The sequence below is a fragment of the Podarcis liolepis genome, assembly GCF_965112155.1.
Source record: "Podarcis liolepis genome assembly, chromosome: Z".
Lineage (NCBI taxonomy): Eukaryota > Metazoa > Chordata > Lepidosauria > Squamata > Lacertidae > Podarcis > Podarcis liolepis.
Window position 1 is genome coordinate 31,002,823 of NC_139570.1, and position 72,089 is coordinate 31,074,911.

At 43.6% G+C, this 72,089-nt stretch overlaps 1 long non-coding RNA gene across 1 annotated transcript; it reads left to right on the plus strand.

Annotated features, from left to right (window-relative positions):
- Positions 1-265: 265 nt before the first annotated feature.
- LOC310698378 lies at positions 266-21,283 on the plus strand. Its single transcript, XR_014521477.1, has 4 exons — positions 266-363; positions 17,934-18,390; positions 18,729-18,919; positions 20,872-21,283. It is a non-coding gene; the product is annotated as an uncharacterized lncRNA (long non-coding RNA).
- The last annotated feature ends 50,806 nt before the right edge of the window (positions 21,284-72,089 follow it).

Genomic DNA, 72,089 nt, shown 5'->3' on the forward strand with positions numbered 1-72,089 from the left:
GCTGGAGTGAGCTCCATAGTTTATCTCTGTGCTGCATGAAGAAGTCCAGCAGTGATGCCCAGGAATGTAAGGATAGGCCCAATGGGAGAGGCTCTTTATAGCTTTCCCGAATTTTCCCTGTCTGTGTGAGTCCTAACCAGTTGAACTTGCAGCTATAGCCACTTGCAGGGTTGTCAGGAAGCTTTTTACTGCACCTAGCTGCTGAGCCATTGAGGTGGCAACTCCAAGAGCTGTGTGGGAGATGCTGGCTTATGAAGCCCAAGGACTTCATAAGACTATCCTCAGCAGGTACAGCAGCCTGGCCCCATTGGGTCAACACCAAAGGGGAGATGCCAAAGGTTATAATCTCTTTGAAGTTTGAAGGTAAGGTAACTATTTTATGTTGGGATGATGAGCCCTATGGTTCTGTGATGTTTGTTCATGCCCATACTTAGGGGCAGGCCTGTGCAGGGTGCGGGCAGCCAGCTACACTTGCCCTGAGCCTTGAAGGGCTAAGTTGGCCAGTCACAGACCAGCTGCTTTTCTGTTTGAGTTTATAACTTTATTCTAACAAGACTCCCACCCTGGGCATCAGACAAGCTCTGCATGGGGTTCCAGAACTGGTAAAGGATGAGGCTGATTCAGTCCTATGTGGTTGGTATTCCTGGGTGAGAGACAGGAGAAAGCTTCATTGCTCTGCAAGTGATAGCTGGGTGGACTCTCAAGTGAAAGTAGTTTAGACTTACTTTCTATAATGTCTATTTGAAATTTCGATTTTTTGTCTTCAAATCCTAATTTTTTGTCCTCTTTAAAAACATCATTGACTTGATGGTATTGCAACCATCCTGTCAATTTTCCAGCAATACAATCATAAGGCTTCAATTTCCAACCGTTTTCGGCCTTCATCAGAATCTCCTCATAAGTGGCCCCTCTCCCGAATTTGTCTAATCTCTTAATGTCATGCAATCAGCGGCCATCACTGCCTCCTGTGGGAATGAATGCCTTACCTCAAATCTGTGCTGTAGGAAGAACAACTTGATTTCAGAAGTCTTCCTGAATCTTCCAACACTCAAGTTCTAGTGTTATGAGAGAGGGATTCCTATTATGTGGGGTGGGGCTTACCTACGCCTCTCCCCAATATTTTATTCAAGCTGGCATCCCTGCAGTCTAAGTCAGTCCTGTCCTTAATTTCAATTAGTCTCCTCTAAGTAGGACTAAAATTGGATGCAACCCAATAATTATTTTTGGAAGCTTTTTCAAAGCACTGCACCTTCACTTGTCCTGGTTCGAAAAGACTAATATTTCCATTTATTGCTCCTGTGCACATATTTAAAATACATGATTAAAACTGTGACCTTTTTATCTTCTTTTATACCTTTAGTGAGGGCAAATTACTTGATCCCTATTAGCAAATTCAAAGTAATACCGAAGTGAGATGCAATTCTGCCCCCTTCCCCCCACTTCTTCATCATTGGCAGTGTTTCGGGCAAAGGGTGCCCTGAAGTAACCTAGCTGTTGTCTAATTATATCACGTCTCAGTGGAGTCCTTGGCTTCCAGTAAACTGCACAGATCCAGATGTCTGGAGCCTCTTCAATAATTAAAAGGACAACATGCACACACACACACACACACACACAGAGAGAGAGAGAGAGAGAGAGAGAGAGGGAGAGAGAGGGAGAAGGGCATAAAGTCTCGCTAAGCCCACCCAAATAGCTCTGCTGGCTATGCAAAAAATTTTTAAACTTGGCAATTTAAGCTTTGCATGTGAGAGAGATGATGAGAATCTAAAATAAGGGAGGACAACATATATTTTAAGTGAAAGAACAGCATGACATGAGCAACACCGGTTAGTTTTCAGCCTGCGGGAACCATTTTAAAATGGACCTGGCCAGAGAAACAAAACAATTTTCAGATTCTAGAGAAAACATGCCTTCTCTATGTACCTTGTCCTCCTCTTTGACATCTACTATAGTCCTTCCTCAGTTTCATTTCATTTATTAAGTTGACTTACCACTCCATACAACTGAAAGGTTCCCCAAAGATAAATAAAACACAAAGTAAGACAACCCTTTAAGAAGGATGTTGACAAACTGGAACATGTGCAGAGGAGAGCAGCCAAGATGATTCAGAGTCTTACAAGACCACAAGCTTAACATGAGTCAACATGTTAAAACAAAAAACAAAACAAAAAACAAAAAAATGAGTCAACAGAGTGATGAAGCAGCAAAACCCCTAATGCTATTCAATGCTACGTATAGTGTCCAAGTCAAGAGAAGTCATAGTTCTGCTCAATTATGCTTTGGTCAAACCACACCTGGAGTACTGTGTCCAGTTCTGGGCATCACAATTTAAGAAAGATATTGACAAACTGGAACATGTGCAGAGGAGGGCAAACAAGATGATCAAGGGTCTGCAAACCATGCCTTAGGAGAAATGATTGGGGGAGCTATGTATGATTAACCTGGATATGAGGAGACTGAAAGAAGATATGATAGTCATTTTCAAATAAGGGCTGCCATAGGGAAGATGGAGCAAGCTTGTTTTCTCCTGCTCCAGAGGGTAAAATTTGAACCAGTGGCTTCAAGTTACAAGAAAGGAACTTCCGACTAAACATTAGGAAGAGCTTTCTGATGGTAAGAGCTGTTTGATTGTGGAAGTGATGACCTCTGAAGGTGGTAGACTCTCCTTCCTTGGAGGTTCTTAAGCAGTGTTTGGATGGCCATCTGTCACGGATGCTTTAGGTGAGATTCCTGCACTGTAGGGGGTTGGACTAGATGACCCCCAGAATCCCTTTCAACTTTATGATTATATGATTCTTTGATCATAAACCTCCCTGGGTATAGCATTCCTACAGAAAAGTCCTGTTCTTGTGTTGCTACCCCACAGACCTCTCAAAACTTCCGTTTGTTATTTGGACTGTATACCAATCTTAAGGTCATTTTTAAGCCATACAGTGTTCCTTTAACAAATATGTATTTGCCTTGTGTGTCCAGAAGGATGTCTTCCTCCTTAATTGAGACATGGGTTGAAACCCAGATACTTACTCCCCTTGCTTTTTGAGGTGTCCTCAGAGGAATACTGAAAAACGTATGCAAGGAAGCAACTCTAAGCTCTTTTTTTGAGGCACTTCCCGCAACAGTGCGAAGTTTGGAATTTCTTATCTCAAAGTATTCCACACTCCCCTGTATTTGCTCGGGTTTCCTAAACCATTAACATTCCAGGGACATATTTTATGACTCATAATCTCTTCATAGTTTCAGAAATAGTCAGTTTCTCTCACAAGGGACCTTACAGTCCTGAAGGGAGGATTGTGAGCCCTTCACAGATCTACTCAATCAGTTTTAGAGAGGCCTAGATGCAGAGTGGAAATCAGAATTTGCTACATTTAAAAATGAAATTAAGGATGAACTAAAGGAATTATCCACTAAGCTAGCAGATCTTACCTCTACAGCTAATGAGGCTGTTGAAATAGGTATATGACATCAGGAAGCCACTAAAAATATTATGAAGTCTATAGTAGATGTAAAATAAATGTGCAGTCTCATTTTGATGTTAATAAGAAATACAATATTTGTACTTGTTGAGAATATTAAGATCCTAATGACTAACATCAATAATATAAACACTCACATGATCATTGCTGAGCTGACCATACATGTTAAATGCTTGTCTTGAATGTGTGATACAACACAATGTTTTTCACACCACAACTTTGCAAGGGGTTTGCTTACAAAAACCTACCAAGACAAGACAGTGTCATCAAAGCAAGCAAGGGTGCCAACTTGAATGAAATATTGGGGGGAAGCCCTGCCCCACATAATCGATCACATGACACAGTGCACACACACCATTTGAATGGCAATGCTCATCAATTTGAGGGGCCCAAGCCCCCTCAAATATTTTATTTGGTGGCAAAGCTCCTATGGCCCCTAGGAGTTGGTTTCTATGAAAGCAAAGAAGCGAATGTTCAAATGGAATTGGAAATGCTTGGAAATACTCAGTTCACTGTGCAAGTTTGCAAGCCACTATGCAGAATCGTGTGTGCATTGGATGTGAAATTTTGTTAAGAATTGCAGAAAACATATACAATAGTGTTGGGCCCTAGTCCCCCTTCTGGATTGCCAGGCCCCATAAATTTGTACTCAGCCCTGTACAGGGTCATAGCATGCTGACATTACTCCCTTCTTTGCCCGAAACTGTGGGGTGTGTGATGTTATCAGAACTTTTGGCTCCTTTGCTGGCCTAACAGATTAATCCAGCTTAAACCAACACCTCTCCAACCCTGATATGCATTTGTGTTGCAAGGGCATGGCATAATAGCAGCATCTGTCCCAACCACTGTGCATTAATTAGGAGATGGTGCAGAATGACCTGAGAGCATATTTCAGTCAGCTGGCCTTGACCTATAAAGCATTATGCCTCAACACTGCCTTTTCCCATATGAACCTTCCTCCGTGGTCAGAGGAGAGAGGACTCTTGAGCTCAAATCCTGCTTGTGGGTTTCTCACAAGTACTGTGGGATAAATCCAGCCTCGTATAACCTACAAACTTGAAGGTTTGAAGAGTTAAGACCATAGAGTAAGCTATCCTGCCAGGCTTAGCTAGGTCACCCCCCCCCACCTTGGGAGGAAGGGCTACAAAACTCGTTATCCCACTTTCCAGCAATATTTCATCATGTGAGGTCTTAGGCCATGTGACTTAAGCCATCTTTATGTTCCTATACAAATAATTTAGAAGCATTTGCCACCTTTGGAACCTAAGTTTTGCTGCCTAATTTTTCTTACTGCTGTATGGAAGAGCACATGAATCTGACCTTTGATGAGATTGCAAGTAGACCATTTTTAACTTACCAAACGTGTGGTCTCTTTCTACATTAAGGGAAGTGGGAAACTCTGGAAAGGAATTAGGAGGGGATATTTTAAAGCTCTAACAGCCTATATTTCCATGCTGTACTTTGTTGCATGTTTGTGATTTTAAAGCTCTGCTGGGGTTCTTTCACCAAAGAGTACTTGTCCCAAACCTGGATCTTGGCATCCAGGGAATCCTCTTTTTATTCTTTAACCAAATTACCAAAACACAAGACACTTTGGGTGGCATAAGGCAGAGCTGTAGCTATGAGGGGCTAGCCGGGTTTAGGGTTTTTTTGCCCCGGGTGAAGTATTCAGAGGGGTGCCATTGAGGCTCCCAGCCTGTGTGTATGCAAATGCATAGTTGGTGCCAAAATGGGTCTTTGACCCAGGCAAAATAAAGCCTGCATAAAGGCATATGGTCAGCCACTGTGAGAATAAGATGCTGGACTAGACGGGCCATTGGTCTGATCCAGAAGACTCTTCTTACATTCTCATGCTGAGAGAAACAGACAGAAAGAGAGATAGATTCTCTCTCCCTCCCCATTCTTTCCACATCATTCAACTAATTTATGCATCACCCTATAAAAAGGGTGTTCTTGTAAAATGCTGTGGGTGCAGATCGTGTAAGGCAGAGGGCAAATCACATGTTTCTAAATATTTTTTTAAAAAGAAAATGTAACTTCCTATGATGAAATAAAAGGCAAACCAATGGGATGGCCAGTGTATAGTGCATTGTTTCTCTTGCCTCATTATCATATCATTTCCCCATACATTCCTCCTCCTCCTCCCCATATCATTTTCTGAACTCATGATTGGGACAGAACCTGGCTGGCACGTTCATCAAAGCACACACTTTGTTCCAAGAAACCAATCAGCCAACAATCTTTTCCAGGAGACTCATCCTCCTTGCTCATCCTGAAGCATGAGATCCAACCATGTTCTGAAACTTTGACATGACCCGTAATAACTGGGACTGACGGTTGTGGGGGTGTGAGAGCTGGTACAAATTACCAGGCTCCACTGGTTGGAAGGGGTCCCAGAGCCTGACTCTCTTGCACAAGTTTTATGCAGCTCTTAATGAAATACGTATATCATCTTCAATGCATGCGCAATTTTGAATAATGGCATGCAAACATGTGCCGTGAACCAAGCATTCCTGACTCTCTGCAAAAAAATCTGTTCCTGCGCTTTGACAGTATGATGGTGCAGTCTCATCTTGTTATGAGCATTTGTATGCTTTCTCAAGCAAATCCAGTGTGAATGCAACAAAATGGTTGTGTGAATGTGAATGCAAAAAAACGGCTGTGTGATGCAACTTTGCTGTATAATACTGCATATGTGTGAAGGGTGTGTGAAAGGTAATGTACTTAGCTCAGGGTAGCAAAGCACAGACAGATTTACAAGTGTGTGTGTGTGTGTGTGTGTGTTAGAGAGAGAGAGAGAGAGAGAGAGAGAGAGAGAGAGAGAGAGAGAGAGAGAGACATAGTCCAGAGGTGCAATGGATTGTAATGAATTGCTTTGAAGTAATTTCAGCACCAGGTGGGGGGGGGGAATAATCTCAAGCCCCCGCCCCCCCGGTCCTATCTTGTAGTTTGCAAGAACAAAGGTGGCAACTCTAGGTGTCTCTTGTAGTGTGGTTTTGCTTTTCATGCTGCATTTCTATTCTTAGCTGTAATAGTATCTCATGAAATAAAGATTGGAGTATAAGTAGAGATGCAACATTTGTAGCTATGGGGAAAACCTTGTTTTAACCCCCTACCCCACCCATTAACATTTTCTTTGGGAGGAAATGAAATTGTTTGGGGGGAAATGCAATATTCTTTTTTTTTTTTAATCCTCTTTACATATCAAAAGTCACTTTGCTACTTTAAGGACATAAAATGCATTATGTATAATATGATTACCATAGAATTATCAGGCCTGGCATTTTAAAAGTACAATTTATTCAGACAATAATTACAAACTGAATTTATTTTTTATTTTGTTACAAATGGAGCTATATGCACAAGCTTCTTCCTTTTCACATGTCGGTTCATTTCTTGACTGGATGTATTTCTAGACTGACTCATCTTTATTTTCATATGCTGCACCATGAAGGAATCGAAAGCAGTCAAGAAACAGGCAGAGTCAGAGGCTGTGTTGCGCAAAAACCTTACCACCATCTTGCAGAAGGGACATGCAGTCCCAGAACTGCATTCCTTGACCTGAAAACATGTATGTAAAAATGTCATCTGTTGACATTTGGTACTTGCCTTTCCCACACCAAGTTACAAATATAGGTTGGGGGACACCAGGCTTGACAGCAATACAGGGATCTTTGTAGATCGCAATCTTAAGATGAGTCAATATTGCTAATGCAGTTCTGCGCTGCATGTGTGCAGCAACTGATAGTGTAGCAAGAGCAGAAGATCATCCTTTTCAAATTCTATTAATAATACTGGGCTTTGAGGTGCTTATTTGTGAAGTTAAGATTTCAGGCTACAGTTTCTAAACTATGCTAAGTATTTCAGATATTTTCTCTAAAGTAAAATTCCCCAATGAAGAGAGGTTGTAGCATTTGGGACACTTCCGTTTAGAGAAAAGATGAAAAGGAGACATGATAAAAGTTTATAAAATGATGCATGGCCTGGAGAAAGTAGACACAGAAATTTTTCCCAGATAAATAAAAGCCCTTCTTCATGCAGTGCTAAACAGAGATTCCCTCTCTATGAACACCAAAGTAAGGAACTTAACAAGGGATTTCCATGAATAAGGAGAAGAAAAAGAGATTTTGAAATATACTGTCACCTAAGCAAGTGAGCTGAAGTTTTATTTTTTGGATTCAGGCTTCTTGGTGTTTAATAAGCCTTTGAGCATACAACTGCATCATGTGCAAATGCATGCAAGAACAGAGCCCAAAGGAGCTAGTTACCCTGTGGAACTCACTCCCCCAGGAGGCAGAGATTGCCACCAACTTGGATGGCTTAGAAAGAGGATTAGACAAATTCATGGAGGAGGAGAGGGCCATGGAGGGTTGCTAGCCATGATGGCTATGCTCTGCCTCTCTGGCTGGAGGCAGTGATGTTTCCAAATACCAATTGGCGGGATCCTGCTTGTGGGTTTTTCTGGTTGTCCACTGTAAGAATAGGATGTTGGACTAGATGGGTCATTGACCTGATCCAGCAAGCTCTTCTTATGTTCTTATGAGTCTGTGTAACGCTTAATCTCCTCCCCACCCCTGCAAAAAAAACCATAGTTGTGAATTATTACTGTTTTGCAAGTCAAACATTAAAGAAGTGCTCAATGATGTTATTATCTCCTGCTTTCAATGCTCAAAATGCATTTGGAATTTGAGAAAAGAATATATATGGGGGGGGGGAGTTTGGGAGGGTTTTGTTTTTGTTTTGCCTTGAGTGTTAAGTTGTGGGTGAACATATCAGACAACACAGCGATTCTTCAAACAGCTCTTGTTTATTCACAGGCCAGGATAGAACTGAACTGAAGGCCTCAGCCAGCCTGCTTATATAGAGCTCCAGTACCACGTAAATGTAACAACTTTCTAAAACTAGCCAATCACTGAAAGTCACTTTCGATCCCTTATTTGCATAACTATCTACAGTATCCCCCTGCTGGCCCAGGGTGAGAACTTCAGTACATAACATTGAGGATGAATTATCTGGGATTTGAAAATCTGTTCCTCCAACAGCTGATCAAGCTCCTTACAACATTGTATGGCAGAAAAGAACTATAGGAATGGTACCTAAAAAGCTTGTATGTTCTGCAGCTTGGTAGCTATCTCTGTGTGTATATTCAAATATAAGGTTGCTATGGATAGTGGCCAGAGCAATGACATAGAGAGAGCTGCCTAGTTAGCAATAAATGTCAAGATGTCACTGAATGAACACATAATTCCCTTGTCTTCCTTTTCTCAAAAAGAGCATTGAACATCAGCCAAGAAAATGAGTCTTTGGTGGGAAAGAGTGAATGTGAAACTAAAAATGAGAGAGCAGCTTTTGCCCTGAGTAAATAGTATTTAAAAAAAAAAAAAATTAACAAACCAGTAAAAAAAGGGTGCAAACATCAGAAAAAGAAAGAAAATAAATAATTAGGAATTTAAACAATAAAGCATCGCAGCCTGGAAGGACAAAAGTACAAAGATATACGGCACAGCTCCAAAAGGATGCTAAAGCAATAAAAAGGGATAGTAAAAGTTATACAAAGATTTATCTTTACAAATAATAAAGGTATATAGAAACAAAAATGTTCTCCACCTGTCCTGTGAGTTCCATCATTACTGAAAATAAAGGTTCTATATCGAGTGCCACAACCCCAGAGTCATCCGCGACTGGACCTAATGGTCAGGGGTCCCTTTACCTTTACCTTTATAGTCTTAAATGAACTAGACCTTTGCATATACTGGTGACAGTGAGTGACCATGTGCCTCAATATTTGTAAAGGAAATATAATTGTGTGTGTATGTAGGCCTTTCCTGGCCCTCATGTTCATTGACAGAGCGCCTATAAGTGTGCCCGCACCCCCATTCCAGCCCCGTTCGGCCTTCTTCTGGGTCCAAAACAATCTGCGCGCCAGCAATTGCATGTCAATTGGATGTGTTTAAAATGGTCTCCGTGTGTCTGTGTGTGTGTAGGGGAGGGTGTCATTTGAACTCTGCCCTTTAGATACTAGTAGTTTGTCAGGTATCTTTTCATGGAGGGCAAATTGCCAATATTCTGTTTGTTATGTATTAAAGTTCTCACCCTGGCCACCAGGAGTATCATGTATATAGTTTTCACTCAAGTCCACATCAGTTAGTTTAGGTGAGAAACCCTGGGTTGTTGTTGCTACAATGTTGACAGCCGGCTGCCTATAAAAGCAGGCCGGCTGAGCTGTTGCTGTTCAGTTCTGTTCTGGCCTCTGAATAAACAAGAGCTGTTAGAAGAATCGCTGTGCCATCTGATATGTTCACCCACAACTTAACACTGCTTGTTGTCTCCAAATTTCTGAAACCCTTCATACACTTTCCCCTTGACAATAAAGCAGTGAGGCTAGATAATAGTACTCTTCTAGGTTTGAGGGGGTGGGTGGGTGTTAGTCTGGTTGATGCCCTGAGTCCCTTCCAGTTCTCTGGATCCTGTACTGAGTGAGATTAGAATCTGACAAGAGGAGTAGAACAATTTTCTTTGCGGGGCAATGATCGTAGCTGGCCAGTTAGATGTCCTCATCAGCATCCCAAAAGGATGAGCCAGGTCCCAAGAGCTACAACAGAGTGATGGGGCCCTCCAGGCTAATGGGTGGGCCTTTCCTCCACCCTTGTCACTTAGCTGCTATTTATTTGGGAGAACAAGAACTAGTGTGATGTGTGTGAGCTGAGCTGGAAGCAGGCTGGAAGCCAGAGACACAGAGACCTTCTTGCTCTGTGCTGGATCTAAAACTGTGACTAATGGAGAAGCATGATGTGTTGCACAGGAGCCAACTGACGTGGCTGCTTGGGTACCCACAATAATATAATTGTGGAGGCTGGGCACGTGAGAAAAGCCAGCAGGCAGCAGCGGCGCTGCCTCTGAGAGAGAGGCAACTCAGCTCTGTCCTCCACAGCCAGCAAGCAAGGCTCGGACACAGAGGCAGAGTCTCTCCAACTCTGAGTCCAAGTTGCTCCCCATGGAAAAGCATATCTTGCTGGCTACAGAGAGGAGGAGGAAGAAGAGCCGCTGCTGGCAGCAACAACGTGGACGTGCAACCTCACAAACACACACCTGCACATAGAATGTGTGATGTCACACACACTATGTGTAAGTGTGCGCATGTGATGTTGCACAACTGCGTTGCGGCAGTGGGCACCCACAATCCTGAGGGCAATATGGCACCCCTGATCTGTTGGGGTGCTAATGCTGTGAGCACCTCCATCTTAGGCTCAGGTTATATATATGTGTGCAACTAAAACCATATATCCTAAAGATACCACATTCCCTGCATTCCAAGGAAACTGGGTAAGTGCTTGGGACCCCTGGAGTCTCTTGCTGCTCAGAGATTGGGATGGCACATAACAAAGGCCTTGAGGGGAGACTGATGTGATTAAGGTTAGTTGTGACTATGTTGATCTGAAGGGCTTGAAAAAGAAAACAAATGAATTAAGTTGCAATAAGGATGTGGAAACACAAAGCAAAAGAACCAAAAACTACATGAGCAAGTGTATATTTATTTACTTAAACATCAACAGCTAACAGCTAGATGTAAAAACAGGTGTGAAAATCCAAAATCACAAAACACGCAAACACTTTTTCAAACCAGTCAGAAAACAGAAAACAAAGAATCAGCAACTAGTTCTGGAAATGGCAGTCAGATTTCTTACAGGTGCTGATATAAAAAGGGCTTGGAGGACTGGAGTAAATATTTGAACTATTTGAAAAGCAATTGTAATAAACAGATTACGTGAGTAGGACTGCAAGAAGTTTTGTAAGGAGGACTGTGTGAAATATTGCAATGAAGACTATGAAGAGAATTATTACCTAAGGATGATTAAAAGTAATAGAAAAATTAAGAAATGTAGATAAAGTGATAAAGATTGAAAAATCTTCAGATGTGGCAGATGGAAGTCCAAAACATTGTACAAGATAAGAAAATATGTTAAATGATTCTTGGAAATGATATGTTTAAAAATAGAGAGAGAGAGAGAGAGAGAGAGAGAGAGAGAGAGAGAGAGAAAGGGCTTGATGCAGAGATATCAGGAAACCATCTCCCGCGTGGTTAGGGCCATCTACATCTACAAAAACTAAATTGCAGCTGCTTCTAACAAGTCAGCTTCAGATGCACTGGGGCAAGAGGATGCTTTGAGAACAGCAACCTGCTGGCAACTGGGAGATCCATGCCAGCCCTTGGAGGCTTTTGCAGGTCCTTCAGATATCCCACCACCTTCAGCCTAGACCCACATTTCCTTGGATTCACATTTCCTTGCCTCCTCCCTCTCTTGGCTGCTCACTAACTTCTGGGTCAATTTGTCTGAACAGAAAACAACAATATTAATTGTCTTCTGCCATTTCTCATAATTTTTAAATGTATTTTTGTTTGTTCTGTGTTCCCATTATAATCTGGATATGAATAAACAATATGCAAAAATAATATTTTAAGTGTACCAAGAGCAATAATTTAATTAGTGTAACTAGAACACTTTAATTCATCCCATCAAATTAATGAAGTGTGAGCGGGAAATGCAAAAGGTATGAACTTCTGTGACATGGCTTGGATTTGCTGTTTGCTAAGTGGCTTTCATATTCTAAGTAGAATACAGGACCCTCACACCACTGATGGAGATTATTCTGATACTACAGAAGCTATGGTGCTCCAGAATGAGAAGCCTGATCTAGTCCAATGAATTTGTTGCACCCTGACTCCCTAAAAGAGACATGTGAGTGTTTCATTGCATGCCCAGGTGCACCCCACCCCCTGGGAGCCAGGCCTCAATCAAGGAAAACACAGACAACATATTTTGGGATTAAAATTGGCCACAACTTCATTGAATTTCAGAATTAGGAAACCTTGGCTTAGGCACTGGGCATGTATCCCTCTCAGTCCCGTGTTGGGGTCTGAGGCAAGATAGGATCAGTCAGGAATATGGGAACACTGCAAAATGTGCATTTACACAGCTGGCCCCCTTTTCCACATTGCCGAGGGGAATCCTATGGCCCAACATTGTGTGCTTGTGGACAGAGACTTTCCTCACTAACCCTTGAAAGGGGACTCTGATATCACTGCCGCAAAAGGGGTGAGTCACCACGTCACTCCTTGTAGGACTAAAGGCTTCTGCCCAAGGCCTAAAACTGCCACCCGAGACAGCAAAATTGCTGTCTCACCACCAAGACTGCCTACAGCTGAACCCAAAAAGCCTCAAAAGTCTCCCAACCAGTTCTCAATGCCCTGTTTCACATCGCACAACCAATGCTCATTCCCCAGTGGGGTCAGGTGTACACAATCAGGACTAAAAGCATTGAGCTTAACGGTTTAATGTCCGAGTGCTTGGTCACCCGGTCACCAAAACACAGAGTTGCATTACAAATTGCCCTGTTGATTTTTGCAATGTCGTAATTGGACCTGAAGGCTACAAAGCCTTTCCAGAGCAAACAGGGAGGAAGCTCCAACAAAAGAATGCTAGTATTAGGACATATTGTCCGAATTATTCAAATGTCTTTGATCAATGACTTGATTAGGTTGATACTCTTTTGGGCCACTGGGTCATTCTTATCCAGATGAACCAGCAGGGCATCTGGGGGGCCATGAGCCGTGATCGCTCATTGTAACTGTGGCAGGAGAGCATTCCAAAGCATCCCTCACTGACCCATTCAGTATAAGCGGACTCTTGGGTGGATGCTCAGGTGTTTGTCCCAATGATTCGCAGCTGCCCTGTGGACAATTCCATGGCCGATCATCCAAACCCACTTGCTGGAAATATCTGGAAAATGAAGAGGAATCTGTAAGTTGAAGCTGACCAGGGCAGATGTAACCTTTGTAAGCCTTAGAGCGCCAGCTGCCCATCGCCTTGATGCGGTCTGGATCCAAGCCCCAGGCCACAGCGAATGTGGTAGCCCCGATGTGGAAGGAGTGCCCAGAGAAAGGCCTCGGGTTGCCCCCACATGCCAAGATGACCTTCCGCAATACAGAAGTAAACTGGTGCCTGGACAGAGGGCGGGCATTCACGTGACTCAAGAGTGGGCCGCCTATATCAGGCCTCACTTTCAAGAACCTATGGGTGTCACAGACTGGGCAAGGGCTGTTGTGAGGCGAAGGGGCTAATGTCAGGATGGTGCCTCAGTGTGACTGATCTGTCTTGGGAGAATGAATTCTAATTTTTAAACAATCCCTGCAGAATGTACTGTGGTACCTCGGGTTAAGTACTTAATTCGTTTGGGAGGTCCGTTCTTAACCTGAAACTGTTCTTAACCTGAAGCACCACTTTAGCTAATGGGGCCTCCTGCTGCCGCTGGGCCACCAGAGCAGGATTTCTGTTCTCATCCTGAAGCAAAGTTCTTAACCCGAGGTACTATTTCTGGGTTAGCGTAGTCTGTAACCTGAAGTATATGTAACCTGAGGTAATATCTGTAATATCCTTAATACCCAAGCCTGCATGAGGTGAAATTGCCAAGCCTCCAGTGCATTCACCAATGCACAGAGCCCCCAAAAAGCCAATGAATATGCGGCTTGGAGTAGCTGAACCTCCAAACTGGACCAACAAACACTGCACAACTTGCCCCAAATCAGCCGCAGGGTCTTGAAAGTAACAGGCTTCCGTGAAGCAGGTAATGCTGTGTGCACGCGACACCAGCCCGCAATTAGCGTTTTTATGTGGAATGTATTACAGGGGTCAGGCAGATGGAAACATTTGCTAAAATAAGATATGGCTGCCCTGTGGAGAGTCAGGGTCTTGATCATGGGTAGGCAAACTTAGGCCCAGGGGCCAGATCTGGCCCCATTGCCTTCTCAATTTGGCCTGCGGATGGCCCAGGAATCAGTGTGTTTTTACATGAGTAGAATGTGTATTTTTATTTAAAACACATTTCTGGGTTATTTGTGGGGCATAGGAATTCGTTTATTTCTTCCCTTCAAAATATAGTCCGGCCCCCCACAAGGTCTGAGGGACAGTGGACTGGCCCCCTGCTGAAAAAGTTTGCTGACCCCTGGTCTTGATGGTCAAGCCTTTTTGCTTGAGAAAAACCATGTATTTTAGCACGTCAGACTCCCTAGCAGAGTGCCTGTGAGACAAGCAGAACTAGTATCATCTAGTCTGTCCCCAGAAAACCCATAACAATAGAAATGCACTTATTTAATTTAATGAATTAATATCCTGCTTTAAAGTTATATTTAGATGTATTCAGCATTTGGAGTGTCCTGCCTTTCTCCCATCACCTGCATCCAGTATACCTGAAGGAGCATCTCCACCCCCATCGTTTAGCCTGGACACTGAGGTCCAGCTCCGAGGGCCTTCTGGCGGTTCCCTCACTGCGAGAAGTGAGGTTACAGGGAATCAGGCAGACATAGGCGCCGACTCCATGGGGCCTGAGGGGGCCCGAGCCCCCTCAAAAATTCGTTTGGGGGGCTCCGCCCCCCCAATAATCTCGGGCGCCCCTCCAGCAGAGTGCCACCGCCGCCCCTCCCCCAGCCCAAAATGCACAGGGTCGGGCTGCATGCCTCCTGCCCTCCCTTCCGAGCAAAAGCTCCACCCAATTTCCTTCGGAGCTGATTAATAGGCGCAGCACGCTCTCCCCTATTCGCTCACGAGGAGGCGGCGCCACTTTATCTGCATATTCATGAGCTTATTTATTATTCATGAGCTTTCCCGGGCCCCCCCAATATTTTTTATAAGTCTGCGCCCCTGCAGGCAGAGGACCTTCTCGCTAGTGGCACCTGCCCTGTGGAACTCCCTCCTACCAGAGGTCAAAGAGAAAAACTACCAGACTTTTAGAAGACATCTGAAGGCAGGCCTGTTTAGGGAAGCTTTTAATGTTTGAAGTTTTATTCTGTTTTTAATGTTCTGTTGAAAGCCGCCCAGAGTGGCTAGGGAAACCCAGCCAGATGGGTGGGGAATGAATGAATGAATGAATGAATGAATGAATGAATGAATAAATAACTATGAAACTTACTCCCATGGGAAGCTAGGATGGCCACCAATTTGGATGGCTTTAAAGCAGGAGTAGACAAATTAATGGAAAAGAGGGCTGTTGATGGCTACTAGTCAGGATGGCTATGATCTTTCTCTATGGTTGGAGGCAGCAGTGCTTCTGAATCCATCACTGGAAACTGTGGGTGAGGAGAGGGCTCTTGAGCTTGATTCCTGCTTGCTGGTTTCCCACAGGCATCTGGTTGGCCACTGCGAGATCAGGATGCTGGCTCTTCTTATGTTCTTAGTAAAACATAATCTAAAATGACACTCTTGTAAAAAAATATTTAGTTCACAAGGGATAGAGCAATACGAGTGCCAGAACATACCAAAAGCAAAACAAACCCTAAACCCTTGAGTATTTCAAATATAAACAGAAAGATTACTTTGGGTTTTTATAAAGCCTGCTCATTTTTTTTGGCTGGAAACAAGGAGAGACAGAGCTCTAAACCACTTCTTGCCTATAAAAGCTGGCACTGATAAATTGAGAGAAACACTTCCTTCCAATATGTGTGTTTTTAGGGCCCACTTTATTTTTATGATTGCAGGGTGTTTCAAGTTGTTCATTTAAATATTGTATTTTAATGTATATCCACCATGGGACCTTAGGGTGAAGAAGTGTTGTGTAGTGGTTAGAGTGCCAAACTACGACTGGGAGTGCAGGATTCAAATCCTCACTCTACTATGAAGTTCCCTAGATGAGCTTGGGCCAGTTGCTGCCTCTTAGCCTACTCCATGTATTCAATGTTTTCGTTCAAGTAGAGCTTTCCAGAAGAAAGTGTAGCCTCCATTTTCTTCCTTCAGTTATCCCTTTCTTTGAGTTTCTCGAAGCACTGTAATATCAATATTAAAACATCACAATTCTTTTGCAATGATGGCTGTCCTGAGTTCAGGATGCTCAGTACCTGTGTTATCCAACAAAGTCTATATTCCATGTTCAAAAGTTCAATTGTCTTTTATGACTGCTGGGTGCTGACCCCATGGGGTGTGGTAACCCAGTCAAGAAAAATGGGGGGGGGCAGACTATGTTTAGGGCACCTTTTCTAGCCCCTCCCCCTTTTCAGGGTGAGCAGAGTGTATGCTAAAAAGGGCTGCTCAGTCATGGATATAGCTATCAAGCTGCTCACTTCATTCCTTGAGTCAGAACAACTGAATCTGTATTCACCGCCCATGTGCCGGTTTATGACTAGGGGCTTCCATATTTCATGGTCCTGCCCGCATTACCATTGCCAATCACCATGGGACTTTGGGGGGTTTGGGATGGGTTTTTGAAATATGCCTGTGCGTGAATTTGTTTTATGTGTGTAGATCAGTGTGTGCTGACCATGACACAGTCTTTGCAGTAAGGCTCTATTCCGATGGCATGAGTATCACGATGACTGGTAGATTCCTATCTGCTGCAGCCTTCATCCGCCTTCACAGCTGTTGTAACATGCCACTTGTTATCTTCTGCCTGTTCTTCCGTTGTGGACTTCTTGGATCCTTATTTGCCTAGCTCCTCCCCTTTGACCTTACTGCCTTGCGTGACCCTGCTGGGAGCCCAAGGCTTCCAACAGCTTCTCTCACAAGGGTCATAGGAACGTGAAAGCCCACTCACCACAACAAGGTGATGATCTAGCAAGTAAGGGCCCTTGATCACCCTACATATGAATAGGAAGACTTTTGGCAGTCACTGAGCTAGCTGGATCCAAACAAAATGCACATCTATATACAGTGGTACCTTGGGTTACATACATTTCAGGTTACATACGCTTCAGGTTACATATGCTTCAGGTTACAGACTACGCTAACCCAGAAATAGTGCTTCAGGTTAAGAACTTTGCTTCAGGATAAGAACAGAAATTGGGCTCCGGCGGCGTGGCGGCAGCAGGAGGCCCCATTAGCTAAAGTGATGCTTCAGGTTAAGAACAGTTTCAGGTTAAGAACGGACCTCCGGAACGAATTAAATACTTAACCCGAGGTACCACTGTAGCTGATTTTGCCATTATTATCAGCAACTACAATTTTCACCACTATTGGCAGGTTGTGATATTAGGAAGGCACTGTACATCAATCTGGGGAGCAACATTAAAAAAAAATATTCCAGCCCCTCAATGAATAGGTAAAACAGCCTCTTTTACAATTTGCACATTGTTAAAATCAACAATGGCATCTCAACTGCTAATTCTTTAAACAAGACTTTGTTTTGGATGGGATAGGGGAAGTGGACAGCAGAACAGAATTTCACTTGCCTGAGGATTTCTTTTACTTTTGACTGGAAATACGATATTGTAAGCAGCTCGCTAAATATCAGAAGCCAGAGAGAGAGATTTGAAAAATGCCCAAATGGTGGGATGCAAGCTGCTTGCCCTCTTTTTCATCGCTTGCAAAATCAGGATAAATAATTTAAATCTGTACAGATTATTCATTGTTTTAAATCAGAACGTGCACTTCATTAACACACCAGCTGCCCATCTACTCTGACATCCTCTTTCTACAGAGCCCAGCCAGATGCCTGTGGGAAACCAGCGAGCAGGATTCAAACGCAAGAACAGTCTTCTCCCATCCTGTGGATTCCAGCAACTGGTATCTAGCAGCATTTTGCCACAGACTTTGAAGGCAGAGCTGAGCCATCAAGGCTAGCAGCCGTTGAGCGTCCTCTGTGTCATGAATTCATCTAAACGTTTTTAAAATATATCCACATTGGTGGCCATCACTGCCTCCTGTGGGAGCCAGTTCCATAGTTGCTGCGTGGATAACTTTCTTTTATCTGTCCTGAATCTTCCTACATTTAGCTTTGTTGGATGTCCATGGTTCTTCTGTTACAAGAGGAGAAAAGATTTTCTCTACTCACCTTCTCCATTCTGTGCATAATTTTATAAACTTCCATCCTGCTACCTCTTACTTGAATTTTCTTTAAACAATGAAGTTCTTGACTCCGTAACCTTTCCTCACAGGTGAGTCACTCCATCCCCTTTAACATTTTGGATGCCCTCTTCTGAACCTTTTCTGACTATACAAGATCCTTTTTGAGCCAAGGTGATCAGGACAGTACATAGTAATCCCAAACTAAGGAGTTTCTGTAGAGCTACAGCAGTTTTGTAGAGGGAGAAGCAAAGGGAGGAATTCTACCCTACTGTGAGCGTCACATGGTTGGCCATTGTTGAAAATAGAGTGCTGGATCAGGTTGAACCTTTATTCTAATCCTGCGTGACTCTTATGTTCTTCTGGAACAAATCCAATAAAGCAGCACACACTTTGCAGCCTTTTTTTTTTTTTTACCCTTCTCTTGTAGCTGTTGCTTGAAGTAGACAGCTTGATGTGCAGAGATCCGCATGGCATGCATTTCAGACCCCATGTTAACATTTCACAAGCTGGCCAGAGGTGTCCTGTTCTCATCCTGTGGAGGAGACCACAGAGCAAAGCAGTAAATATGGCTTGGTTGTTTTAGCACCAAGGATAGCTCCTGGAGAACCACTTGCTCGGGTATGTCCTGGAAGTAAACTGGACCTTTTCCACACTTTAATTCCATTCCATTAAAATCATTGTGATTTTTAGTTATGATGATGATGATGATTGATTAAAATTATTAGTTGCTTTTCCCCACGGCAGCTGAAACCAACCTACAATATTTTAAACCCAAAACAAACACAGACATTAAAAACATCATAAAAAATATAAAAGACAATTCTATTTTTTTAAATAGAAACATCAGCTTTGGAATATTCAGCTTTATGTTGAACAATAAAAATATCTCCTTATATTTGAAAGCTGAAGTGCTAAGTATGTGCATATTACCTATGGTGTGTTATGGAACAAAGAACTGGACTAGATAGGTATTGGGGGAGGTATTGGGTCCTCGTGTCAAATTTCATGGTGTCAGCTTATTCCTTTAAGTTTACGGAGATGGGCAGAATTTTAATGGCTGGAAGCTGTGGTGGGTGGCAGGGTGAAAATCTGTAAAAGCAGGAAATGATATATAATGAATTGAAAAAAATGTTGAAAAGTACATTTCCAAAAAAACCAGAGTCCTTTTTGTTGGGGATAATTCAGAGGGAAATTCCCAGGTGTCAAAAAAGACTATTTATATACGCTACTACTGCGGCCCGTGTTTTGTTATCCCCCAAATGGAAAATGAGCAAGGTTCCAACCAAAGAAGAATGGCAACATAAACTGTTGGAATACGCGCAGCTTGCAGACTTAACGTATAGAATATGAGAACAAGAAGAATGCATGTTTAAAGGAGACTGGAAAATGTTTACTGAATATATGGGTAAAAATTGTGTTCGTTTAAAAACGCTGGTAGCATTAACATTAATTCAACGGTGTAAATAAGTTTTGATGGATGTAACAATGGATTAATGAATGGCTTAGTTCATGTAAAATATATAGTAAAATATATAGTTCGTGTAAAATATATATAGATTGCAAAATGAACCATGGAAAGAGAAGAAGGGCAGTCATTGATTTAAGTTTGTTTAAATGAATATTTTGAAATGTAATTTATAATATATATATCTATATCTATCTATCTATATCTATCTATCTATCTATCTATCTATCTATCTATCTATCTATCTATATACATATGAGAGAAAATCTGTAAAAGCGAGGTTTGCAAAGCTACTAGGAGCATCCACTAGGAGGGCCAAATCCAGACTATGATGAGGCAAGTGGCTACTTTTCTGTGAAGGAACCAGTTTTTACAGACAGACTTAAGAACTTGGAAAACACAAGGTTTGTATATTTCTTATTCATAACAAGGTAGCTCGTCACATATTAGGGATTCAATGAGAAAATAAAAGAAAACTGAGGTGCTTCTTGCATAAGGGAACAGTTGGAAGGGTTCAACTACTTGGTATTGATCGATCCCTGTGTCCCCTTCAACTTTTAGATGTCAAGCCTTCTAGAATCAGTGGCTAAGATGACAGTCATCTTGATCTAGAATTTTGTCTAAGGAATGGAGTTCCAGCGCATGTGATTCTCGTTTCTGTCAAAACCAACTCCTGCCAATCAAACCTGTGCAGAGCTTGTCTGAGGCCCAGGCCGGAGTTTTGTTAGAATGAAGTTATAAACTCAAACAAAAAAGGGGGGAAGCAGCAGCTGGTCCCTGGTGGGGACCCCTGCCTGGCTTAGCCCTCTGAGGCCTGGGGCAAGGGTACCCAGCTTCCCTGTCCTTGCATGGGCCTGTTGCCAATAATGGACAAAGTCTGCTGCACATGGGCTGTACGTGAGACTATTTTTAAGAGCAAACATTTGCCATCTGCAAACTGAGCCTTTCTTCCCCTCACTGTTGTGGAGAAGGGGATATTGCTCTTGTGCTTGAATCCTGCCTTTTGGCCTCTCACAGGGGCATCTGGTCAATGACTGTGAGAACAGGATGCTGGACTAGATGGGCTATTGGCCTGCTCTCACCATCTCTTCTGTTGTTCTCACAGAAACCACAGGAGGGGAGAGTTGCTGTTGTGCTCAGCTTTGCTCAATTCACCACTGTGTGCTAACCACAGAGGCCACTTAGCTATTCTGCAGTTTATCTTGGAAGATAGTGTGAGATTTGGAACAGGTGAGTGATGCCTACAGTGGCCTGGAGGGCCCAAAGTGGGCATGGATAGGAAAACAGAGGGACCAGAACAAGACGTACCCTGGCTGCATTTGGCTCATATTATTTGCCTCTAATGGTTTTTCATTGCCTCATTGCTGTCAGAGTCACACAATGGCTTGAAGAATTATGAGTGAGTGGTAATGACTGTCCTTGAGCTAATGAGGCTTAATTACTTCAAATTTGCAAAGTGCTTTGATACATGCTCTCGAAATGTAAGGAGCTGACATGCTCCAGCGTGTCTGCGTCTCCGTCTTCTCTCACTACTTTGAGTTGGCCCAGCTAGGAGGAAGAGTATCCCATCAAACTAGAGTGAATATTGATGCAGGTTTCGGGGAACAGTATGCATGATGCCCTGAGTCCCTTCCAACTCTGGGGTTCCCGTATTTGAGGTGAGTGAAAAAGGTATGAGAACAAGCTCAACAAACCAGTCCCTTTTGTCTAGGCAATAGCTGTGGCTGAGTAGTTAAGCGCCAGGATCAGCATCCCAAAAGGATGAGCTGGGCTGCAAGAGCTGTGACTCTTGGGGTCCTCCGGCTGATGGTAGAATGACAATTGGATAGCAGTTAGTTGTGTGAGAGCTGAGCTGGAAGCAGGCTGGAAGCTGGAAACACAGCTTGCTCTGTGCTGGATCCAAAGCTATGACTAATGGAGGAGCAAGTTCTCATTGGGTGTTAATGCTGTGAGCCCCTCTGTCTGATGCTCAGGCTGTATATATGTACAAATAAAACCACGTATCCTAAAGACATCACAGGTTCTGCTGATCTTCATTCCAAGGAACCCCTGGAGTATTTCACCACTTGGAAACTGGGGCGGCTTGTAAAAATATTATCGACAGAGGTGAACATGTGTCAATAGGGAGGGGAAGAGCTCCTTCTGCCTAGCAAATGTCTGTAGGACAAGGGAGGGGAAACTTAGAGAAAATCAGAACAAGTCCACTCAAACCAGGGGCAGTTCAGCCACACAGGGAGGTGGATTACTTCAAGGCCAGGAGAGTGCTATTAATGGCTACTAGCCACAATGGCCATGCTATGCCTTCATGGTCACAGGTAGCCATTTTTCTGAATACCAGTTCCTGGAAGTCACAGTGGTAGAGAGGGCTCTTGTGCTCAGATCCTGCTTATGTGCTTCCCATAAGGGGTTAGATTAGATGAGCCATTGGCCTGATCCAGCAGGCTCTTATATTCTTATGACATGCAAGTCCAGGGTCTGGTGCTGATTTTTGGAGGCTAGCACTCAGCATAATAGCTGGGGCCATACAGCCACCCAGAAGCTTAAGGAGTCTCAGATCCAGCCTGAGGTGACTTGTTAATTGCAAGATCTAAGTGAGAAACACATGAATTTAACCCAATTCTACCTCTTTGTTTATACCTCCTTCCTATCCCCTAACCCAGAGGTTTTCAACCTTTTTGAGTCCATGGCTCCCTTGACCAGCTACGTTCTTTCTGCGGCACCCCTGTTGGACTCAGAAGCCCAGTTATGTCACCCCTTGCCTGCAGAGCTAGCAGCCTCTCACCCTTTCCTCAACACCCTCCCTTGTGGAGGGTTCCTTCAGCCTCCTCTCCTTTCCCCTCTCCTTGGGAGTCCTACAGGCAGCCACTGCCACTGCTCCTTATCTCTGAGCTGCCCCCCTGCCCCAAAGAGAGCTCACACTGTTTCCCCCAGGGGCCTGGGAAGAGGATGCCTCCAGCCTTAGAGTCCCAATGGAGACTTGCCAAAGGTGAACATGAGGCCAGCAATGGGCGCTGCCGGGCCTGCGTGGCAGAAAGGCTTCCCTTCAGCACTGGGCACTCAGCTTCCAGGCAGGCTTCAGACACAGCAAGCACAATAAAATCCAGTGCAGCACCTGCCTACCCAGCCTCCCACTTGTCTGTCCATTCCCAACAGCAAGGACTGGTAAACTCGCTGGCTGGGCTCCCTCGCCCACTTGCTTGCTTATTCAGCTCCTGGCAGCCAGCACCCCCAGCCAGCCCCAGAGGCACCATTCGCCTGGGGAGCTTCTAGCCAGGGCTGCTGCAACAAACAGTTGTGCAAGCCTTTGGGAGGCAGAGACCCGAGAGGGCGTCAGCGGAGAGAGGGAAAGAGGGACGGAGGCCAGTGTTGCCCACGGCACCCCTGACTATCATTCAAGGCAGCCCACGGTGCCATGACACACTGGTTGAAAACCGCTGCCCAAACCCATTACTTAGCTCTGGAGGCAGGTTCACTGTTGTGTTAGGAACTCATTCTAGAACTGTAGCATTATTGCTGTCATTATTTTACAGAGCTTGCAAAGATGCCAGGTGCTTTTAAGCCACATCAAAGACTTTTCCTTTACCAGGAGGCATTTGTGTGTTCTCTAACAGTTTAAAATCACATGCTTAAAGCTAGTCAAATGCAGAAATAAAACCTTTCCCAAAGTCCCAAACAGATGCTGAAAAGCCAGAGTGACAGATATTTATAATAAGAGTATGGAGAACAATGGAGGAGGAGGGACAGAGCTAAATGACGTGGGCTACAGTTTTGGGGCAAACTTTGGATTTGTCACAGTACTTGTTTAAATACCATTATTGTGCTGCTTTGTTAGAAAAGAAAGCAAAACAAAACAGGCACTGAAAACTCTAGGCAGGGAAATTACAAAAAGTAGGGATGAAAGGTTAATGAATCAACAGAGAGGAAAGCATTCCTGAATCTCTAATTAAGGGTGGTCTTTTTCATCTTTCAGGAAGGAATTTGGGTCCATGGGTATAAGAGAGAAATGTTCTAATCTAGAGCTGGTTTCTTTCATGGCATTGTTATTGCCTAATTATTTCTAAGTGTAAGCATCTGTTCTTCATCCTTCATTTGCCCTGTAATGGGTTTAGTCTAACCCAGGGATTCCCAAATATGTTCTGTGAGCTTCGTTCAGATGGTCCATGGCAGCAACACCACATAACAGCATGGTTATGTCCAGGTGTTGTGTTTCTTTTCAGGGGGAACTCGTGGGAACTTGGGTCTGGCCCCTCTCAGGTGGGTGCCATTGCCAGTCTAAGAGAATGAGGGAGGTGTTCAAGGTGAGTTCCAGCACTTCTTTTTCTAGAAAAACAGCACTGGTTAGATCTTTGTGTGTGTGAACAGCAGGAGGTCAGCTGCTTCTCCATCACTCTTGGGAGCTGATGATCAGCCTCTTCACTCCAGCAGTTTCCCACAACTGGGATTCAGATGCCTTTCTGCCTCCAGCTGTAGTCATCCAAGCTAGCGGCCATCATTGCCTCCTGAGGGAGCAAGTTCCACAGTTTAACTCTGCACTGCTTGAAGAAGTCGTTTTTAAAATCTGCCCTGAAGCTTCCAACATTCAGCTTCTCTGGATGTCCACAAACCTTAGTGTTCTGAGAGGCAGGGGGATTTTTCCTCTATTCGCTTTCTCCTAGGGACGCAGGTGGTGCTGTGGTCTAAACCTCTGAGCCTCTTGGGTTTGCCAATCAGAAGACTGGGGGTTTGAATCCCCGTGACGAGGTGAGCTCCCGTGGCTCGGTCCCAGCTCCTGCCAACCTAGCAGTTCGGAAGCACACCAAAAAGTGCAAGTAGATAAATAGGTACCCCTCCGGCAGGAAGGTAAATGGCATTTCCATGCGCTGCTCTGGTTCGCCAGAAAATGGCTTAGTCATGCTGGCCACATAATCTGAAAAAACTGTCTGAAGACAAACATTGGCTCCCTCGGCCAGTAAAGTGAGATGAGCACCGCAACCCCAGAGTCGTCTGCAACTGGACTTAACTGTCAGGGGTCCTTTACCTTTACCTTTTTATGCCATGCATAATTTTATAAACCTATCCTTTGGATGCCACACTGACTTCATTCTCCACCTCAAGATCAGCAAGGGGAGGAAATGGAAACATACTAAACTATTGCAGTCAGGGGTACCTTTACCCTTTTAAACTATTGGGGTGGGGTCTGGTATTACCACCCAAGGCTCTTTTATGTTTTTATTCTCTTGCTCTTGGGTCCCACTTGAGGGTTTCTCTTTGGTGCATCTGGTCAGCCAAAAATGAGAACAGGTATGCTGAACAAGATGGGCTACTGGCCTGATCCTGCAGGCTTTTCATATGCCCCTCCCCCGAGCTATTTCTCTAGTTACTTAATGAACAACCAGACATATCAGCAGCAACAGTTGAGGCAAAACAGTTTGTTGTTGTTGTTTTAAAAAATAAATCTTGCCATAGATATACCTACAGCTAATGGTGGGGAAAATGTTTTACATATTCATTAGCAATTTTAATTTCAGTGCTAATTAGTGCATAGCAAGGTAAGGAAGCAAATGGATCAAAATGCACGAGAGTTAAAGGGGTTTTTTGTGGGTTGTTGTTTTTTTGTTGGCATTCTAATGGGTAAATACAATTTCCTATTCATTATTTCTCCATGTTCTGCATCCTGCCTGAATAATTTCAATGGTTATTGATAATTGCCATTGCAGAGATATGAAAACCCAAGAAGCGTGGAGTGCAGATTTGCAAGTATTCTGGATTTCTGCAAATATGTGTCCTGTCATAAAAGAGAATTTATGGCTTCTTAAACTCTTGCCAAGGGACCAATGGAAGAATAGCCAGAAGCATTAAAAGGTCTCCCTGCTAAAAGGTCTGTCTGGAAGGACATCACAGTGCGTCTGTTTTGAGAACTAGAGACTAAACTGTGAGATTTCACCAGAGGAAAGGCAAGTAATTCCACAGAACCTTAAAAAAGAAAAAGAAAAAAACCACCCCAAACTTATTTATTGCATTTATATCCCACCTTTTTCTCCAAGGAGCTCAAGGTGGCATCCATGATTTTCCTCCCATTCATGGCTGTGAGGATTTGAAACTTGGTCTCTGGGGTCCTGATCCAACATTTTAACCACTACATCGCAGTGGCTCTCAGAAACTATAGTTACGTACATTAAAAATCTTTCTGTACATAGTAAAGTCCCTGGGATGAGGAAGTGGGAAGTGGGAAGTGGTGCGGGAGGGAGGGGACGAGCACTGTCAATTAAAAGCCTCACTTAACAACCATGCAATTTGATAAAGTCCAGTTCCTCTCTTCCTCATGAACTGTTGATTCATTCAGATTGGAAAGGGATGTTTCCAAGGCATCACCTCACACCCATATGATCTGAAACACTATTTGGCTCCAAGCAAAGGAGAATGCCATAAAACAACAATAAAATTGTATTTTTTGAGGACTCTCCCTGCTGCAGCCTACACACACACACACACACACACACACACACACACACACACATTCTGGGCAAGTTGACAAACTCTCCATTAGCAGTCCCTCCAGCTGTGGCTTCAGAGAATCTTTAAGCTTTCAGCTGGACCCTGCCCTTCATCCAGCAAACAATGCACGGTCCCCAGTGCGGCTTTGTTGCATTTCCATATCATGATACAGGAAGTACTGAGGGACAAGGCATTAGATATTCTTGGACTTGAAGCCAATTTACTCTCCAAAGTTCTCCAACACACATTCTCCTCTCTGGATGTTAGTTTTAATGGTGTTCTTTTTTTTTTAATGGAAATTAGTCAAATGTACAATACTATAGAATTGTAGCATTATTCCTGTCCATACTTCATGGTGCTTCATTCTATTGCATGGCAGAACCAGCCCCAATACTCGCTTTAGCGGTCCCCTCTCAGGCAAAACATCTGAGGAGTTTTGAGGGAAGTCAGCTGTGAGATGCTTTGAGTAAAGAGACAATTTCTTAGAAGACTTTTAAAAAACTTTTGTGATCAGATTAAACTCTGAGACAAGCCTAGCAAAATTTCTCTGTGCATCTGTTGACTGACTCCCTTGGAAGGTGCTGGACTCTCTTTTCTTGAGTTTTTTTAAAGAAGAGGTTTGATGGCCAGCTGTTGGGGATTCTTTAGCTGTGGTTCTTGCATTGGAGGGGTTTGACTAGATGACCATTGGGTGCGCCATCTGACACTGCAGTTCTATGATTCTGTCTCTGATCACATCTGGCTGCAAAAGAGGAAGGAGAGACATCCTTCTATGCCAACAGATGGCATCTCATCCTGCGGGTTTTCAAAATCCTGTTGACTCTTGTTGACTCCATCATTGTTGCTTTGCTTTTTCATGTGCATTTGGATATTTCCTGTCTTCTGTCATCTCATCTACCTTGGCAGGAACTAATGAATCTTCACTGCAGGTGTCAGTGGTGCTCATCCTTCTTCCTCGCTGAGAGTGAAATGTTATTCTTCCTGTTTTTTTGCTGCTGTTGCGGCATGTGTTCTTGTTCTGGTTGTATGACAACATCCTTGGTGAGTGGACTGCATTGCCAAGTGATGACCCAGCAGGAGAACCAATGTGTGAGATCATCCACAACCTCTGCAGCCCAAGAAGACAATCCAACTCTTTTAGCTTTGGGGGAGCAATTTGAAATTTTCATCACGATCATCATTAAAATGTGAACGAAGATAGTCAGCCCAGGAAAGTGGAAAGGCATCAGAAAGATGCTTATACAATAATGGCAAGTACAGTTCTACATAGGGGTATTAAACTAACACATAATTAAAATATATTCCTTATTTAGGTGCACATTGGGATTTGTGCAGGTTGTTGTTTGGTACCTAAGATAAAAAGCCCCACAAAATTGCATAAAATTATTCTAGGTTTTTTTGCCTTTCATCACATGAAACTTGCGGCTTGTCTTTTCAGCAATTGTGAGGTTCCATAAGTTGTTATACCACAACTTGAGAGACAGGTCCTTTATGTTCTTCCATTTTTGTTCAATAGGAAGTCTGGTAGCTACTAGAAACCAAGCTAGCAGTTCCTTCAAATAGAATAGATTTTAAGAGTATCATCCAATATTTTTAATAGTGCAAGTTGTAGCAATGCCTGAATTACAGATCTAAATATTTTTGATAGTTCTGCAAACATTTCCATTCAAATTTCAAGATGGAAAACTTTCACATGAATCTCGGTTCTCAACCACAATTACTAGCACATCTGTCTAACTGCAAGATGTTCAGATGAAAATTTTTGTATATTGCTCCACACTCTCTCCACATGGATGCGCCAACTTCCCCCATGACGTCCTTACCAGTAAGGGATGAGCCACCCAGTTCCTGAGCTGAGCCCTGGTTTTTTTAAAAAAAAGCTTGCTCCTTTTGTTACAGACTCTGATCTTCATCTACATAGCTCCATCCCGAGTGATTTGGTGCCCATGCTAGAAGACTGAGAGGGTGATATGATAACCATCTTCAAATTTCTGAAGGGCTGTCACATGGAAGATGGAGGAAGCTTGTTTTCTGCTTCTTTAGATGGTGAGACCAGAACCAATGGATTCAAATTGCAATAAAAGAGATATGTTTGACAGTGAAACAGACTCCCTCGGAAGGAATTAAGAAAACCTCCTGTGGCTTCCAGCAACTGGTGTTCAGAAACATTGCTACCTCTGACCATGGAGGCAGCCATTGATGGCCTTTTATTTCCATTAATTTGTCTAATCCTCTTTTAAAGCCATCCAAGTGGTTAGCCATTATTGCCTCCTGCAGGAGCGAGCTCTATATAGTGAATGTTGCATTATTAAGCTGGGGTGTGTGTTCTTGCACAGGTTTGATTCACTCTGTCAAATGCCACCTGCAGCTGACCAGTTCCGGTAGTCTTTTAGGGCCCGGGTCAACCGTCTCCTTTTGTTTTCTGTCTGGGGCTGCAAAGAGAGAGGAGGGTGCAAGATATGACTGTTGGGTTGTAGTTGGCTCATTGGAATAGGGTGAGGGGTCCCATGCTGTGCACACATGGGGGAAACTTAGGGAAGTGGAGCAACTGATCTGTCAGATTTATTTATTTTTGCTCCCTTGAGGAATTCCAAGAGGAAGCATGCTTCAAGGAGAGAGCTTGGCTTTACAACTTAAGACGAATTCTGCAGGGCAGTTGAAACTTGAAACTCTGCGTCTCCCTCTGTGAATCTTGTGGTTCACTGCTGGAGAAAATTATGTCACAAAGAAATCTGCTGGGTGGGAAATGCCATCCCTTCACCCCCAATGCTCAGAGGAGAAGTGATAGCTTTCTAGGGAACCATATCAATTATGACTTTTCTTTTGCCAGCTTATTTTCTAAGGACTTATTACTGCTATCAGATAGCCCCACCTGCTTTGCCATGTCTTTCAAGGCCACATAACTATTTCCAGCTTGTTCCACTGGAGACCTGTTGGGCATCTGCCACCAAATGGCTCTGCGCTTCTACTAAGGAAGGGCCAAGAAGGCAGGAGAGTGTGGAAATGGGTTGATCAGATCAGGTAGTAGAGTTTTGTTGGTGAACATGTACTGGTGTGTGTGTGTGTGTGTGTGTGTGTGTGTGTGTGTGTGTAGGAATCAAACTTATTTACTGCATTTATATCTCACCTCTTCATCCAAGAAGAGTCTGGATTTGATATCCCGCTTTATCACTACCCTAAGGAGTCTCAGGGACACGGGTGGCGCTGTGGGTTAAACCACAGAGCCTAGGACTTGCTGATCAGAAGGTTGGCGGTTTGAATCCCCGCAACGGGGTGAGCTCCTGTTGCTCAGTCCCAGCTCCTGCCAACCTAGCAGCTCGAAAGCACGTCAAAGTGCAAGTAGATAAATAGGTACCGCTCCGACGGGAAGGTAAACGGCGTTTCCGTGCACTGCTCTGGTTTGCCAGAAGTGGCTTAGTCATGCTGGCCACATGACCCAGAAGCTGTATGCCGGCTCCCTCGGCCAATAAAGCGAGATGAGCACCGCAACCCCAGAGTCGGCCACGACTGGACCTAATGGTCAGGGGTCCCTTTACCTTTAAGGAGTCTCAAAGCGGCTAACATTCTCCTTTCCCTTCCTCCCCCACAACAAACACTCTGTGAGGTGAGTGGGGCTGAGAGACTTCGGAGAAGTGTGACTAGCCCAAGGTCACCCAGCAGCTGCATGTGGAGGAGCTCATCAACTAACCCCCACAACAACCCTGTGAGATAAGTTAGGCTGATAGGCAGTGACTGGCCCCCAAGTGAGCTTTGTGGCTGAGTGGGAATTTGAACCTTGGTCTCCCAGGTTTTAGCCTGATACTCTAACCACTATACCACTATGCCAGCATCTCTTTTCCCTCATATAAATAGTGTTTATATCCCACCTTTCTGCTCTTGGAAAAACATCCATGATGGCTCACAATTTCATGTTAATAAAATAAAATAAAAATATCTGAAAGATAAAACATAGCCAGAAGTGTCATCAGTCCTTGCAAAGGGCTTGTTAGGTGCCAGATGAAACTCTCTGGATGGGGAGTTTGTCCATCAGATGACAGCCACAGAAACAGGGCTGGTCCTATGATGAGGCATCATGAGGCAGTTGCCTCAGGCGGCAGATTCTGAAGTGCAGGGATGGGCCAGAGCTGTGAGTGTCTTTTATGTCTTTTACCCCCTATGCTAGCCTGCCACCCTCAAATGCAGTGAAAGACCCTGCCCTTTCACCACTATTGGACAAAGATTCAACTACAGGGCCAGTTGACTTCTGTGTCTAATGGGAGGACCTTCTCAACTGTGTCAGATGTTGGCATGGCATGTAAGAAAGGTCTCTTCTGCTGATCTCAGCAGGATGATGTGGGAAGGGGGCAAAGGAAGCTCTGGTGCATTCTCAGTGGAAAACAGACTGGTTTAGTCCAGTCCAGAGACAGAGAGAGTTTATCCCACAGGGGTGAGCTGAAATGTTTTGGGGATAACGTTGTTCATGTTTGCTCTAGACTAGGTACCATGATGAAAGCAGGTCTCTGTGGAGAGATCCCAGAATACCATGGGATGCTGGTTTGTGGGGTCATTTTCAGTTACTGTAGTCTGAGGATGTAGACCCTTACAGGGTTTAGGCCCAATACACTCCATGTTTACCTCTCCCCTCTTGCGGTTTCCAGCAACTGGTGTTCAGAAGCATTACTGCCTCCAACTGTGGAGGCAGAGCATAGCCATCGTGGGTAGCAGCCACTGATAGCCCTCCCTCCTCCATGAATCTGTCCAATCCTCTTTCTAAGCCATCCAGTTTGGTGGCCATCACTGCCTCCTGTGGAGATAAGTTCCATAGTTTACCTATGGGCTGCCTAAAGAAGTACTTTCTTTTATCTGTCCTGAATCTTCCAATGAATAATAATAAATACACGCAAATACACACATAGTTCCAACACCAGAAAGAAAGAAGGTGATAATAATCCTTGGCATGTGGTGAGTTTTAGTTGCAGAAGGCATCTACAACATCAGATGGTCTTCCAAAATCTCCCAGACTCCTTGGTCTTTGAAGCAAGCTGAGCTGGCAACCTCATGAAAATTGACTTCCTTACATTTCCTGTTCCCAGCTGGGGCACCGACATTTTAGAATGATCTTTCTCGTGGCATTTCATTGTTGCCCAAAAACTAGAGGGTGGGAAGGCATGGGAAGAGGAGAAGCACACAGGAAGTGGGAATGAATAGAGAAAGAAGCTGGAATGGGGTTGGATCCAGAGCAAGCTGGCACTCAGAATTATAATAATTCATAGAATCATAGAACCGTAGTGTTGGAAGGAACACTCAAAGGTCATCTAGTCCAACCCCCTCCAATGCAGGAATCTCAACTGAAGCATCCATGACAAATGACCATCCAACCTCTGCTTAAAAACCTCCAGTGAAGGAGAGTCCACCAATTTATGAGGGAGTGCATTCCACTGTCAAACATCAGAAAGTTATTCCTGATGTTAAGTTGGAATCTCCTTTCTTCTAACTTGGAACCATTGTTTCAGGTCCTACCCTCCAGACCAGGAGAAAACAAGCTTGCTCCATCTTCTGTGTGATGGCCCTTTAGATATTTGGAGGTGGCTGTCATATTACAACTCAGTCTCCTCTTTTTCAGGCTGAACATCCCCCAACTCCTATAACCATTTATCTTAAGCAGGCACCAGCAAACTTTTTCAGTGGGGGCCCGGTCCTCTGCCCTTCAGACCTTGTGGGGGGCCAGACTATATTTTGAAGGTGGGGATGAATGAATTCCTATGCCCCACAAATAACCCAGAGATGCATTTTAAATAAAAGGACACATTCATGTAAAAACATGCTGTTTCCCAGACCATCCGCGGGCTGGATTGAGAAGGTGATTGGGCCGCATCCGGCCCCCGGGCCTTAGTGTGCCCACCCATGATCTTAAGGCTTGGTTTCCAGGTCCATTATCAACTTGGTCATTGTTCTTTGGTGGGGATCTTATGTGAGACCCATGCAGTGGAAGTTGCTCCCATTATCAGTCACTCCACAGAAGAAGGGGAAGGTTAAGATAGTTTACTGTTGCAGAAGATAAGGCTCAGTAAAACAGTTATGGACATAAAATATATACAGCTTGCAGATATATACAGCTTTTGCTAATACTGATGTATACAGATACATACAAGTACAAAGTATCTCCATTGCTCTAAATAAGTTCAGCCACTCAAGACTTTACCCTAATCAGACAGATAAACAAACAAACAAACAAACAAACAGCAGACACCCCCCCCCCCACTACTGAGCTGACATGTATTAATCACAGATATAGTTGGGGAACTGGCTGTTACCATAGCATTCCGCTTGGCTGACCTTGCACCTGGGGTGCACCATGGGGTGATGTAGAAATTACCAGCAATTTAGACAATCTGTCTCAATTCCAAACACAGGAATATGCAGCCCCTTAATCCTGTGGATTACATTATTCCTTCTTCCAGTTGTGGCCTCTCCACCTTGACAGGGCCTCCCTGGGGCCAACTATTGAACCACGGGAGTAAGCTTGTTTTCTCTTGCTCTGGAGGTTAGAACTTGAACAAGAAAGCAGATTCTGACTAATCGTCAAGAAGAATATTTGGACAATAAGAGCTGTTCAACAGGGAAATGGACTCCCTCGGAAAGTGGGGTGCTCTCCTTCATTGGAGGTTTTTGAGCAAAGGTTTGATGGCCATCTGTCATTGATGCTTTAGCTGAGTTTCTTGCATCTCCCCATTTAATCCCCTCAATAATCCTGTATGGTAGGTTTGGCTGAGAGGCCAGGACTGCCCCCAAGGTCATACCCAGTGAGCTTCATAGCTGAGTGGGGATTTGAACCCTGGTCTCTTCCAGGTCCTAGTCCAACGCTCTTAACTACTGCACCACACTGCCTATTGCTCTTATTAGAAGTCTTTCCCTCCCCATTCCTGTTTTGCTACTGCAACACACACACAAACCTTGCAATAATAATAAATATGTTGTTTTTCATCTTGCATCTCTTCCTATCGCAAGGTTACCTTGCAAGTTGCTAGAGAAAGTTGGCCAGTATTTCATAATTTATGTGGTGAGAACAGTGAGCTTGCAGATAAAGATGTCAGATCCCTATGGCCAGGCAAAGCTCCAGTGGCACACAAAAGTTGTGTTTTCAGTGAGGTGAAAAGCAGCACATCAAGATCTGTGTAGCATGAAAATATGCTTGGCTGATGATTCAGCAATGAATGAAAATAAGTCTTCTCTTTCCTTTTTTCAAAGAAAGTTTTTTAAAATTAAAACTTGGAAAAAAACCCATGATATACAAAAGTTAACATCAAGTACCAAGCATTTTTAACAACAAAATGAAAGAGAGAAAATAAAGAAGAAAAGCAAAGACATCCGATTCCCCATCTATCAGCTATATATAGACATGCAAAATACCGGTACTTGCTCCGGAATAACATCCAACTCTTCTACTTCCCACAAACCAACATTTTTTTTCATTTTTCTTCAAACCCAGATATCACAACCTCACCTTCCTTTTTGCGCAAAAAGTCTGTAAGGGGTTCAGTGGCGGAGCTTCATGCTCCAGCACCGGGGGGTGGAGAGCAGCAGGGGCATGGCTGGTGCACATCCCAGGGCACGGGGCGTGCATCCCAGAGCTGTGTTGCGCTGCCCACAGGGGCGTGCGTCCTGGGGGTGTGGCACCCAGCACGGGCAAGGGGGGCAGCCACAATGGCACCCCACTGGGATTGAACTGCCGGGGGCGATGTGCTCCCCCCGCCCCCATCTTCCTCCGCCAGTGAAGGGGTTTCTATTCATTAATAAATCATTAAATATGCCAACTTTGCCATCTCAGCCAAATGCTTTTAATAGTCATTCTTCCATAGTAGGTAACAATAAGTCCTTCCATCTTCATGCATGTAACAATCTTGCCACCGTTTATACATTTTTAATATATTATGTTCATCATCATTACACAATTGCATCTCAGAATCTTAATCCATCTTACTTTATTCCATAGTTCAAGTCTTTTTTAAAATCAAACTCAAAATTCTCTGTTAATGAGGAAACCACTGGGAGTTACAACATGTGGCGGAGGAAGAGTAGTGCGGGGGGAGCGCACCGCCCCTGGCAGCGTGATCCCGGTAGAGTGCCATCGTGGCTGCTCCCCTGCCTGTGCTGGGCACCATGCCCCCCCCAGGCGGTGCACCACGCCCCCAGGACTCCTGCCAGCCCCATCCTCACCTGCTCTCCGTTCCACGGTGCCGGAGCATGAGTTACAACATTCCACTCTTAAATGTTCCCTTATTTTAATTTTACAGTCTCATTGATTCCATTCTAACAACTCTTGGTTCTAATAACCATTTCTCTTTACCTGACACCTCTTTTCTATGGAAAGCTGCTTGTGGTGAAATCCATAATGGTGTCTTTGTGCATAACCTAGAATTATATCTATTCCAGGTTCTTAGTATGGCCTGTCTAATAAAACGATTCTTAAACTCCACATTTACTTTATCATACCACAAATATCCATGCCATTCAAACCTTAAGTCAGTGTTTCCCAAACGTTTTTGGGCAACGGCACACCTGTTAGCCGAAAAAAAATCTCGCGGCACACCACCATTAAAGCCCCGCCCCGTGACGTCAGCGCGCAGCGTCACGCCGGGAGGGACGCACAAAAGCGAAAGTTTTTTCCCTCCCCCTTGCCGGGGTGGGAGGAGGCAGCAGAGCGAGGGCAGCTGAGGCGGCGGCGGCGATAGCGGGCGGAGGAGGGGGCGGCGGCGGGAGTTGCTGCTGCTGTTGTTGCTGCTGCTGCCCGGACATGCCGGCCTCCTCCTCCTCCGCTGTCTCGCGCTCCTCCCTTTTGCGCGCGCTGCCCCGCCGCTCGGCACCACCACCGCGGAGCCGCCCCCGGCTCGACGCGGATCCTCGCCGCCGCCGCCGCCTCTCACCGCCCGACTCGCCCGCCTTCCTCCCACGGCACACCAGCCGGTGTCTCACGGCACACTAGTGTGCCGCGGAACACCGGTTGGGAAACACTGCCTTAAGTCATGTCCTTTTAATTCCAAAAGTCTCTTATTTCTCAGTGCCACCCATTACTTCATCCATACTAAGCAACAAGTTGCAAAATACAATTTTAAGTCAGGTAAGACTCTCCAAGCATATCCCGGTGCTGTGATTTTCCAGAGGATGCTGTTCTACAGAAACATTATTGTGGCTTAAGGGCTTTGTTACGGGACCGGGCTTAAGAGAGAGGTTTAATTTGCAAATTTTAAATCGCAAACACTATGTTTTATTCATGGTGGACTGAAACTGTACACTCCTGATTAGCAAATGTTGCCAATTTTAAAAATAGAGAAGCACCTTTATGAATGCAGCCATAGGTGCATAAGGAGAGCCTGCTGGATCAGGCCATTTGCCCATCTAGTCCAGTGTCCTATTCTCACAATGGCTGACCAAACGTGAAGGGCAAACTTGCACAAGAGCCCCCTCCTATGCACCTGCCATTCAGAAGCACTACTGCCTCTGATCAGAGATCAGAGCAAAGCCATCACGGTTGGTAGCTATCACCAGGCCTTTCTTCCATTAGTGGCCAGATCACCGGCAGAGACAGGGAGTCTAGCATCTTGATGGCTGGATAGCTAGGCACGTTGTTTGCAAGCGAATACAGGCCCCAGCATCTCCAATGTTCCCTGCACAAAGTCCTAGGGAGCTGCTTGTGGAAAATGATGTTTCAGTCAAAGATAAAATTGCATGTTTCTTAGGTGAGCCAAGGCTTAAGACACAGGGAAATTCAATGTAAATTCCTAGAGAGGGCACTCTGTGAGGTCACATCCCCTGCCTGCCCTGGTGGGAAAAAGTAGCAAAAGGGGAATGATCCTTACTATTTCCTTCCTGCTCAGAGCTCAGTCTCTCTTCTTCATGTAGCGCAGGGGTAGTCAACCTTTTTATACCTACCGCCCACTAATGCCTCTTTCTTGATGGTAAAATTTACTTCCCACCCACCAGTGCTGCAGTAACTTGATGCTTTTAGTGCAAGTAGAAAGGAGGGTTACAAAAAAGTACTTAAATTTGTCTTTTTATTTCTACTTTATGCATGTTTATAATGTTTTAAACTTTATGAAGTTAAATGTGGAAGTAATAAAGTAAATTCAAATTATTTTTAACTGGTGATTAATGAGATCCTTGAGGCTGATGCTGTGAGACTAAATATTTGATATATGGTTCAATTTTCATAAGGAACAAACGAAGTTCTCTTTCGGTGATATTCAGACGGTTTCTCTGTTTGCTCATAATATGATTAACAGCACTAAAGCCTGATTCTATGTGGTAGGAAAAGGTATCAATAAATTGAATATCATTTCCCACATATTTGGATATAACACAGGCATTTATTTTTATTTTGCCAGAGTTTTTGGTATCCACCACTGCCGAAATTTATATATACAGTGGTGCCTCGCAAGACGAAAATAATCCATTCCGCGAGTCTCTTCGTCTAGCGGTTTTTTCGTCTTGCTAAGCAACCCTATTAGTGGCTTAGCGGATTAGCGCTATTTAGCGGCTATTAAAGGCTTAGCGGCTTAGCGGCTTAGAAAAAGGGGGGGAGCGAAAAAAATCGCAAGACTTGCAAGACGTTTTCGTCTTGCGAAGCAAGGCCATAGGGAAATTCGTCTTGCGAAGCGCATCGAAAAACGGAAAACTCTTTCGTCTAGCGGGTTTTTCGTCTTGCGAGGCATTTGTCTTGCGGGGCACCACTGTATAAATTTATATACAGTGGTACCTCGGGTTACATACGCTTCAGGTTACATACACTTCAGGTTACAGACTCCGCTAACCCAGAAATAGTGATTCAGGTTAAGAACTTTGCTTCAGGATGAGAACAGAAATCGTGCTCCGGCGGCACGGCGGCAGCAGGAGGTCCCATTAGCTAAAGTGGTGCTTCAGGTTAAGAACAGTTTCAGGTTAAGAACGGACCTCCGGAATGAATTAAGTACTTAACCCGTGGTGCCACTGTATATACATTACATGAATAGAGCGTTCATCTCTCTCGATAGAAGAAGGATTCAGCTTATACCGTAAAACCGCCTACCGCCCACCTGGAGTCCTGAAATGGCCACTAGTGGGCAGTAAGGAGCAGGTTGACAACCCCTGATGTAGCCGATGAGGAAGGATGTGATTTCTGTGGTCTCCCGAGCAAAGACCCCATTGTGATCTCAACCATGTATTTTGTGACTTATTTTCACTGCTATTTTCTGCCTGAATCTAGTCTGGAACTTTATACAGTGGACACTCGGGTTGCGAACGTGATCCGTGTGGGATGCATGTTCGCAACCCGCAGCGTCTGCAACCTGCAGCGGCGCATCTGCACACGTGAGGGTTGTGATTTGGCATGTCTGCTCATGCGCAAAGCACGATTTAGTGCTTCTGCACATGGGCGACCACCACAACCCGGAAGTAACCCGTTCCGGTACTTCCGGGTTTAGGCGGTCCGCAACCTGAAAAAATGTAACCTGAAGCGTCTGTAACCCAAGGTATGACTGTATAAGTAAACAATATGTTTATTCTAACATTACAAAATTGTGTGTTTTTGTTTTGCTTAGAGGAATAAAAAGGAGAAGATCAAGTCTGCTAAAGCATCTTGGATAATTACTAATAAGGTTAAGCAACCTTTGTTCCAGAAGTTTCCACATTTTATGTTGCAAAAGGATACTAATCTTACACTTTGTTAACTAGATGTTAAGCTCACACAAGTGAGTAAGAGAAAGGATAATACCCTAAATAATACCCTATTCTAACCTCCAAATCCAACCAGCACTGCTGCCAGCCAGTGATGGACCTCACTCTGCGGAAAGCAACTTTCTGTTTTCAAACTCCCTTCCAGTTTATTTCAGTGGGGTCATCCACTCTGCTTAGGTTTGAGGGTCAAGAATTATAAACCCCTGACCAGATTGTTTTCTATATAAAAATGCTAATTTAGGATTTGTAGAATAAAACTTGGTTGAGAGAATCTCTTCGTGAATCTGGGCATTTACTTTGGCACCAGCTGAACTGAAACTCAGATAAGCAAACTTTCTTTTTGGATTTTCTGCACATCTGATAAGATCCGATTCAGAGGTTGAGATTAGCTTTTCCCAAGGCACAGCTGCAGAACGACCAGAAAAGCTTTCAGACCCAAGGGAATTAATTGGGAGCTGATACAGTCAAAATATGGGTTAAACAAAAGTGAGGATGAGCCCAAAGTCTAGGTTTGGGGGAGAAATTGGATCCAGTTCTTATTTAAAGACTAATGTGTACTTATTTAAAGTACTTATTTAATGTGTACTTTCAGAAACAATATGTGAACCAAAATATGGCCTTCCTTTGAAATTTTGTAATGGGTACAAAAATTGCATGCCCTAGGGTAAAATGTGCCTATAAATGCATAAACAAGTGAAAATAACATCAAATATTATTTTAATAGGAAAAATCATTTTGGAAAAATATGTATGTTGGGCAAAATTGCATGCTGAGCTCACAAATGCTCCCACAGGTGGCAGCAATGGTCACCAACGTAGATGACTTTAAATGAGGATCTGGCAAATTCATGGCTACTAGCCAGGATGGCTATTCTCTGCTTCCATGGTTGGAGACAGCAGTGCTTCTGAATCCCAGTTCTTGAAAACCACAGGAGGAGAGAGGGATGTTTGTGCTTGAATCCTGCTCATGGGTTTTCCTTCCAGGCCCCTGGATGGTCCCTATGAGAAGAGGATGCTGGACTAGATGGGCCACTGACCTGATCCAACAGGCTTTTCCTATGTTCTTATGAGAAATCTGCCCAAAAATGTTGAGTTGTCATGAGGACTTGAGAAAAAAAAATCATAAAGTGAAATGTGGAGAACTGAATTTAAGATTTGAAAAAATGAGAAATGGGGGTGGGTGAGGGAGGACTGAAATCGGAAAGCCATCTATTATCTGGCCATCTACCATTGCCAAGAGTTTCAGATGTTTCTGAGTCACTCAGATGAACCAGACTCAAGCAACAATAAGATGAGATTGCATATCTTTGCTTTTGTGTCAGATTGGGCACTCGTGATTAGCAGATGTTGCCATTTCTTTATATTCAGAAACCTTTGTGTATTCAGATGATACAGGGCTGTTAAGATTCAACAAATGAAACCCCTTTCTGCCTAGGAAGAGCTCAATTTCCCATGTTAAGATCACATTGGAAAAGTGGCAATTTCCACTAGGATCCTGTATAACAATTAAGGAAAGGGGAGGGGCTCTTGGAATTATGTTCTTTGTGGATTTTCTTATGCCTACATTGCAGGTGGTAGATTAAATGACCCTTTGGGTTCCTTCCAACTCTACAATTATATTATCTGAGAAAACAATCGAAACATCTATCATTCCCTTCACTGCTTTTCTCTTTCTTTCTTTTTCTTTTTCTTGCCCTTGACTCTGCTCCTTCCAAGGCAAATATCCAACAGTTTTTGGCTTTTGAGCTGCAGCAAAAAGAAACTGTGTTTGATTTATTATCTTAATTCTTTGTTTGAAAAGTGTCTTTTGTAGCTACTCACTCATATGGATCGCTAGTTGGCCTTGAGAAAAGCTTATGGAATAAGGCAACAAGAACAGATAGCCATCTTCAAATACCTGAAGGGCTGTGACATAGAAGACGGAGCAAGCTTGTTTTCTGCTGCTCCAGAGTGGAGGACCCAAACCAATGGATTCAAATGACAAGAAGGGAGATTCTGACTAAAGCTTAGGAAGGGCTTCCTGATGATAACAACTATCGATCATGGAGCAGACTCCATCGGAAGGTGGTGGACTCTCCTTCTTTGGAGGTTTTGAAACAGAGGTGGGACAACCACCAGTTAGGTGCCAGGTAAACATCCAGATAGACTGCTGCAATTGGCTCTGCATTCAGTGAAGCGGAATGTTGGAAAATTCAGGACCTATAAGAGAAAGGACTTCTTCACACAGTGTGTAGTTAAACTGTGGAACTCTCTCCCACAGGAGGCAGTCATGGCCACCTACCTGAATGCCTTTAAAAGAGGATTGGACAAATCCATGGTGGAGGAAATCCATGGAGGAGGCTATCAGTGATTACAGTGCGAGGTGGTGTGTTATTCGATAAGAGATTAAGTGTTGGGGGGGGAGGCTCATTTAATTTCATTAATAAAGGGATTATTACTAACCATGATGGCTATGCTCTGCCTCTACAGTGATGCTTCTGAATCTGTGTTGCTGGAAAACACAGGAGGGGTGAGTGTTGGTCTTGTGCTCAAATCCTGCCTGTGTGTTTCCATTTGAGGCATCTGGCTGTCCACTGTGGGAACAGGATGATAGACTGGCGTGATCCAGCAGCTGTTCTTACGTTTGAGCAGTCATACAAATGTCATCACCCGGTCTCTTCACATTAATAGTGGTTGTTCAAACAAACCTACCTTAACTCCAATCTCCATCTTCTTCTGCCCACCCCCAATAGCGAGAACCAGCACCAACATGTCTAGCTCCTTCCTCAATATTCCTTCCTTTGACTGAAGAGTCGAAGAACATTTGGCACAGTTCATTCAGTGGTAGTGTCAAGCAGGGGCTCAATGACCTACTTCCACAGCTGCAAGAAAGCCACAGAGCTCACAAGAGACTTAAGCGGCGTCAGTTTTATTGGGGCAAGTTTCTTGACTAGCAGAGTCAGCAGCAGATGGGCAGTGCAGACAGGCCAGAGGCTGGAAGCTCCATGAAGCTGCAACCGAGGCTGCATCTGGTCCACCTTTTCATTTGCCAAATGAATGTTTCTGGACATGCATTACAGCAATCGTGACTCTAGATTTCTCTGCCCCAAGGTCATCCAAGAGAGAATTCCTGGCCAATTGTCTACCAAGTATTTATGAGCACCGTACTGTAATACTGGCCCATAATAGTCCCAAGGACCTAACTTCTGGCTTAAGCTACAGAAGAAGAGCCATCACCAAAAGAAAGCAGCATTTCTGGAAGGGGGGGGAGTGGAGAGAGCGCACAAGGCACCCAGAGGTATACCTAGGAGTTGATGAAGCTGCCCCCACCCCGCCAAAGGTAGCGTGTCGAGTTACAGCTCGGCATCCAAAGAAAAATCAGTCTCACACCAAGATAGGTTCCAAATTATGGCTGCACCTAGGGAAATATGGCTGCTCCTAGGGCTAATGCAGCACAGCTTTTATTGTGTGAAATAGAAAGATACAAAAAATACAAGTCAAGCAATTTGTTCTAGCCAGCAGATAAAGACCTTGGTACTAGACCATGCGAGCGATCAGACCATGCTACGTTAGCCAATCATATAGGACAGCACGAGCTGTTCACGCGCTATTCATGCTCCAAGGATGCTTCTAGCTATGAGATCACCCTGTAACAATAAGAACTTTGCTCATGCTCTCATGTACAAGCAATCATTTTCCCACAGTAGCGCAGGCCCAGGGTGCGTGTGCAAATATCACCAATCGGACCATGGAAAATATGGTGTATATTTGTGTTGCACCATGTCGCTGCTGTCATGGCAAGATCGGTCACAAGGAAAGCTTCTCATCCTTTTCACACTGAAGCACAAAGGCGTGCAATTTTCCCCCACACTTCCTCCTCGCCTCACTATCACGCCAGATGCTTCGATTACTTGGGTCATGTAAAATGTAGTAATTGTTAATGTCGCTCCTCGCCAAGGGCACAAGGGACTCTGGGTACACCTCTGAAGCTACCCAAATCATAATTCAACTATTAATGCTCACCTGTAAGCAGCTTGAGACTAGTTCATTGGGTTGCATAAATCAGTTCTGCCACGGGGGCTGGGGCCAAATGAAGAATCCATCTCTGCTCATGAGAGACCCCAGGAGGAGGGAGGGCCCCGTGTTTGTGGGTGGGCCTTGCCATTTCCTGAACAACTACCTGTAGCCCCTGGTCAGGGCTCTGATGCTTGCTTCTTCCTCCTCCTCTCTCCATTTCTAACTGAAATATTAAAGTAAAGATATTAAAGTAAAAACTGTTTACAGATTCTTTCTGCAGTTTTTCTTTCAATTGCAAACTGATGCAGGAATGGGGTGAACTGACTTAAGATTGGAAAAATTCAGTGGCTGATACAAGCCAAAACTTACAGATTTGCTCATCCCTTCACACATCACATTTCAAATCTTTATCAGCCAATCTCTTTGTGATCAGAGAAACTTCTGTTTCCATTTGTGACTGATCACTATTCTGGACACTGTGAGCAGGTGGAGAATCATTTTCACGCCCTTTTGTTCAGCAAAGTAGTTTCTCTCTCTCTCTAAACATAATAACCACAGGGACTAGTGTCAGAGTTTGTCCTGCAGTTCCCCACATGTTGTTTCCATGTGTTGCTTTTTTAAGCTGCAATTCCAAACCGCTAATAGCGACTGGGTAGAGTCCAATGGAGCCACTAATGGGGGTGGGGAATGACCAGATCACCCACTACAACCCTGGAGAAGGATCTCAGTCCACAGCAGGATTGGGCCTGAGACAAAGTAGGCTCTTCCAATTACCAACCAAGGAGAGGTTATGAATGCTTTTGGTAATCAGCACAGTTTGGCATGAGAATTGTGGCATTTAGAACCAGAAGGCCAGATCAGTATCAGAATTGATGGAGGCTCTAGCTATGGTACCAAAGGGAGGGAAATGAAAACACATGGATCATGTTATGCCAAGAGACCTAATATAAAATATTCCACCTAAATCAGCCATATCTTCTTCCTGTTTCTGAGAATCAGGAATCAGAAAATGCACAAATGAACATCTACAGAAGCTCTGCTGGAGCTATCATGCAAAATAAAAAAATTGTCCAATAGCACCTTAGAGACCAGCTGTTGGTCTCTAAGGGTATAAACTTTTGTGTGCATGCACACTTCTTCAGATACACTGAAACAGAAGTCACCAGACCCTTATATATAGTGGGAGGGTGGGGTGGGGTTTTTCTCAGAAGGGTAGTAGGAGGTGGGTGATTGACTCAATGGGTATGGTAAACCTGTTGATGATTGTTAACGACTGCAATTAGTCCTACAGGAAAAAGCAAGGGATAGTATGCAGATGATTAGCATATGTAATGAGACAGGAATCCAATATCTCTATTAAGACCAGATCTCTCCATAGTTTTCAGTTTAGTGATAACATTCAGTTTACTGATAACATTGCTCTAGTTGAATTATTTGGAAGTCCTGGAGATTTAGAGATGAGTGATTGATGGTCTGATCTATCCAATATTGATGTGGTGCAGACATTAGTGTTAGACTAAGATGTGGGAGACCAGAGTCCGAATAACTCTATCGAGTCATGAAACTCACTGGGCCAGTCACTACCTCTCAGCCTCACCTACCTCACAGGGTTCTTGTAGGGCAGGCTTCCTCAACCTCGGCCGTCCAGATATTTTGAGACTACAACTCCCATCATCCCTGACCACTGGTCCTGCTAGCTAGGGATCATGGGAGTTGTAGGTCAAAAACATATGGAGGGTCGAGGTTGAGGAATTCTGTTGTAGGGATTAATTGAGGACTGGGAAATGGAAGGCCAGGGTTCAAAACCACACCTGCAATACTGACAAAAACATCATCACTCACTCCATTTGAATATCTGGAAGCCCTGGAGATTGAAAGATGAGTGATTGATGGTCTTACATATCTAATTTTTAACACTTGATTTATTCTTATAAAACAGGATAAGCCAAGGGGAAAAGTATAGATTCCTGTATTAGGTAGTCAAATGACTTGGATGAAGTAATTACTGAAATGCTCATCAAATTTGCAGAAAACATCAAACTAGGAGGGGTAGCTAGTATCTCAGAAGTAGGACTCAAGTAGGACTTGAGTTAGACGCAAGAGGATATTAGCAGACTGGAGAACTGAGCCAGAAGTAATCAAATGGATTTCCATAGGGACAAATGGAAGGTTCTGCACTTAGACAGGAATAACCAGATGGACAAATAAAGGATCAGGAACACCTGGCTTGACAGCAGGACATGTGAAAAGGATCTGGGGGTCTTAGTAGACCACAAGCTGAATATGAATCAACAGTGTGATGCAGCTGCATAAAAAACCCCTAATTCTATTCTAGGCTGCGTTAACAGAAGTCTAGTGTCCCAGTCAAGTGAAGTGATAATACCTCTCTATTCTTGCCTTAGTCAGTCCACACCTGAGGTACTGTGTCTAGTTGGTCCCCCCCCCCCAGTCCCTTTGGAATTCATCAGCATAGCACTTTTTGGGGGGGGGGGCAGTGGCGGAATCAAACAGCAGTTGAGCGCTTCCATCTTTTTGCATTATAGTTGATAATGCATTCTGAGATCACACGGTCCCAAAATAAAGAATGTTTTTAAAAATAAGATTGGCTTCAAAAGGAGGCATGTTCACCATCACACTCGCTCTGGATAATCTGATTATCACCAAGTTGAGACAGTTTCTTCCTGGAATGAAAGCAGAATTAAATAGGGGAAATCTTTACAGTGAAAACAGCAGGCTGATGTTTCAACCCAATACATTCAGAGGCAGGATGGCGACACCATTAGCATTGCAACAGAAGAAAATAAGAAGAGCCTGCTGGATCAGACCGATGGCCTATCTAGTCCAGCATCCTGTTCTCACAGTGGCCAACCAGATGCTTGTGGGCAGCACGCCTATTGGACCTAAGCAAAACTATGTACAATTCTTAGGGAAAAAATGCACCCCAAAATGAATATGTACATGGTATGAATTTTCATGCCAACTTTCAGAGAAATGAATAAATCGCAAACGGATGTGGAAATGGGACAAACTGGACTTGAGTTTGGAAAAATGAGGCGAGGCAGCAAACCAAAATTGACGTCTCCATCCCTCTTCCAAGATCCCTTCCAGCTCTGAATATACTATGGCACCTTCTTCAAGTTCCTCACTAGCCCCCTCTTTTGGCTTCAGTGCTGTTGGCACTCCAGCCTTCGGCATTCACTATTGGAGAGACTGAAAATGATAGGATCCTAAGTGCCTTAGGCAGAACTTGGTGGCTGCCATAGGGAGACTACTTGGTTGTCTTGGGAATTATGACTGGCTATCCTGGTACCTAACACACAGAGGCAAGTTTATAAGCTGACACACAATGGCTAGTTATAAAATAGTCCCAGGGTATAGTAATAGAATCATACAATTGTACAGTTGGAAGCCTATTCTCTTCCCCAACTCCCTCATAAGGCTTGGTTTCCAGGCCTTTGATCATCTTGGTCCCCCTCCAGTTTCTCAATATCCTTCTTAAACTGGGGTGCCCATAACTGGAGACAGAGCTGTAGGTGGGGTCAGTCCAAGGCAGAATATTATGGTACTGTCACTACCTTTGACCTGGACACTGGACTTCCATTGTTGCAGTCTAAGATTAGCCTTTTTTTTCTGCATCACATGGTTGGACATGACATAGCAATCATGCTGAAGTTAAGCCAGTCCAGGTCCGGTCAATGCCTGGGAAGGGAGAAGCGCTTTCCAGATGTGGATGAGAAGCCATTTATAAATAAATAAGCTGAATAGGATGTTCTTCCCCTGCTTGACAAACTGTTGGGCATCAAAATTATATAACCATTCCATAAATCGTAAAAGACTGTTCACAAAAAATGTAATATGGAAGAGTTATTTCCACTGATCCCAAGTTATTTTCTGATGTCAACCTTACAAAATGTTTGTTACTTTTCATGCAACACATAGTTGAACTATGGAGCTTGTTCCTGAAGGAGGCAGTAATAGCCACCAACCTAGATGGTGATGGCTTCATGAGAGGATTGGACAAATTCCTGGAGGAGAGGGCTATTGATGGCTACTAACTATGGTGGCAAAGTTCTGCCTCCAGAGTTGAAAGTAGCAATACTTATGAATATCAGCTGCTGGAGACTGTTGGAAAGGAAAGTGTTCTTGTGCCTGAATCCTGCTTGCAGGTTTCCCAAAGACATCTGGTTGACCACTGTGAGAATAGGATGCTGGACTGTGTGGGATTTTGGTTGATCCAACAGGCTCTTCTTCTGTTCTTATGAAAACATTCCTCTCTGAACATTTTATGTCTGCCTTCCACCTTCAAGGTTTAAAGAGAAGTTGTTTTTTCCCCTTCTCTAAACCTTAACAAACAAAGAGCGCTTTCCTATTATGCTGCCGTCACAAGAATGATGGATGTTGTGAGGTTGTTGTTTCCCTGTTCTGATCTGTGTTTAATATCAGACTGCTGTGTTACAATATAAAGTCAAACTGTTGCTGAGAACGATTCAAGTCAGGCTGACCTTACTTTGAAAAACTGTTCAGCTGACTTGAGGCTGGTGAAAAATGTCTGGTGCCCACAGCATTGAGGCAACATGGCAGATTTGCAGCATTGCAGCAAAGATTTAAAAACCCTGGCCAACTTGGCATTCAGGTAATGCTTCTGAGGCACATCCAATCACTTAAGAGAAAGAGATGTGGCAGTCACATATTGCTCAAAGGCTGCAAAGTGGTGTTGAGTAGTTGCTTAGTTAATGGGGCAAGAAATCCTGGACTCACCGTACGGCCTTATGGTTCAACTGTACAGGAACGCTCATCAAATTCTGTTCTCGCCCAGTGCAGAACCACAGCATGGCTTCATCTGCCCTACACAGATTGGGCATTTCCCTTTGCTCATCTGCCAGCTCTGGATGGCAGGCTGGTGCAGCAGCAAAAACAGCTAATGCAATTCTAGGCTGCATCAATGGAAGTCCATTGACCAGATCAAGGGAAGTGATAGCCTTGGTCAGACCCCATCTGGAGTGTTGTGTTCAGTTTTGGACACCCCATTTCAGAAGGACATTGACAAGCTGGGACCTGTGCAGTGGAGAGGAACCAGGATGATGAAGGGTACAAAAACCAAGCCTTGTGAGTCATGGGGTGGGGTGGGGGGTGGAAGAAAAGACTGGGGGCTCATCTGCCCTTCCTTACATGCTGTATTTTCTAGGCACAGATCCAGAATTGCCAGGTCCAAGCAGAGTCCCCCCCCCCTTTTATTTATTTATTAAATTTGTATACCACCTTTCATGCGAAGATCTCGGAGCAGTTCACAGCTTTCCCCTGGAAAACCTTTTTTTAAAAAAAAACGACAACTGCTGAATCTTAAAAAAAACAGCAATCCATGGAAAAATTGGTTTCTGTTTGCTCTGATTCAGTGGTCAAATGGTTTTCTGCAGAAATTGCAAAAGGAAAGAAATCTTAAACCTGTGCCTACAAATGGGGTACAAAAGGAAGTGTGGTTGAGTCCTAAGAGGTGACATGAGAGCCACATGGGCTGCCATATGGAAGATGGAGAAAGCTTGTTTTCTGATGCTGACTTGGGAGGACCCAAGTCGATGGATTCAAATAATGAGAAATAAGATTCCAACTAACCATTAGGAAGGACTTTCTGATGGTAAGAACTGTTTGACGGTAGAATGAACGACCTCAGTAAGTAGTGGACTCTCCTTCCTTGGAGGTTTTCAAGCAGAGGACATCTGTCAGGAATTCTAATTCAGGCTCTAATCCAGCACTGCAAGGGGTTGCACTAGATGACCCTTGGGGACCCTTCCAACTCCACAGTTTTATAAGTTTATGATCTGTTGGAAGCAGCCATAGATCAGTGTACATCCCCACTCAGGCTGCGGCTGGAAACTTATTGCCCTGCCAAACAGAACAAAAAGAATAATTGGTTGGGACAGTTGCAGAATCTTATGAGCATCCTAAATAACATGACTTGGACATCTGAAGAGGGAGAGGGAGTTCAAAGGCATTTGGGCATAACCACATGTGATGCTGTGAGGAGTCTGAGAGAGGAGCCAAAAGAGCATTAACTTTGGGCTACTATTTCTGAGTCTTGGAGCGCTGCAGAGTTTCTGGTGCTAATGAATAGCCCATGTGCACATTCTTCCTTATGGTGGTTTCCGTGCTTGGTTGACCAGCGCTCCTCACTCCTCCGCCACCCTTTTCATATAAATAGCATGTTTCCAAAAGCCCAGTAGACATGAAGGGAAACATTTTACTAAAAACTTTAGAGGAGCCTGCTGGATTGGCCCTTCTCGTCCATCATCCTGTTCTCACAGTGACTGAACAGCTGTCTTAATGGGAAGGCCAAAAGCAAGAGCCCTCTCCCTGTCTGTGGTTTCCAGCAACTGGTCTTCAGAAGCATTGCCGCCTCAAACATTGGAGGCAGAGCACAGCCATCCTGGCTGGTAGCCATAGATAGCCTTCTCCATGAATTTGTCAAATCCTCTTTCAAAACCTTCCAAGTTGATGGCTGCTGCTGTCTCCCGAAGGAGGGATTTCCATAGTTCAACTCTGCATTGTGTGAAGACTTCCTGCCTTTGTTGTTTCCTGGCCTCAATTTCTCACTTTGGTGAGAAGAGGTAGCGCAGATTAGAGTATACACATCACGCCAAAGCTCTCTGCAAATTCTTGGAAGATGCTACAAATGAAGAGGAGTGGTTAAATCCTTTGCTGCAATAAGTCCTTGTTCTCATATGTGACAGAATTTCTATGGGAGTGAATTTTGTCTTGTCAAAGGGATGTTAATCGAAGGCAAAGTCTCCTACACCCAGAGACAGTTGTAGGGAGATAATTGGCTTAAGCAATGGACCTCTTTACATTTGATATTACCTCTTTGTGATATCTCCTGTGATCCCTCTGTGCCCATGAGAAGACTCTGGACCTACCGGTTTTAACACTCTGTGCTCAAGAATAAAAAACTAGCTTGAACATCCTTTTTGTTGCAGGATCACTTCACATAATAGCTTTGGTAATAATGACTTCCAGTCTGTCTGAAATATACTTTGCCATATCCCCTAAATCATATTAAATGGACCCATTATGTTTGTTGATTTTATAAACAATTTCCTTTCAGAAGAACTATTCAAACTGCATTATTAACTAAGACATTAACTGAAACTCTAACAATCTTGCATACTTTATGATGTTAACAGTAGAACTCATGGACACCCAATGAAGCTGAGTGCTGGAAGATTTGGGATGGATAAAAGAAAGTCCTTCTTCATGCAGAACATAGTTAAACGATGGAACTCATTTTTAAGGAGGCTGCAATGGCAAACTTGGAAGGCTTTAGAAGAGGATAAGACAAATTCATGGAGGTGCATAAAGCTATTGATGGCTACACTCAGAGGCAGCCATGCTTCTGAATACTAGTTGCTGGAGACTACAGGAGAGGAGAAAGGGATCTTGAGCTATGATTCTGCTTGCTGGCTTCCTGCAGGCATCTGTTCAGCTACTGTGAGAACAGGATGCTGCACCAGATGAACCATTGGCCTGGTCCAGCAGGCATTATGTTCTTAATCTGGATCCAGATTGGCATGAATATAGAGAAAGATTATCAAGAGTGTGTAAGAGAGGAAACACACATGAGAGCAAAAGAGGAGTGTGTCAAGGTTCAGACTGACTCAGAGATCAGATTCCTCCCCAAATTTATCTCAACCAGTAACTTGGTTCCATACAGCATGGTATTTTCACTTTTGATCCATCTCCTCCCCTCAAACTACTATTGTCTGAGCTGCTTTTTTATAAAGGTTTGCTTAAACATTTTCTTCAACTGCTCGTATATAATATCCCAAAAATTCTTAATTATTTTGCAACCCCAACACATGTGAAACAGTGTTCCTTCTACCTGTTTACACCTCCAGCAAGTGTTAGATATCAATTTGTACATTTTGGATAGTTTGTTGGGAGTTATATACCACCTGCAGAACATCTTCAAAAGATTTTCCTTTAGTGTATAACAGGCCGTATATTTCCATGTTTTGTTCCATAATCTTTCCCATGCCGATAATTGGATGCTTTTACCAAAATCTTTTGCCCTTTCTACCTCCTCATCTTTCACCTCCCATTCTAATTTCTACAAACTAGAAATTATTCTTTTCTTGTTTTGTATTAGATTATCTTTTTTTTTATTCTTCCACTGCAAAACCTTTTTTGTTGTCTGTCCTAAATACCTCTACTAATTGATGATATTGTAGCCAGCCGGTCAGGTGATGTTTTATTTCCTCATTTTTCCCCACTGTCAGTTTTTTATTTTCTTCTTCTTCTAAGAGGTCTTTATATGTAGCCCAATTTGTATCCATATTTTTCCTTTTCACTGCAATCGCCTCCAAAGGAGAAAGCCACCAGGAGGTTCTGGGTTCTAATAGATCTTTATATTTCCCCCCATGCCTTATATAGTGGCTTTCTTATGACATGATTCAGGAAGCCTCTGTGAATTTTTACTTTCTTATGTCCCAGGTATGCGGGCCACCCAAAACAATTATGGAAACCTTCCAGATCAAGTAGGTCTGAGTTCTGTAGTGTCATCCAATCTTTTAACCAACTTAAGCCGATTCGTAATAAAGTTTCAGGTCTGCCAGTGCAAGTCCTCCTCTGTCTTTGCTATTAATAATTTATGTTTAATTCTCAGTTTTTTTGTATTGCCAAATAAAATTTGAAAGGTCTTTCTCCCAAGACTTGAAACATCCTGACCCCTCAATCACTGGGATCATCTGAAACAAAAACATCATTTTAGAGAGAACATTCATTTTTATTGTGAATATTCTCCCCCAGAGCGATAATTTCAGCCTATTCCATATTTCTAGGTCCTTTTTTTATTTCTTTCCATATTTTTTGCATAATTAGCATTAAATAGATTGCTGCTTTTATTTGTTAACCAAATTCCCTAATTTTTAGCCTTATTAACTATTATAAGTCCCAAAATTATTCACAGTTCTTCTTTCTCTTGTGCAGACATTTTTTTTTTTTGCTAACGTTTTGGTTTTATTTTTGTTTATTTTAAATCCTGCCGCCTTTCTGAATTCAGAAAATCTATCTAATATTTTTAATATGCTTTCTGCCAGATTTTCAGTGGATATTATAAAATCATCCACAAAGGCTTTTATTTTGAATGATTTTCTTCCTACTACTATTCCTTTTATCTCTGGATCTTTCCTTATTGCAATCGCTAATGATTCTAACACCATAATAAACAGTAGAGGTGACAAAGGGCAACCTTGCTTAGTCCCTTTCCTAATGTTGAACTCTTCTGTTATTTCATTATTAATGATCAATTTTGCACTCTGATTTTGGTATAGTGCCTCAATGCCTCTGCTGAAGGTTTTCCCGAAGCCCATAATTTCTATAATTTTTTTCATATAACTCCAGGATATATTGTCAAAGGCCTTTTCGGCATCCACAAGCATCAAAATTGCTTTTTTGTCTGTTCTTGTCTGAAGATATTCTAAAAGATCTGTTACATTTCTTGCATTGTTTCACATATGTCTACCTGGCAAGAAGCCTGCTTTGTCTTTATTTATTATCTCATTAAGTGTTCTTTTTAATCTATTGGCTAGAATGTCCGCAATTATTTTGTAATCATTTTTTGGTAACGATATTGGTCTATAATTTTTGATTAGCATTGGATCTGTTCCTTGTTTGGGGATCAAAGTAATAAAGGCCTCTTCCTATGACTCAGGTAATTTCCTGTTATTTAAAATTTCATTCATAGTTGTTTTTACTGGACCTGCCAATACTTCTAATTTCTTATAGTACACTGCAGATAATCCATCTGGACCTGGTGACTTCCCTATTTTTGCTTTGGAGATTGATTGTTGGATCTCCATTATTGTTATTGGAAAATTTAGCTGTTCAATTTTTTCATTTGCTATCTTCGGTAGTCTATTTTTTAATATGTATCTTTCCATCTCCTTCTGGTCTTCCTCTTATGCCTGATATAAATTCCCACAATAATTTGTAATTTTTTCCAGTATATCTTTAGGTTCCTCTATTACTTTTCCTCCACCTAGCAATTTTTCTAGCGCCTTATCCTTTTGTTTTTTCTTTAATTGCCAGGCAAGCATTCTGCCTGGTTTGTTGGCAAATTCAAAATTTCTCTGTCTTAGCATCTTTATCTTCTGTTCTATTTCATAATTTAAGAACATGGAGAGTTGCATCTGTAGCATTTTGAATTTTGTTTTGGTACCTCATTCTTCGGTGTTTTTCACTAATTCCTTTTTATTTTCACTTAACCCTTTCCTAAGTTGTTTACTTTCCTTTCCTTTCCTTTCTCTCTTCTATGAATTATGCTTTGTAGGATGAATAATAATAATAATAATAATAATAATAATAATAATAATAATATAGATGGGTGGGGTATTAATCATCATCATTATTATCATCCTCCTCCTCCTCACATTCCTATTGCCTATCCTCAATTTCCCTTGGCTATCTGGAGGAGAGGACCCAAACCAATGGATTGAAATTACAAGAAAAGAGTTTCTGACTAAACACCAGGAAGAATTTTCTGATGGCAAGAGCCATTTGACAATGGAATGGACTCCCTTGGAAGGTGGTGGACTGTCCTTGGATGTTTTCAAGTGGAAGTTGGGTGGCCCTCTGTCAGGGAATCTTTAGCTGTGATTCCTGCACTGCAGGAAAAAATGGGACTACATGAGCCTTCGGGGTCTCAACCTTACAGTTCTGTATCCTTCAAAATCTCAATGTCAGTTCCTTCTGAAGCATCTCCTGTGTCGCGAACACTTCTAATGTTGCCTCTTGTACCTTTTTTAATTCCGTAAGTTCATCTTTTATTTTTTTCTTGAACTTTCCTGATCTCTTTACAGTCACTCTGATTTTTTCCAATGCTTCTTCCTGTTTAGAGTTTTAATTTTCAACTCCTTCATATGTGTCTAATTGTCAACTCCTTCATATGTGTCTAGTTTCTTACTTTTATCAGATATGCTTTCATTCTGCGTTGAGAGATCCATAATCACTTTGGAATTCTGTTCAATCTTATTCCCCATTAAATTTTTCGTCTAGAGCTTTAATATTATCATTTATATCTCTTTTCATCCCCAAAATGAAATCTTTAAGATCTGGGTTAGGGTCAGTCTCTATGGCCGAAGTGCTTCTTGATTGTATTCCAGGTACTGCAAAGGTTGTTTCCATTGACGCCTGTAGCTTCTTTGTTGCCGTGTTGCAATCCCCATGAATCTTAATTTAATATTATTTTCCACTCTTTATATTTTCCCTAAGTATAGATTCTATAATTTACCTTATTATTTTTGAAGTAGTTTCCAACTGAGGGGAAATTGTGAGGATTTTGGCTTCTCCCTATTTCATTCTACAGTGGTGCCCCACAAGACGAATGCCTCGCAAGACGGAGAACCCGCTAGACGAAAGAGTTTTCCGTTTTGGAGGTGCTTCGCAAAACGAATCTCCTATGGGCTTGCTTCGCAAGACGACAATGCCTTGCGAGTTCCTGTGGGTTCCCCCCCCTTTCTAAGCCGCTAAGCCGCTTATCAGATGATCCGATAAGCCGATAAGCCGCTAATAGCGCTAATCCGCTAATCCGTCAATGGGCTTGCTTCGCAAGACGAAAAAACCGCTAGACGAAGAGAATCACAGAACGGATTCTTTTCGTCTTGCGAGGCACCACTGTATTTCTAGGGCAGATTTCTTTTTCTCTCTACTTTTAATTGATTTTCCCTTTTCTTTCTTTCCCCTACTTCTCCCTATTCCTGTCTGTAACCACCCTTCTCTTCCTTTTCCAACCCTTTCCTCTCTTTGTCAAAATTTCTCAGTTATGCAACTACTTTCTTTGACCAGTCAGTATAATACAAGTTAAACAGTAAAAGTTATAGAATGGAGCAAACCAAAGTCCATTTAAGATGTAATTTCTTATTTTCCCCACCAGATGGCGTGGTTTGTAAGATGCTTCTGTTAACTCTGAGTGTTTTTGTCTCAGTCGTTTCCAGCTAAATGCTCCTCCTTTTCCTTCCATCCGCTCCACTCGTCACAGCATGAGGGTATTTGCACCATGAATCATCATTTATTGTCCACCATTTTTACTGTTTTCTGTCCCCTTCTCCTCCCTCTTAAAATCCACTTTATACTCTGTTATTTCCTCAGCCACCACCTTTTCTCCCTCCTTCAAGTAGTTCACCACAAGTTTCTCCCACCTTTCAGAAGGCTGATAGTCATACAGTTTATATTATGAAGATGGCCATAAAGGTTACTTTCCTTCTGCCTCTTCACCGATCTTGTCCAAAACATTGTAACTCCCTATTATCCTTCTCCTTCTCTCTCACCATCTGGATTAAATGCAACAAAGTCTCAGCCTGTCCTCCCCTCCGCTCCCATTCACATGAAGCTCAGTGTCTTACTCTGCGTTCTGTGACTCACAAATTCTTAATTAATACCTTGTTGTTGTTGTTTAGTCGTGTCCGATTCTTCGTGACCACATGGACCAGAGCACGCCAGGCACTCCTGTCTTCCACTGCCTCTCGCAGTTTGGTCAAACTCATGCTGGTAGCTTCGAGAACACTATCCAACCATCTGGTCCTCTGTCGTCCCCTTCTCCTTGTGCCCTCCATCTTTCCCAACATCAGGGTCTTTTCCAGGGAGTCTTCTCTTCTCATGAGGTGTCCAAAGTATTGGAGCCTCAGCTTCACGATCTGTCCTTCCAGTGAGCACTCAGGACTGATTTCCTTCAGAATGGATTGGTTTGATCTTCTTGCAGTCCATGGGACTCTCAAGAGTCTCCTCCAGCACCATAATTCAAAAGCATAAATTCTTCTGTGATCAGCCTTCTTTATAGTCCAGCTCTCACTTCCAAACATCACTACTGGGAAAACCATAGCTTTAACTATACGGACCTTTGTCGGCAAGGTGATGGCTCTGTTTTTAAAGATGCTGTTTAGGTTTCTCCCAAGAAGCAGGCGTCTTTTAATTTTGTGACAGCTGTCACCATCTGCAGTGATTATGGAGCCCCAGAAAGTAAAATCTCTCACTGCCTCCATTTCTTCCCCTTCTATTTGCCAGGTGGTGATGGGACCAGTGGCCATGATCTTAGTTTTTTTGATGTTGAGCTTCAGATCATATTTTGCACTCTCCTCTTTCACCCTCATTAAGAGGTTCTTTAATTCCTCCTCACTTTCTGCCATCAAAGTTGTGTCAATTAATACCTTAGCTTCCTTCTTTTCACAATATTCTTGCTCGCAGTTTGCTTTAAACCACTTAGAGGGTGACCTCCTCTTTTTTTAGCTTCTGAATTGTTAGCCAAGCGCTGCACGTACCTTCTTTGAAGTTCTTTTTGTTTTGCTGTTTGTCTGTCTTGTTGTTTTAGTCTCAAATTGTGGAAAAATCTGTCACTTGGCTGTTCAGGGCTCGAGGCATCTCATAAGAAAGGGAAGGCTCTGTTTTTTGCGCTGAGATTCTGCCTCTCTGTCACCTTACAAAGTGCAGGAGCAGCCGGGAAACCCTTTTCTGCACCGCTTGGTTCAGTCAAAGCTCAGAACCCCTTCCTGAACCGTTTCAGGGGGTTGCGTCACCTTTGCTCCCTCCTTATACCCCTTTCTATGATTGAGTCATCCCGCTGAGCGCACTAGACGAACGCACAACCTGATCACAGCCACGACAAACCAGATGCCTGAGAGAGAGTTACTTACTTACTTACTTACTTACTTATTTCATAAAACTTATACCTCGCTTGGTTGCTAAAAATACCCTCCCCCATACAAAGCAGTTTATAAAATATAAAGTGATGTTATAAAAAAAAATATAAGAAAGGAAAGGCACCGGTCCCAGATGGACTATCAGCTTCTTATTACAGTGGTACCTCGGGTTAAGTACTTAATTTGTTCCGGAGGTCTGTACTTAACTTGAAACTGTTCTTAACCTGAAGCACCACTTTAGCTAATGGGGCCTCCTGCTGCTGCTGCACCAATGGAGCACGATTTCTGTTCTCATCCTGAAGCAAAGTTCTTAACCTGAAGCACTATTTCTGGGTTAGCGGAGTCTGTAACCTGAAGCGTATGTAACCTGAAGCATATGTAACCCGGGGTACCACTGTATAAGTCTTTTGAATATGAACTTTTACAGCTCTTGCAACTGACAATGTATATTTTATAGACACCAGCTAGTTGGAGAAAGGTCAACATTAGGTATATACCTAAAGAGGCTCCAAAAATTGACTTTAGGAAAAAAATTATTGACCTTTATTTTTAATTGAATAATGGCTGTAAATTATTTACAGAGCTTGAAAAGGATTCTACAGGATTTTATTTATCATTATCAAGGTAGATTCTTGGTTAAAAGACAGTTAAGAGATAATGTCAGAAATGTGATAGATATTTTGGAATATCTGAATTACCATAATGAGAAACAAGATCCAAGATCCGTTGATTATTTTGCATGCAAAAAACGCATTTGACAATGCGAACTGGGTATTTCTGTTTGAAGTCTTGAAATAAATGAATTTTGGAGATAATTTTTATTGAATGGGTAAAATCAATTTATACATCACAGGCAGCCCAAATAATTTGTTAATGGATAATTGGCAAAATCTTGTGAGATACAGAAGGAGACAAGGCATTGTCATTGTCCTTGCTCCTTTTTATTTTGGTCTTGGAAGTTTTGCTTAGAGACATTAGAAAAGATGAAATAATTCTGGGGGTAAAGAATAAAAAAGAAACTTAAAAGTTTTGGGCCTTGTCTGGTGATTTGATGATGGTTTTGGAAAATCTACTACAGGGAACATAGACTTATGGATAAATGCTCTGGCACTGGGGGGCGGAGAGCAGGCGGGGCGGGGCTGCCGCACATCCTGGGGGAGGGGCGCGCTGCCCGCAGGGGCACGACATGGTTCGAATCCCCGCAGCGGGGTGCGCTCCCATTGCTCGGTCCCAGCGCCTGCCAACCTAGCAGTTCGAAAGCACCCCCGGGTGCAAGTAGATAAATAGGGACCGCTTACTAGAGGGAAGGTAAACAGCGTTTCTGTGTGTGGCTCTGGCTCGCCAGAGCAGCTTCGTCACGCTGGCCACGTGACCCGGAAGTGTCTGCGGACAGCGCTGGCTCCCGGCCTATAGAGTGAGATGAGCGCACAACCCCAGAGTCTGTCAAGACTGGCCCGTATACCTTTTATAAAACTGATACGTGGAAATTGGAAGCCTTTTCTTTTTCTTTCTTTTCTTTTAGTTGTTATCTTTTAAAAAAGTTTGTTATCTTTAAAAAAAGTTTGGTATCTGATGTTAACTTTTGTATGTTGCTTTTCCTTTCTTTGTTTTGTTAAGCTTTAATAAAAATAGGTTTCTAAAAAACAAAACCACACACACAAATAACCTTGCCCAAGAAGAGGAGATTGGCAACTGGTTAGATTTTTTGAATCAAGAGAGGGTTTCTGGAGTGTGTGTGTGTGTGTGTGTGTTTGTTTGTGTTGTGTTCTATTGATTTTCAGTTACAAACAAATTGGATATAGAAAATGAGATAAAAGATAATAACATCAGCAATAAAAACAAGTTGGAGTACAGACCCATCACAAAAAGGGGAGAAAATATAAAAGAAGCAATCCCAGTTGTGGTTCATTGAACATACAGTAGCCGGATGAAAGTGTCATTCCACAATGTTCTGTGTGTTGAGGGTGGAAGGAAACCATGCTCAACAGAGTGTGCATATTTAATAAAAATATACCATGTTGCATAAAGATTTGTACTTTGCTTTCCAGTGTGATGCTCTCATTGTAAGACCAGTAATTTGTCCATAAGTATGTCAAATAATAATTTTAATAAAAAGGTAATATTAGGTCTGGATAGCTTTTTGTAGAATTGAGCAACAAAGCCATCTGGGCCAGGTGCTTTATGCATGACCGCTCTCCACATCAAACGGAGGGCGCCCTTTGCATGCAGCACCCCTGATCCTACATGACTCCCAGCAGAGCACTCATGGACCATCTCCCCAAGTCGCAAACCTTGAGGTTCCCGCCAAACCTCAGTTCAAAAAACCAATAGCAACTGGGGAGGCGGAGCCAGGGGAGCTGACCAGGTAAGGGTAGGACTCTTTAAGCATAAAAGGGGGTGGAGCCTACCTGGGAGCTCTCAGTCGGCTGCTGTTAAAGGACCAGGAAGGAATTTTCCCTGCATTGGCAGGTTTCGCCTTTCCAGTAGCAAAACGTCACAACTTTGGCAGTTTTAGGCCTTGGGCAGAATCCTTTAGTCTTTCTTCCCTAAATGGGGAGGGGGGAGGCGTGAAGTGGTGACACACATGCCCCCTGCAGCGGTGATTCCAGGGTTCCCTGTTAAAGGGGGTTGTGTTGAGGGGAGTCACTGGCCAAATGCTGAAAGGTTGACAGTGCATCTGCTGTGTTGCGGTAAAATGGGGAATAGGTGGGTGGGCTCTCTGCTGAAACATACCGTATTTTTTGCTCTATAGGACAAACTTTTTCCCCTCCAAAAATGAAGGGGGAAAGTGTGCGCGTCCTATGGAGCGAATGCAGGCTTTCGCTGAAGCCTGGAGAGCGAGAGGGGTCGGTGTGCACTGACCCCTCTCGCGTTCCAGGTTTCAGGAAGCTATCCGCAAGCCTGCGGAGCCCAGCGAGAACTCCCGCCGGGCTCCGCAGGCTTGCGGATAGCTGCCTGCAGCCGAAGCTCGGGGAGTGCGGCGCTGTGCACCCCGGGCTTCGGGCAGCTCTCCGCAGGCTTGCAGACAGCTTCTTGCAGCCCGAAGCCCGGGGAGCACAGCGCTGTGCACCTCGGGCTTTGGGCAGCTCTCCGCAAGCCTGTGGAGCCCGCGGGAGTTCCTGCCGGGCTCCCAAGGCTTGCGGATAGCAGCCTGCTGTCCCCGAAGCCAAAACAGCGAGATGGGGCACTGCGCAGCCCTCCGTCTCGCTGTTCCAGCTTCGGGACGGCTGCGCAAAGCCTCTGCAGGGCGGCGGGGTGAAGGCACCCCGCCGCCCTGCGGAGGCTTGAAAGGCTGTCCCTGAAAGCAGGGCTTCCCACCACCGCCAGCCCCACAAGCTTGGGGGGCAGCGGTAAGGCCTGCTCTTGAACACACCTTGAACGCACCTTGTTTTTGAGGGGGAGAACAAGAAAAAAAAATTTCCCCTATTCTCCCCCTCCTATGGTCCGATGCGTCCTATGGTCCGGTCCGTCCAATAGAGCGTAAAATACGGTACGTCTTCCAGACCCAGCCCAATCCCCAGACAGATTGGTTAACCCTGATGTACTCCAGATCCCTGGCTGGGTACTGGGAGGGATAAATGAACAATGCCTAAGCTAAGGTCTTGTTACATCTGAAAGTTTAATAAAGTTGTGGCCAATTTTAATCCCATAACACATTGTCAGGAGTCATTATTCCACCCGGGGGTCACCTGGGGTCTTGGGGTCTCCGCCTGGGCATGCAAATTTCATACATTTGATCCCAGCTTCTATTTCTTCTAAAGTGAAAGGCCAGTCTAGATATTCTTTATGACCTGGAGTAAGTTTTTGGTATTTGAATAATATTTTAAAACTCTTTAAGTCCTTCATTCTAAATCTGGTGACTTTGCTTTATATAGTCTGGAATAAATAAACTGAAATTCACTGAGGATCTCAGGGTGTTTAAAGGTCTTTTTATCCTTTTGCCTTTTAAGAGATTTTATTGTTCTTTCCGGTTGTTTTTTATGCAATTGTCAAGCCAATAGAGACAAGTTTTTATTATTAAATTCAAAGAAATATTGATGTACCCTCTGGAGAAATTGGAGGGATTTCTAAGGATTTTAATTCTGCTCTTTTCCTAAATAGTTTCTTATAGGTCATTTTATTTGTGTTTGTTAATGTTACACCTCTAATTCCTGTATTTCTTGGAGTAAGGCGATATTTGTACTATACAGTGGTACCTCAGGTTAAGAACTTAATTCATTCTGGAGGTCCGTTCTTAAGCTGAAACTGTTCTTAACCTGAGGTACCACTTTAGCTAATGGGGCCTCCTGCTGCTGCTGCGCCGCCACCACCCAATTTCTGTTCTCATCCTGAAGCAAAGTTCTTAACCCAAGGTTCTACTTCCAAGTTAGCAGAGTCTGTAACCTGAAGCATCTGTAACCTGAAGCGTCTGTAACCCGAGGTACCACTGTACTTCTCTTTTTAAATCCTATATCTTTCACATATAAAAAATACCTTGCACCATGGCTTTAAAACTGTCCCAAACTACAGAAATATCTTGCTCTCCTATGTCATTAAATTCAAAGAACTCAGGGCAAAAGATTTCTGCATTGTAGGGGGTTGGACTAGATTACCCTTATCGTTCCTTCCAACTCTACACTTCTATGCTTCTATGATTTCTTTTTTTGTGAAAATATTTCTTAGAACCCATCTAGTTTCCAATAATACTGCTTAATGTATTGTTGCCCTCAGTGTAGTTTTGCCAGAAGAAGGGCATGATCAAAGACATTTAGTTTTGTTCTCCTCTCCCTGTTTTCTTTATTTGGTGCCATCCTACCTCTTCAAAATCACTGTTTTTTCTGCTGTCTCCTGCTCTTTTTTGGGTTTAGAACCTGGGTGGCGCTGTGGGTTAAGCCACAGAGCCTAGGACTTGCTGATCAGAAGGTCAGCGGTTCGAATCCCCGTGATGGGGTGAGCCCCCGTTGCTCAGTCCCTGCTCCTGCCAACCTAGCAGTTTGAAAGCACGTCAAAGTGCAAGTAGATAAATAGGTACCCCTCTGGCGGGAAGGTAAACGGCGTTTCCGTGCGCTGCTCTGGTTCACCAGAAGAGGCTTAGTCATGCTGGCCACATGACACGGAAGCCGTATGCCGGCCCCCTCGGTCAATAAAGCGAGATGAGCGCCGCAACCCCAGAGTCGGCCACGACTGGACCTAATGGTCAGGGGCCCCTTTACCTTTAAGCAATACCCCAACCCAAGAGTCATTTCAGCGGCCTCATCTTTTGTAGCTGGAGCAAATTAGGGTCCTGTATAAAGGTTTTTAGCCAGTCTGCTCTTGCTGGGGGGCCCTAAAAAAATTTTCCCACAGGGTCTCAAACCTGCTCTCAGATGCCCAACTCTCCATATGCTCCTGAACTCTCTCCTTTTGCCTTTTGCCATATGTCACATATGAGGAATGCTTTATCTCAGTCTTCTCCTGTCAATTTTCCCCAGGTAGTACCCATTACGCTAGAAACATGATGGCCACAACTGAAGACAGCATTCCAGCTGAATAACTGAGCCAACCTTGCCTATTTCCACAAAGAGTCACTTGCGTCGATCCTAGAATGCTCCCATCTGCCATGCAGCCTCTTTGCAAGCAAACCAAAATTAGTTCACGGGATCTTTCTGTCTGTTGCCTTCTAAAGATAATCATATTAAATACCTGCCATATTGCACCATATGAATAATAATTTGCCGAGCACCCTTAGGACTGCAGCCATAGGTGCATAAGAAGAGTCTGCTGGATCAAGCCAGTGGCCCACCTAATCCCGATTCCTCTTCTCACAGTGGGAAACTTGCAAGCAGGATCCAGGATCCATATTGTCATTGTCCCATATAGAACAATGAAATTAAAAAATCTACACCAGACATTCAAAAACCAACAAGCCTGCTATCCCAGCCTGGTTAGCCCCCTAAAAACTCTGATACCCCATAATTAAATACAATATACTCCCATAGAGACTACCTTACACTGCGTTTAAAACCAAAATCGCATTTGAATAGAAACTGTTTCTCAGGTGGCTAGTCCTAGTCTTTATAACCCTGTACCTTCTTCCAGAAGGCAGAAGCTGAAAGAGATAATTTCCGGGGTGCGCACTATCCTGCACTATCTCTGCAGCTTTCTTATGGCACTTGGAAGCATAGATTTGATCCAAGGTGGGAAGAGTGCACCCAATTATTCTCTCCGCAGTCTTTACAACCCTGGACAGCATTGTTTTCCCCCTGACCATGCAGCTCCCAAACCTCACACACAGACCATAAGTTAATACACTCTCAACAGTACAATAGCTAATATCAGTTGATAGCCATCTCCTCTTCTATGAATTGTTCAATCTTCTTTTAGAGCAGTCTAGGTCAGTGGCCATCACTGCCTCTTGTGGGAATGAGTTCCATGGTCTAACTGTGGTGTGTGAAGGAGGATTCTCTTTTGGCTGTCCTGAATCTTCATTGGATGAGTTATGAGAGAGGGAGAAAAACTTTTCCCTATCCACTTTCCTCATGCCACATATAATCTTATAAATTTCTATCATGTCACTACTCACTAACCTTTGTTCTAAGGAATTGGGATGTGGTGGCACAAGATTTCTGGGTGAAAGGCCTTTCAAACTCTCTTGCATAGTGCAACAAATTATCCCTCCAGACCAGGGTCCAGCACTGCTTTTCCTCTTTCAAGAAATCATGCAGAACCAAACTATCCACCTAGCAACAGTGGCTAGGTTGGAACTGGCCCAGAACTGGAGATCTTATTTCTACTTCGCCTTAAAGGATGGTGAAATAGGATGTGGCAGTTGGCTGTTGTAAAAAAATAAATAAATTACAGAGCATAATAGACAAATTAGGGCTTATCCACAATTACCTTTCATCTGCTCATTGCAGGCACACTCCACCATTTCATAGAATTGTAGAGTTGTAAGGGACCCCAAAGGTCATCTAGTCCAACCCCTTGCAATGCGGGAATCTCAACTAAAGCATGGCCGTCCAACCTAGGCTTAGAAACCTCAAATGAAGGCAAGTCCACCACCTCTTGAGGGAATCCATTCCACTGTCTAACAGCTCTTACAGTCAGAAAGTTCTTACTGATGTTTAATCAAAATTTCCTTTCTTGTAATTTGGATCCACTGGTTTGAATCCTACCCTCTGGAGCAGGAGGAAACAAGCTTGCTCCATCTTCCATGTGACAGCCCTTTAGATAATTGAAGGTGGCTATCATATTTCCTCTCAGTCTCCTCTTTTCCAGGCTAAACATACCCGGCTCCCTCAATAAGGCTTGGTTTCCAGACACTTGATCATCTTAGCTGCCTTCCTCTGCACATGTTCCAGCTTGTCAGTATCCTTCTTAAATTGTGGTGCCCAGAATTGGACACAGTATTCCAGGTGTGGTCTAACCAAGGCAGGAAAAGTGATACTATTACCTCCCTTGATCGGGACACTATACGTCTGTTGATGCAGCCCAGAACAGCATTAGCCTTTTTTGCTCATGCATCACACTGTTGACTCATTGTAAGCCTGTGGTCTACTAAGACCCCTAGATCCTTTCCTAGGTTTTCCTCATCTTCCATTTGTGCAGCTGTTTTTTCCTGCCTAAGTGTAGAACCTTACATCTGTCCCTGCTGAATTTTATTCTTTTAGTGCCAAACTAAGTCCACAGTTAAGTTATGACACATGTGTCTTGCATGTAACATTTTTAACTTGAAAAATTAATGATGGTGATGGTGATCATCTATTTTCTTCAATCAGCTTCACAGCCAGTGGTGGTTTTCTTTTTTTTTTAAGACCTGCCTGAAAAGGACTACTTTGTTTGTCCCAGTAAGGTGCGTCCCGGTTCCTCTGAAGGGCAGAGAGGACTTGCAGTGGCTCATCAGAGGCCTAGGTCTCCCATGAACAACCTGAGCAAACTCTCTGACCCTGATGAAAGTTGTGTGCTTTGATCCTCTATTATGAGGCTTGTGCTTGCTCACTTGTGAAAAGAACAAAGGAGTCATTCTGTTTGCCTTTTCTTTTCTTTTATTTCTTTTCTGCTCCAACAGAAACATAACCTGGAATATACATGGCGGTTGAAATTAATTTCATATCAGAAGCAAAAACAAACACTAAACCCAGCTTATTAAAGGTGAAATTAAATGAGTTATGGGGTAGGGCGAAAACCTGCCTTTTGATGTCAGGCAGGCGCCTTTGCTGGATCGGGAAGTTTATAGAGAGTTTTAATCTGTTTTTTGTTTATAGGAATTTCAACTTTTCAAACATGTTAAGTTATTGTTGTTGGGTTTTTTTTGCTGACAGTATTACCTTTTTTGTAAATTGCTTTCAGGGTGTGTGAGTTGGTTTTCTTTTAACACTCTAGTGGTATGTAAATTTTATGAAGTAAATTAAATAAATATTCAACTGCTTGGCTCAGAATAAAGCAAACCCATTTGCTTCATTTTGCAAGTGAATAGAATTGCCCAGCCAAGATTCGTCCACCCAAGAAGTATGGAAAACACAACCTGCATCCATCTTCCCGTTCATCTTCCTTGCAAATATTCCCAGTTTTCTTACCTGTCCTTTGAAAAAGGGATCCATGTCACCTTGCCCAGCAAGACATTCTGCATACCCAGGCAATACAATTTTATAGTGTGTGTGTGTGTGCAGTTGGGGACCTGCCCAGCCAGAGTTCAATCCTGATTAATTACAGTAAGAAACTTGCCCATTCCTGTTCATTTCTTTAAGTTTTCTTTCTTTTTTACTGGAATGAACAGGGACCACTCCAGAAAGAGCTCAGATTAGTTTGGCCAAGTTTGCCTTCAGAGATCCAAGATATTCAGCTTTTGACATTTGAAGTATCCAACTTCAGAAATTCTTCTTTTTCCAGACTATTGGGATACAAAAGAACAGGATATTGGAGAGGGCCAACTGTATCTTTTTTATTTATATATCTCTAGCCCAACATTTTTCTCCAAGGAGCTCAAGGTGGTATAATACATGGTTCTCCCCTTCCCCATTTAATCCCCACAACTACCCTGTGAGGTAGGCTAGGTTGAGAGTGAGTGACTGACCCAAGGTCACCCAGTGAGCTTCATGCCCATGTGGGATTTGAAACCTGGTCTCTCCCAGGTCCTAGTTCAACAATCTCACCACAACACTACACTGGCACTCAAGCAACAGCATGGGTGGGTGGAGGTCACATCATGTGGAACTGGCCCACATACAGACATTTGGCCATAGCTCAGGAAATCTGTTCACCTTTGAACTACGCTTGGGCTTACGGATACTCTTGGCCAGCAGGGGTGTATGTGCAAGGAAGTGGGGGGAGAAGCAGCTTTGGCCAAGGCAATGCATCTTTCCTGCCCAAAATAAATCAAATAATTTAAGAGCGTTTGGACAGATATCCTTTTTTCTTTTTAAGTCTTTCCATTTTCAGATTGAAATGTTGACTTCTTCCCCTTCTCAGACTTCTTAGAATAACCAGGATTCCTTCTTTACTCCCCCACAAAAACAACAAAGACAGATGTGGAGAGTCTTATTAAGTGGTCGTGGTGGAGAAGTCCAGAGCATCATCTTCAAGGTGTGCACTGGTCATGTCAAGGGAAGGAATAGTCCCGCTCTCTTCTGCCTTGACACACCACACCCAGAGTACTGTGTCCAGTTCTGGGTGCCACAATTTAAGAAGGCTTAGAAGACGCCCCTTATCGTGTTCTAAGTTCAAAATGAGAGATTCTTCACAAGCCTGGATAAGTAATATGCAAGAGAAAGATGAAGAGCAATTTAGCCTGGAAAAGAGGAGACTGAGAGGAGATATGATAGCCATCTTCAAAAATCTAAAGGGCTGTCACATGGAAGAGGGAACTTGCTTCTTTTCTCCAGCTCTGGAAAGTAGGACTCGAACCAACGGCTTCAAGTTACAAGAAATGAGATTCTGACTAAGCATCAGGAATAACTTTCTGACAGTAATAGCTGTTCGGCAATGGATCGGACTCCCTCGGGAGGTGGTGGACTCTCCTTCCTTGGAGGTTTTTAAGCAGAGGTTGGATGGCCATCTGTCATGGATTCCTGCAATGCAGGCGTAGGACTAGAAGACCCTTGGGTAGGGTTGCCATATTTCAAAAAGTAAAAAACAGGAGACCCTGAAAGTTGTTGAGCTTTTAAAAGTAAAATCTAGGCACTTGGCATTATTTAACCTCTGTTGCCAGTTTTCCAGCACATTTCCAAAAAAATAATCCAGGATGCCATTTTCAGAGGCGAATGCCAGGACATGTCCTGGAAAATCAGGACATACGGCAGCCCTACCTTGGGTCTCTCTATGATTCTATGAATTTGGGGTTTTTGAAAGAGTTGTGTCAGAAGTTCCAAGCTGTGCATTTAGTGACCATCTGTACTTTCTGCCACTAGCGGGGAAGTGGAGGAGGAGGACGAGGAGGAGTTTGGACTTGATATTCCGCCTTTCACTCCCCTTAAGGAGTCTCAAAGCGGCTAACAATCTCCTTACCCTTCCTCCCCCACAACAAACACTCTGTGAGGTGAGTGAGGCTGAGAGACTTCAGAGAAGTGTGTCTAGCCCAAGGTCACCTAGCAGCTGCATATGGAGGAGCAGGGAAGTGAACCTGGTTCACCAGATTACGAGTCCACTGCTCTTAACCACAAGTTGCAGCTCTGAAGCCAATAATGGCCTAAAAACAAGTTGCAGGCATTTCATCCCAGTTCAGTTAAGTGGGCAGACACCATTCCTTGAACAAAGGCAGATTCTTGAGTTTGAGGGTGTGCTTATGGTCCAGGCAGCTGTTGTCCTTTGCCTTCATCAGGCAGTACTGCAGGCAGTCGATTTGGGCAGAGGAAGCAAAACCCATGGAGTGGAGAGAGAGGAAAAGGAATCATATAATTGTGGGGATGGAAGGGACCCCCAATAGTCATCTAGTCCAGCCCTCTGCACTTCAGAAATCCCAGCTAAAGAATCCCAGATAGGTGGTGGAGGTGATTCTGGAGGAGTGGAATGAAGCCATGGAGAGATGGAGAGACATCTTAATTTGGGAGCATTATAGCCGATAGAGAAAGGGCTCTGTGTACAACTCAGAGTAAATTCAGAGGGAAAAGCTATCAAATCCCTGGCACTTTTCATGGGGAAAAATGGAAGAAGCGTAAATGGAAGCAGTAATTTTTAAAGACAAGGACAAAGAAACATGGAAAACACAAGAGGAAATGGGAACAGAAGATACAGCACTGGATGCAAATTAATGGATACATAACAAGATAAGAGCTATGGAATAATATCTCACTATATGATCACAGAGGAGAGACTCTTATATAGACAAAGTCAGAAAGACTTATTGTTATTTAATATGGTGAGGTGATTGTTCAAGTTATTGGAGTCAAAGGTATTTGTCTGATTAAAAAAAAGCCATTGCTGACATTTATTCAGTGCTATTTTTCTAGAAAATGAGATGCCAGAACTCATCATGAATACCTCCCTCATTCTCTTTGAATGGAAATGGCTCCCACCTGATAGGTGCCAGAACCCACTTGAGAGGTGCTGGAACTGAGTTCCTGTGAGTCCCCCCTGAAAAAAGCCCTGCATTTATTAATAACAATAATTAGAGAACCCTTTTGGACTTTTTGTGTGAAAAGGAAAATGAATGAATTTGAGACATTTGGCTTTGAATATTGTGAAAATATCGCTTAAGAGAAAATAGAACAGTTGGATGTCATCCTAGAGTGAATGTTTTGTATAATTTCTTTTATGTAACTTACAGACAGAAAATCAAAATTTATTTTTCCTTTCTTTCTTTCTTTTTTCTTTTTCCTTCCTTCCTTCCTTCCTTCCTTCCTTCCTTCCTTCCTTCCTTCCTCCCTTCCTCCCTTCCTCCCTTCCTCCCTTCCTCCCTTCCCTTCCCTTCCCTTCCCTTCCCTTCCCTTTCCTTTCCTTCTTGTTAGCTTCTTTTTCACCCCCTTTTCTTTTGTTTTCTGTTGTTATTGTTGTTTTCCTTTAGTATCCTCTGCTTTGGGCCATTATTGGGGTTAAGGATTACACAGACATGAAGGTGGTTTGATGGTTGGTAGAAAGGCCCTGAGTGAGAGGCAGCGAAAGGAATGGCTTCCCAAGGTGCGAGACCAGGAGAAGAAAGGGAAGCTCCCAGGTGAGTGCTGGGAGATTTCACCACTTTCTGTGTGAGAAAAAGGTGAAAAGCTACCCTTGACAGAGGGCTGTGCATTTCCTTTTCTCTTATTCTCTCCACTTTTGTTTTTATTTAGATTAGTTTATTTTATTGCATTGTATTATGAAAAAGTTTTAATAAATCTTATTTTAGAAAAAGGAAGAGCGTTCTTAGCGTGAGAGGGCTTGGAAGGTGGTAGACTCTCCTTTTTTGGAGACTTTTATAGAGGGTGGATCTCTTGCGGATTCTTTAGCTGTGATTCCTGCATTTCAAGGCATAGGACTAGATGATCCTTTGGGTTACCTTCCAACTCTACAATTCTATGATTCTATATTTTAGGGTAAGTGGCTGCTTGGTATAGACAATAGGCAATTGACATTCATTCATTCCCCCCAAAATTCAAGGAGTTCAAGGCAGTATGCATGGTTCTCCTCCATCCCCATTATCTTCACTACACGCCTGTGAGATAGGTTAGGCTGAGTACCTCGCAGGCAGCGACTGGTCCAAGGTCACCCAGTTAACTTGGTGACCGTGGGGATTTGAACCCTGGTCTCTCTGAGCTTCTAAGTCCCATGCTCTAGCCACCTTGCCACACTGGGTTAGGAGTCAGCCTTGCTCTGGGGAAGGTAACTCTGGGGAAGGTAACTCTGTAAGGAAGGCTGATACAAGAGCTCCACTAGCAAAGTGCAGATTCACCTGCCAACAGGTAAATGACCAGTCCCCTTTGGCAGTTTCACATCAAGCAGGAATTAGCTCTAGAAGGTGGAATGGAAGGGATCTTAAGAACAAAAGCTAAGAGCCCTGCTGGATCAGTCCAATGGCCCATCCAGTCCAGCATCCTGTTCTTCCAATGGCCAACCACATGGCCATGATGGGAAACCCTCAAGCAGGATCTGAGCATAAGAGTGCTCTCCCTTCCTGCAGTTCCCAACATTGCTGCCTTCACTGTCAATGCAGAACATAGCCATCATGGCTAGTAGCCATCAATAGCCCTACACTTGATGAATTTGTCCAGTCCTCTTTTTAAGTCATCCATATTGGTGGCCATCACTGCTTCCTATGTGAGCAAGTGCCACTCTGCACATGTATAAGTCCTTTTAAAAAATTAGCCCAAATTCTAATGTTCATCTTCATTGGATGCCCATGAGTTCTGAAGTTATGAGAGAGGGGGAGAAAACTTTTCTCTATCTGCTTTTCTCCATGCTGGGCATTATTTTATAATCATCTATCATTCCACCTCTTAACTTGCCTTTTCTCTAAGATTAAAGGTCTCCTTTCCTCATGGGGGAGTCGTTCCATCCCTTTGATTATTTGCCCTTTTTCTGAACCTTTTCCAACTCTACAATATCCTATGCTACCTTCTTATCTCTACAGCTGCAAGATGACAAGCTATACTTGCTGAGAACTAAATCCACTCCTGCTTTGGATGTGTCTGACCCACTAGCAGCTTGAACAGGCAGAGACAATGTGCAAGGGGTGCAGGGCTGGTGGTGGGGGGAAAAGCTGCTCTGGGTCAGCCAACCTCCATAGTCCTTTTAGACCACAGAGATGAAAACAGAGGCCAAAAGTTGCTATTGGGAGGAGACAACTTATCTGCCTCTGATGTTAGCTCCAACTGGCTATTTTCTGGCTTTGGAACAAAATTCTCCATAATAGTTTTCTACTTGAAATAAGCCACTGCCTTCACTGCGTAGGGGTAAGGCTTTCAAAGTGAGCTGCCACCCTCTGCTGGCTTCATCCTCTTTCCTTCTTTCCTTCATCCAGGGGGAATTGGCATGGATCCTACAAATATTCCTGTTCTCCTTACTCCCTTGTGGGCCAAGAAAACAAAGAGAAGCACCCCTGCATCCAGCATGTTGCATTTCAGATTAAGTCTGAAGCCTTATTCACACCAGCTTCTTTGTGGTTTAGATCCTGCTTCCTTTTAAATGTTTATCCCAGCTGTAAAGCAAAGAGGAATATTAACATGCCTGCCTATTCAGTGCCTCACTGCTCAGTCAGTCATCAGTGCAAAGAATTGTTATGTACCACCCCAATCTCTGAGCTGCAAGAGACTCCAAGTGTTCCAGGTACTTATCCAGGTTCAGTTTTCTTGGAATGAAAGTTAGCAGAGGCCGTTGTGTCTTTAGGAAATATGATTTTATTTGCACACATATACAGCCTGAGCAGAAGTTCTCCACTAGTCACAGCTTTGGATCCAGCACAGAGCAAGCAGGTCTCTGTGTCTCCAGCTTCCAGCCTGCTTCCAGATTGGCTTACACACACGGCACTGGCTTGTGTTTTCTGACCTAGGAGCTAGGTGAGGGGGGTGGAGGAAAGACCCACCCATCAGTATAAAGGACTCCATCACATGGTTGCATCTCTTGCAGCCCAGATCATTCTTTTGGGATGCCATGAGGACACGTCAGTGGCCAGCTAAGGTCATTTTCTTACAAAGTTCTGACTAGTTCAGCAACCTCCTCTATTTGAGTCTAACCCCCACTGTGTATAGGCCCTCAAGAAATGGAAGTGTCTCAGTGCATCATCCAGACTGACACCCCCCCCCCTGCAAAACCTACGACAGTATATTTCACTGAGCAATGTAAGATATTGTGGAAGGACATGTGGCTCCAGAATTGGCCTCCACAGTCACTTACAGACTCCTTGTTAAAACTGTGTTTATGGAAGACAAACTTGCTCGGCTACGAGTGATCTCCGAGGAAGAAGAAGAAGAAGAAGAAGAAGAAGAAGAAGAAGAAGAAGAAGAGTCTTCACAGAATGGGCTGTACACTGTTGCTGAACGGCTGCATACAAGAGATATAATTATTCTATTATAGTCTTGGCAGGCCTCTTCAATGCATAAGTGGGAAGAGATGATAAGTGGATAGTTGGCACCTTAGGGGTAGAGGAGGAGGATCTTGAATTGCTCTCCTATTGAGGGGCTGATAAATCAATCCAGCTGCAACACATCTGTTCAAGGCTCCTTTTAATTCTGTTCCAAATCATAACCTGGCAAGGCGCCTGAAGACAGTGATGGTGGTTTCCCCCCTCTATTCTCTGGCCCCCCAATTCAAATCACTGCCACAGATTGTCACTTATCTGCCTGTTTTGGGTTGTCACTTATCCGCCTGTTTTGTGTTGGCAGGTTTTTTGAACTTTGATTGAAAAATGGCAAAACTTCAAAGGAGATCTTCAGACCTTTCAGCATCATTGCAACAAATACTTTTAACATTTTAAAATCTAAAGCTTGGGAAGTTAGGTTGAAAAGTTTACAATAGGACATTAGAAGAGTACTGCTGAATTAGGCCAATGGCCCCACCTAGTCCAGCATCCTGTTTTCACAGGAGCCAACCAGATGCCCCAATGGAAACCCACTAACAGGACCTGAGCACAAGAGCCCTCTCACCTTCTGTGGCTTCCAGCAACTGTTATTCAGAACTGTGGAGGATGGAGCATAACCATTGTGGCTAATAGCCATTGATAGCCCACTCCTCCATGAATTTCTCTATTTCTCTATTTATTATAAGTTATCTAGGTTGGTGACCATCACTGCCTCCTGCGGGAGTGAGTTCCAGAGTTTACCGTATTTTTCGCTCTATAGGACGCACTTTTTCCCCTCCAAAAATGAAGGGGAAGTGTGTGTGCGTCCTATGGAGCGAATGCAGGCTCCTTGGCTTCGCAGCGATGTGCCTGTCCTGGAAGCTGGAGGACGAACAGAAGGGTCTCCTTCTGTTCCTTCTCCAGCTTCGCAGAAGGGGCGCTGCGCCCTCTCCCTCTCTGCGCAGCACCTTTCCTGTGAAGGAGAGGTGCTGCGCAGAGAGAGAGAAGGCGCAGCGCCCCTTCAGCGACGCGTCTGTCCTGGCTTCTGCTTTAGCCCTGCGCAGCCTCTTTGGGCAGGGGGAGCCTTCATTCCGCTGCCCTGAAGAGGCTTGGCGGGGTTACCCCAGAAGCCAGAACAGCTACACGGTATCCCAGAAGCCAGATCCCTCTTGCTGTTCTGGCTTCTGGGGTTCAGAATAAGTTTTTCTTGTTTTCCGCCTCCCAAAACTAGGTGCGCCCTATGGTCCGGTGCGCCCTATGGTGCGAAAAATACGGTAACTATGCGCTGCATGAAGAAAAACTTTATTTTACCTGATGGGTTTTGATTTGATCAGGACATCCTTGAAGGACAAAAGGGACAGCAATAATACTGAATTAATAATTTAGTAATATGAATAAAGGGAGAGAGGGGGGGAGAGGGAGAGAGAGGGAGAGAGACCCCATTAAAAACATCTGTGGTCTTTCTTTTTGGTCTCGCTAGAGTATACTCTTGCATGAAATGATACAACAATTCTCTGGGAGTTATCAAGTATATTGCAGCCCTTATTTGCAAACATTTCAGATTATG